The 70,000-nt window shown below is 36.6% G+C and overlaps 1 protein-coding gene and 2 long non-coding RNA genes across 6 annotated transcripts; 1 reads left to right on the top strand and 2 right to left on the bottom strand.

Annotated features, from left to right (window-relative positions):
• The first annotated feature begins 7,775 nt into the window (after positions 1-7,775).
• On the top strand, positions 7,776-15,962 carry LOC137642057 (uncharacterized). Its single transcript, XR_011044630.1, has 4 exons — positions 7,776-7,814; positions 12,145-12,301; positions 13,305-13,389; positions 15,552-15,962. It is a non-coding gene; the product is annotated as an uncharacterized lncRNA (long non-coding RNA).
• Positions 15,963-33,882: 17,920 nt separating this feature from the next.
• On the bottom strand, positions 33,883-56,740 carry LOC137642056 (uncharacterized). Of its 2 annotated transcripts, XR_011044628.1 has the most exons (7): positions 56,706-56,740; positions 39,942-40,102; positions 38,645-38,800; positions 38,212-38,303; positions 37,890-38,008; positions 34,756-34,882; positions 33,883-34,085 (listed from the first exon to the last, which is right to left on the bottom strand). It is a non-coding gene; the product is annotated as an uncharacterized lncRNA (long non-coding RNA). The 2 variants fall into 2 exon arrangements; XR_011044629.1 differs by lacking the exons at positions 39,942-40,102; positions 56,706-56,740 and adding an exon at positions 39,368-39,531.
• Positions 43,314-51,545, bottom strand: LOC137642526 (uncharacterized). 3 transcript variants are annotated; one of them, XR_011044800.1, is made up of 4 exons: positions 51,008-51,545; positions 43,870-50,841; positions 43,601-43,702; positions 43,314-43,491 (listed from the first exon to the last, which is right to left on the bottom strand). XR_011044800.1 is itself a non-coding variant. In XM_068375154.1 (2 exons), the coding sequence occupies exon 2, from the start codon at positions 49,966-49,968 to the stop codon at positions 44,437-44,439; it is 5,532 nt and encodes a 1,843-aa protein (XP_068231255.1). In that variant the 5' UTR covers positions 49,969-50,841; positions 51,008-51,545; the 3' UTR covers positions 43,726-44,436. The 3 variants fall into 3 exon arrangements, 1 of the variants encoding a protein (XP_068231255.1); XR_011044799.1 differs by having other exon boundaries at positions 43,314-43,702; XM_068375154.1 differs by lacking the exons at positions 43,314-43,491; positions 43,601-43,702 and having other exon boundaries at positions 43,726-50,841.
• Positions 56,741-70,000: the final 13,260 nt, after the last annotated feature.

Here is a 70,000-nt window from a genome sequence, read left to right as displayed (position 1 = left end):
GTCCATGCAACTATTCAAGAAAGAAAAAAATATCATCTCATAGGGTTTTGTTTCCTCAAAGCATAGACTTTATCTTCCTTATATCTTTGCACTGGGAAAATTTGCCAATAACATAATCAAAACTAATATATCATGTATAATTACTTACACACACAAACACATACACATACACACACACACACACACACACACACACACACACACACATATATATATATATATATATATATATATATATATATATATATATATATATATATATATATATATATAGTTGGTTAACCAAGTTACCAGCTACCCGTTGAGATACTATGAAGTTATTGGGTCCTTTGAGACTGGACAGATAGTATTACATTGGATGCCTCTCCGGTTACGGCTTATTTATCCATTGTCTACATATACACCGAATAGACTGGCCTATTCTTTACGCATTCTCCTCTTTCCTTATACATCTGACAACACCGAGCTAACCAAAAAAATTTTATTCAATCAAAGGGTTAACTACTGCAATGTAATTGTTCAGTGGCCACTTTCCATTCGGTAAGGGTAGAAGAGACCGCTTACCTATGATAACCATCTCTCTAAAACTAAACGATTTTTCACTAATTGTACTTAGAGCACATCTTCTATAACTTTACGTTTCTAGAATGCTCAAATCCGTGGCAGTTCTTTCCTCTGACAGCCTCTACAATATAACGCTTCCAGAAGGCTAAAACCACTGGCTACAACACTGCGTACACTCATTGAAGAAAATTATTCTGGTAAGACTAAGTAAAATCATGTGCTGATAATTTTCCCCCTTTTTATAATTACACAATGCACATTATATGTAGTATAGTATTTATGTTGTTTTTTACTGGCTCGGGTGTTTCATTATTTCTATTGGTGAAGTTAATTTTATATCTGCAATTCTAATATTATTGTTGATAATATTTCCCTTTTCACCGTAACCTTTGTACCATGGTCCTCCACTGTCCCTAGTTAATGTTTTCTTGCTTGAGAATACACTCTGGCACACTATTCAACCTGTTTCCTTATTTCCTTTCCTCACTGGGCTATTTTCCCTGTTGGACACTTTGGGCTTATAGCATCCTGCTTTTCCAACTCCGATTGTAGCTTAGCCAGTGATAGTAATAAATATCATCATCATCAGCCGTTACTAGTCCACTCTGGAACAAAGGAATCAGGCATGTCATTCCACTAACGTCAGTTTATGGTCTTTCTGTGATAGTTTATACCTGCAAATTTTCTTAGTTCGTCCATCCATAATTTTTCCCTCATACCCCTGCATATTTTACAATCTCTAGGAACCAAATCTCTTATCTTTAAAGTCCATCTATTATCTGCCGTTCACATTATATGTCCTGCTTATGCCCATTTCTTCTTCTACATGTTAGAATATCCTCTAATTTAGTTTGCTCCTGTATCTATGTTACTCTTTTTCTGTCTTTTAGTGTTAATCAATTATCATTCTTTCTATAGTTCTTTGACTTGTAACAAGCTCATGTTCAAAGGCTTTAGTGAAGCTCTAAATTCCTATTGCATAAGTTAATGCTGGTGAGACCATCTGATTAAAAATTTTCCTTTTTAGAGAAAGTGACATTTTCTTTTGATAATATCATTCTATTAACCAAAAGCTCTCCATCCTATGTTTATCCTTCTTTTAATTTCGTTATCATATCCTGAGAAAAAACTTACTGTGTCTCAAGTACTGTACGTATATTCATTAACCATCTCTAGAAATGCATCCATGACCCTAATTGGTTGTTTTTGCATTTTCATTGAATATTATCTTAGTTATGCTCACATTCATTTTCAGTCATACATTTCTGCTTTTTCTAATAGGATCTCCTATCATCTTTTACACTTCATCTCATAATTCACTAAACACAGCTCTGTCATCTGAAAATCTTAAGTTGTTGAGGTGTTCCCCATTAATATTAACTCCTACATTTTCCAAACTTATTTTTTAAAACCTCCTTGTAGGCATGCTGTGAATAATCTGGGAGAGATGGGGTCACCCTGTCTAACTTTTTTCTCAATCAGAGTTTTCTGACTATTTCTACGTAATTTTAGTATGGTTATACTTCTCATGATATGTTTAAGTGCTCTAATATAAGATTCATGTATTCCTTGTCTTTGAGGGGCTTTTATTGTTGCTGAAGTTTTGACAAGATAAAAAGCTTCTCCATAGTCTATAAATGTCATACGTAATGGTTTTTCATACTTTGTTAATTTTTTCAGTGATTAAATAGACACTTCTGATGCCTGCCTGCCCTCTTGGTTTATTAAAATCTTCCAGTCTTTATATTCGGTCTAATATAATCTTTGTAAATATTGTACACTATATATTACTGAGAGAAAACTTATTGTGTCCCCTTTTTTTTTGTGAATTACTATAATGTTAAATTTTTTTTTTCAAAGCTGTAGGTGTAGGGCATCCTTGCACACATTTTTTGTAAAGTTCAGTGAATTGTACTACAATGAAATTTCCTTCATTTATAATTAAATCAAGTGTTAGATCATCTTCTCTAGCTGCTTTGCCTCTTTATAAGTGTTTTTTTATGCTTTCTTCACTTTTCCTACTGTTACTTTTCTATTGCTAATGGGTACCATAGTGACGTTAAATTACCATGGTATCATGCTTCCTCATCCCATAGTGAAATCAAGGAGGTTGTGCAACTTCTTTAGTGTTGACTTCCTGCAATTTAGCCAGTTTTTTTGGAGCATCTCTCTAATCAGAGAAGAAGCGTAGGTTGCCCTTCTGTAGACTGTTCATATGAACTATGCACATAAGGGTTGAATCTGTATCATTGTTGCGTTTTGGTTTTGTTGCTGATCGTTCCTTAGTTATGTCAGCTGGAATGCGTCACCTGCAGATATACAAATATGATGGTGCGTTTCTGAATTGTACGTGCGAAATCTTTCGGGGCTTGGCATGTTGGTATTGAAAATAATGTATTAAGTATTTTGATTAATAAAATTCTATTTGATCTTACCGAAATTATTATTATTACTAGCTAAGCTACAACCCTAGTTGGAAAAGCTGGATGCTATAAGTCGAAAGGCCCCAACAGGGAAAATTTGCCCAGTGAGGAAATGAAATATAAACAACTAAAGTACTAGAAAGGTAATGAACAATCAAAATAAAATATTATAATAAGAGTAACAACCCTAAAATAGATATTTCCTGTAAAAACTATAAAAAATAAAAAAAAGAAATGAGGAAAAAAATAATATAAAATAGCGTACCCGAGTGTACCCTCAAGCAAGAGAACCCTAACCCAAGACAGAGGGAAGACCACGGCACAGAGGCTATGACACTATCCAAGACTAGAGAACATTGGTTTGATTTTTGAGTGTTTTTTTCTCCTAGAAAAGCTGCTTACCATAGCTAAAGAGTCTCTTCTACCTTTATCAAGAGGGAAGTAGCCACTGTACAATTACCGATTACAGTGCAGTAGTTAACACCTTAAGCGAAGGAGAATTGTTTGTTAATTTTAGTTTTGTCAGGTGTATAAGATCAGAGGAGAATGTGGAAAGAATAGTCCAGATTATTCGGTGTATGTGTAGGTAAAGGACAAATAATCAGTAACCAAAGGGACTAGCAAAGCTTGCTTACCAGAATGTATGATATATCACACGAGGTTAGACTCAAGATATATAGAAGAAAGACAAAGATGACGAGAACTGAATATGCAATGGAAGATGAAATACCATTGGAAGGAGAAAGAATTAATGAGGTGAAATTCTTTAAATATTCAGGAACTATATTTAATATAGGATCTTTAGAATTTAAGTTTAAAGAAGGATTGAAAAAAAAAAAATCAGACAATGGCTAGGTTGAGTAAATTTTGTTAACAAAACCGTTTTAAATTACGTATAAAAATCAGGCTATAAATCGAATTAGTGAAATCGGTGTTATTGTGTAGACATGAGTCGTGGTATGACACTGAAATGATATCCCACAGATTTTGTAGATTTGAGAACAAAGCCCTCAGAAGAATAATGGGAGTTAAATGGCAGGAGAGGATTAGAAATGAAACTATAAGAGATAATACTCAAGTGCCATAAGTGGATGAGAGCATGGTGAGGGGTAGGTGGAGAAGGTTTGGGCATGCTCTTTGCACTCCCCAAGAGAGATTAGCTAACAAAACTTTCAACATGGGCTCCACAATACAGTAGAAGAGTTAGAAGACCAGAGGCCACATGGCTAAAGACTATGAAGCACGAAGTAGGAAATGACGAATGGAGAAGTATTGAGTTAAAAGCTCAAGATAGAGAGGACTGACGAAATCCAACCGAGGCCCTTTGCATCAGTAGGTGTAGGAGGAGATGATGATGATGATAAACCAAAGGGAGGGATCCATTGTAATACTATCTGGACAGTCAAAGAAACGAATAACCCTCAAGCGGTACTATCTCAAACGTTGACTGATCCATGGCCAACTACTACCTAGTTGTCCTCTTGGTGGAAAATTATACTTACTTTATATTTGGAAAGTGTAGGTAGTAGGTTGGCCAGGGCACCAGCCACCCGTTGAGATACTACTGCTAGAAAGTTATTGGATTCTTTGACTGGTCAGACAGTACTACATTGGATCCTTCTCTCCGGTTACGGTTCATTTCCCCTTTGTCTACACACACACACACACACATACACCGAATAGTCTGGCCTATTCTTTACATATTCTCCTCTGTCCTAATACACCTGACAACACTGAGATTACCTAACAATTCTTCTTCTCTCAAGAGGTTAACCACTGCACTGTAACTGTTCAGTGGCTACTTTCCTATTGGTAAAGGTATAAGAGACTCTTTAGCTATGGTAAGCAGCTCTTCTAGGAGAAGGACACTCCAAAATCAAGCCATTGTTCTCTAGTCTTGGGTAGTGCCATAGCTTCTGTACCATGGTCTGCCACTGTCTTGGGTTAGAGTTCTCTTGCTTGAGGGTACACTCGGGAACACTATTCTATCTTATTTCTTTTCCTCTTGTTTTGTTAAAGTTTTTTTATAGTTTATATAGGAGATATCTATTTTAATGTTATTAGTTTTCTTAAGATATTTCAATTTTTCTTGTTTCCTTTCCTCACCGGGCTATTTTCCCTTTTGGAGCAACTAGGCTTATATCATTCTGTTTTTCCAAATAGGTTTGTAGCTTAGCAAGTAATAACAATAACAATAACCATAATAATAATAATAATAATAATAATAATAATAACAACAATAATAATAATAATAATAATATCATCATCATTTCCGTGAACACGATGGGAGAACGTGCTTCATGTTCAAAATGCTTTTATCTATATGAAGAGACCAGTATAAAGGATGACTGAACATAACAACTAAATGAGTCTAGTATTGGCAGTCCTTGCAGCCACTGGTACATCTTGCGCTTAAACCTTATTGCTGTACTGAGGATTGCAGTAATCAAGATCATTTTACGGGATTGTCTTGTCCATGATATCTGGTAGATTTGGCGCGGTACTAAGTCATATACGTTAGCAAATGAAAGTTATTTTCATGAAGATTACAATGAAGCATATTACTGACGTTTACTGAGTTCACTGTGGCTTACTGTTGTGTAGAATTAAAATTTGGATTGTTATTTAGTAAAGACACAATGCAAGGTGTGGTACAACTGTTTGGTACAAAATTTGAAATCCATAGCATTATCAGATCTGTGACTCTAATATACCATTGTAATAATCATGCAAATACCTTTCTTTTGATATATGATTTATGATATCCGGACCATTCTGAACCACAATAGGGGAAGTAAAATCAGTGATAAAAATTTGGTATATGAGGGTACCATAGAATATACGATCAAATTAGATAGTGATAAATAATATTTCTATCATTACCAGTTGATTCCTTATTTAGAGGACCAAATACTTATAAAAAATCCAATCTGGTAGAGTTCTAAGGGGCGGGGACCATACTAGGCCCAGGAGCTGATTGGTCAAAAGAGAGCATCACGTTATTGTAAAACAGTTCTAATAGGATATATTAAAGTAACTATAATACAGCAAATGTGAAACAAAAATAAAGGATATTGAGGTTATGTCAATTATACATTTTTGGTGATAGTGTATGAACTAGGTAACTAGACCCAAATTTTATAATAGACCCCCTTACTACATCTGGTACAAAAAGTATCGTTTTCTTTTAATGGAGTAAGGTATTATAAAGAAAACGAGCTTAACGGTAAGGCTTGGGTGACAATATTATTGTCCACGTTTCACCACTTGTTCCTACTAAGTGTAGCCGGTATCCTACTCAACTTTCTTGTTCCTACAAAGATGACAAGCGATTAAAGCTAGATTCTGAAATTTTAAGGATTGTTCAGTTGTTGAATTGTTCAGATGAGTGGTAAAAGATACGCTCAGAACATTGACGCTCACTCATATCATTAGATAATGCCCGCCCAATATATACGAATCCTACACATTCAAAGAAAACGTAACTAAGATTTTAAAGGGAGGACTACTATAAAATAACAATATTTATGAGTCGTTCATATACTGTTCAATATTTAGAAATTTAATACATTAGTCTTCAGAGATAATAGGTAACCCTTTCATCCTGCCCACATCACCATAAGAGCCCACATCACCATGAGAGAGAGAGAGAGAGAGAGAGAGAGAGAGAGAGAGAGAGAGAGAGAGAGAGAGAGAGAGAGAGAGAGAGAGAGAGAGAGAGAGAGAGAGAGAGAGAGAGAGAGAGAGAGAGAGTGTTCAGGTAGGGACATTTCATAATAACAAAAAAGTTTTTCCAGAAGGATTCTTAAAGAAATTATTGATTTATGACCGTGTTTTCATGAAGTACTTTTTAGGACGTTAAGAATATTGTTTAGGTTTTCGTGCAGTACCATTATGTCTATTTGATCGAGAGTTGTAAGAATTTTGTGTAAGAGAGATATGTGGGAATCTGTGTAGGCAACACAAATAGGGTTAGCTGTAAGGTTACCAAATCTAGACTAGTATTGCTTCAACTTTTAGAGTGGTTAGCTGTCTCTCACATCTAAGATTCACAAACAATTCTTATTAGAATATGTCAGTGTAAGAGTGCACACACTATGCGATAACGATGAGCAGAAAACTTGCTTATTTTGATGGAGAGTTTTAAGTAAACACAGTTTACCTAAAAGGTGATTAACGAATAAATTCAAATGTCCACACTCAGTTAATTCTAAACGTTCTACCACACCTTGATTCCTATATGCTCAAAACAGTGCTACCAAATTGATTGTAAAGCCCTTTTTCCTGAACGTTCTATACGAACATTGTAATTATACTTTCTTATTATACGTTTTGAAGTAAAATGGCAAAATGCACTAGATAAAAGAGTAGATCTAGCCCAGTATTTCACTTCAGTTGTGCAATGTTTTACTTTTAAATCCTCTTTTTTCTACCAATCTAATTAGTGTTATTCTGCTATTCACAAAAGAATGCTGAAAATATTTAAAATTTTATAATCTTTTATCCTAATTAGGGAACGGGAGATTGTTTAATAATTTAACTGGGGTGAATTTTTGCTATACATTTAATAAAACTGTGTTCTTCAGTATCTATAAAATAGCTTCTTATGAACAATTTCATAAAAAAAAGAAGTTAGGATTTGGATTTGCATAAGCAATAATAGTCATAAAGACCAAATACAGATGGAGCCACCTGTCTCTCAAGGAAGACAGAACAAGGAGTTTTGCCTCCTTGATTTTCAAAATTCTACATTATGAACCTTCAGACTATTCAGAGCCATTCATTTAGCTGGCGTGCGGGAATGAACGTCATTCGAGGGTATTATACGTAAGTAGTTATTAAGAACTTTTACTTTCTTTGAGTTTCGTCCTCATATTCCAAGCATTACACTCTTTGAGATTAAAGTACTGGTGTTGAAAATTTTATATTTATGCTGACATCGCCGTGTTAAACTGTCCAAATTCCATCCCTTTTACACGATTCATAATTTCGTTAGCGAGGCTTCCATATTTGAAATTGGATATGGTGTCCTTTTATCTGGTACAAATGTTCTCGTATGCAGTTTTCAAGGTTTCTTTGACTGCCTAACTTGGCTTTGCCTTGAGATTTCTGGTTGAGTACTTTTCCATGCGAAGCAATAAAACTTCAAACAAATTAAGGTTTTGAAATTGAGTATTCTATTTTGAAGCTTTTCGTATATCCCGTGAAACTGTAATCGGAAAAGTTCGTTGTAGGACAACATAGCGGAAAACTTCTCGTACAAGTGCTCCTAATTATTCATTGCTGTAGTGGGTTTTTGGAATTGAAATCTATTGGATAGCCAATAAAACTGAAGTCGGGTTTTTTTTTTTTTTTTTTTTTTTTTTTTTTTTTTTCCAATTCAGTTTGTAAATTTTGCGTAGCCGACTACTGGTTATTTTGGCCTTTTTATTTGCAGCAGTTATGTAATAGAAATTCAAAATATGGTTGAAGTCTGTTCTCAACTTTTCCCAGTGATTTTGAATCGTAATTTTGACTGGTTTTCCGTCGCAGTTTTGATGTTCTTATTTTGTTTAAAAAAAAGCGTATATATTTTGAATAAGTGTGTAGTGACGTCTAAACGTTTTGAAAGTTTTTTTTTTATGTTTAGAGGTTTTGATCTTTATATGGAAAAGTCAAACGTTCACATTTTATCTATTAATCTAAATCAATTATGCTTCTGTGCACTTTTTAATAATTACTTGGACTTATTTCATACTACTGCTGCTACACTTTTTAAGATATCAGAAAGTTATGAAGACAAAAGTAGTCAGATTCGAACTTCAACTAAATTAAATCTCCACATTCCAAATGCACACGCACACTTTGGCCTTTAAACTTATGTACATCGGTTTTCTTAGAGGAAAATAATTTTATATAAATACATTACTAAAATGACATTGGGTGATGAACTGAACACGCACTTAAGCGAATTGTTACTTTAGTTACACGTGCATGTATAGTGACTTTGAATACGTTGTTACACCTCTGTGAATGTTTAGTGACTTTTGTTACACACTTGTGAATGTTTAGTGACTTTGGTTACACACTTGTGAATGTTTGGTGACTTTGGTTACACACTTGTGAATGTTTGGTGACTTTGGTTACACACTTGTGAATGTTTGGTGACTTTGGTTACACACTTGTGAATGTTTGGTGACTTTGGTTACACACTTGTGAATGTTTGGTGACTTTGGTTACACACTTGTGAATGTTTGGTGACTTTGGTTACACACTTGTGAATGTTTGGTGACTCTGGTTACACACTTGTGAATGTTTGGTGACTCTGGTTACACACTTGTGAATGTTTGGTGACTCTGGTTACACACTTGTGAATGTTTGGTGACTCTGGTTACACACTTGTGAATGTTTGGTGACTCTGGTTACACACTTGTGAATGTTTGGTGACTCTGGTTACACACTTGTGAATGTTTGGTGACTCTGGTTACACACTTGTGAATGTTTGGTGACTCTGGTTACACACTTGTGAATGTTTGGTGACTCTGGTTACACACTTGTGAATGTTTGGTGACTCTGGTTACACACTTGTGAATGTTTGGTGACTGGTTACGCACTTGTGAATGTTTGGTGACTGGTTACGCACTTGTGAATGGTTGGTGACTCTGGTTACGCACTCGTGAATGGTTGGTGACTCTGCTTACGCACTCGTGAATGGTTGGTGACTCTGCTTACGCACTCGTGAATGGTTGGTGACTCTGCTTACGCACTCGTGAATGGTTGGTGACTTTGGTTACGCACTCGTGAATGGTTGGTGACTTTGGTTACGCACTCGTGAATGGTTGGTGACTTTGGTTACGCACTCGTGAATGGTTGGTGACTTTGGTTACGCACTCGTGAATGGTTGGTGACTTTGGTTAGTCACTCGTGAATGGTTGGTGACTTTGGTTAGTCACTCGTGAATGGTTGGTGATTTTGGTTACGCACTCGCGAATGTCTACGCACGCTGGTTACGCACTCGCGAATGTCTACGCACGCTGGTTACGCACTCGCGAATGTCTACGCACGCTGGTTACGCACTCGCGAATGTCTACGCACGCTGGTTACGCACTCGCGAATGTCTACGCACGCTGGTTACGCACTCGCGAATGTCTACGCACGCTGGTTACGCACTCGCGAATGTCTACGCACGCTGGTTACGCACTCGCGAATGTCTACGCACGCTGGTTACGCACTCGCGAATGTCTACGCACGCTGGTTACGCACTCGCGAATGTCTACGCACGCTGGTTACGCACTCGCGAATGTCTACGCACGCTGGTTACGCACTCGCGAATGTCTACGCACGCTGGTTACGCACTCGCAAAGGTCTACGCACGCTGGTTACGCACTTGTCAAAGGTTAGTGCATTAAACCTGCACAAGTGTATCAAAGAGGAAAGTACAAATTAATTATGAAAATTGTGTAATTCAATCTATTTCGGTAATTTATTTTCGAACATGCTCACCCTTCAGCATATAGCTTTTGCTGCTCACGTAAGTAAAACATCCTCGAAACAATGATTTCTGGTGCTTGTATGCGCAAAAAATCGTGTACCACTTACCTGAACAGATTAGCAGGAAAGTTAATTTTGCGAGCATTACGTGCCACGGTGGAGCACAACTATTAAAGTGAGAAGTGAATCTAGATAATTAATTTCAAGACACCTGCGCGAACTGTTTTCAAACTAGATATCTAATTTTGCATTTCGGATAATTATTCTTCTGCAAACCATACTTTTTAGTGTATTTCCTCCCACAAAGGTCCCGTATTCCCACGAGTCCCCCATAATCATATTTATGCAACAGTCCAAAACCTATTAAGAGTAGTTTGCCCCAACAATGATCATATATGCATTAAAAACACTATAGCGTGTAGGAAAAACTTATATGGTTAATCACGGTTGAGGTACCGCGATGGTTCATGTATTTGCCTAGAAATTAACATATCGTATATTTAGTTTTTTGAGTTTTAAAATTTTTTTCTACAAAAGGATCTTTTAGGTTTATATTTTCTACCTATTTAGCACTTTCATAAAAGGTTTGAGTTTATAACCTACTTTTCTTTACTTCGGGTAATATTTGACTAAGAATATTCTCTGCTTCCTAATGAGTGTTTAAAGTAATTAGATTTTTCAAATGTTTTTGTATTTCAAAATATATCATGTGCTTGTAGGGTAAATTTTTGTCTTAAAAGAAGACTTTACTTTTATCATGACTTCTGTCATTTTGGCTCCTGGCGAATCTTTATTGCATTTTACTTTGCTTTGATATTTTGTTTGACGTAAATACTAGTTATTGGAATTAAACTCCAGTTCAGTATTTCTTGATACTGACAAAGATTTATAGAAACTTTCACATTGAATTAGTGATGTAATTGTAGTGGATGAAACTTTGAGATTTAAGTGATTGATATGAAATTAGAATTAATGCAGATATTAGTGTTCGTAACTATGGTATATATAATCTAATTTCTAGCGAAACTGTCCCCCACACCCCCCGGCTAGGGGTTGTGAACTGGGAACTACTAGGTCAGGTTAGATGGATTTGTTAGGATCTGTACCCTTTTAATAATCTCAAAAGTTAGATTATCACGGTTTGGCCTGTTCTCAGCCATTTTACATGAACCATATATTTTTCAAACTGGTATCTTGCTTTGACCATTATTATTGCTGCAAATCACTTTTGACATAAACACTTCTCGTGAACGGGTAGTTTGCCCCAATAATCATGGTCAGACATGCATAAAAAACAAGGAAAAATATATGTATCATGTATTTGGCTAGAAATTAGTTTCATATATTTGCCATAATTATAATAAGTTGGGCATTGTTTAAAATTTGTTAGGAATTTTTTTCGGCAGATTAACAATAGTTTCGTGTTTTTACCAGGTGTTTTAGTCATGCATTTAGAGTGGGTAAGTAAATTAAAAAAATCTGTAAATATTTTTTGGAATATATTAGACATGAATTGGAATAGAAATTTTTATAACAATACGGTTTATTTTAAATATTTTTTGGAAAACATGAAAATTAGTGTTCCTGCTTGTGATGGTCTTCAAATTTAGTCTTTTACTGTGGCAGAAATTAAATTAGCCGAAATAAAATTGGCAAAGATATTTACTTAAAACATTTTCTCTTCCAGATTTTTTATGATCATAGTGACTTAAGTGTTAAGACCTGAAAGATGAACTTGGTGCATTATGAACCGGAGAAATTTTGAAAGATTTTATTCTGCTGAAGTGGAGTATGAGAGAATATTTACAAGGAAATTGACCACAAATTCAAAACCTTCAGTAGTGGTAGGTGGATAAAACTTCACATGACCTTTTTTTTTTCATGGCTATTATGCAAATAAATATTTTGGAAAGTCATTGAAATTAATTTTCCAAACTGTTGTAGTTTAAATTATGAGTTAGAATTTGGCCTTGATTTAAGGAGTAAGCAAGTAATTCTTGGGAAGAATTCTTGGTAAGAATTATTTCTGAAGTCATTTAATCTTTGAATTACTTGGCCTTAACTTTATTAGAGGTAGGTAATGGAGAAATCTAATAGATCAGATGGAAGCGTAGTGATTGAATATTAAATGTTCATTAAGTACTTTGCTCAAGTAAAAGGAAATTTTGTAACTTTTAAAATCTTTTAGATAATACAGCAAGTTTATAGCGTTAGTTCTCGGATTTCTAAGCTTTAAGTTTTGATGGGCAGATATTTTTGTGATAAATGTAAATGTCCCTGGATCTATAACCTGTCTATTAAAGCAAAGAAAAATGCTCAAATTGAAGGTAGAACGTATGATAAATGTAAATGCACCCGAATCTCAGAACTGTATATTACAGCAAAGAACAAATTGCTCGAATTGAAGGTAGAATGAAAAAGTGACTTGGTGAAACATTAACTATACGCTGGTTTGCTGTGAACGGTCAAGTGAAGTTCCCATAATCACCAATCAGTGACCAGCGTGGTGATGAAAACTGACCAAACACCAGACATAGAACATGAAGCCTTTGTCTTGTAGCTTAATAGAAACTACTTGTTGTTATACATAAAATACTAAGTTTTAGTATTTAAAAGAAAAAATTAATTTGGAGTCTTTAAAAAGGGAAAATTTATCATTCAATGAATAGCCGCCTTGCAAATGTTTTTTTGAAAGTCCTTGCATGATGTGCGTAAATTGTATGTCTACCTAAGATTGAGTATGTATAACTTCCTAGATTAAGAAAGTGTTACCTGCTAGATTGTAAACAGGTATAGCTTGTAAGATTGATTTGCTATAACTTGTAAGATAGTAATTTTCTTTTTCAGATTTTATAGTGTTCAGTGTCATGCTAAAGAAATTATTGAAACTACTGTTTTTCAATGAGTAGGATAATTAAAAATATTTTGAAAGGTAAGAGGAATTAATGACAATTCTTGTAAAACCCGTAATGATTATCATTTATCAAAAACTTTAAATCTGATCTAAATTGATGAACTTTTTTTTAACAAATATTGCCCAATATTTACAAGGTAGAAGGTATGCTTACTTCTGGTAAAATTAGGACCAAAGTCAAAATATTTAATATGTACACTATATGCTTTGATTTATTAAAAGTGTATTTGAAACTAGTTTTAACTAGAAAAGAGATTGCACAGAGCATGGGAGTTAAAACTCAACAGTAAAGCACCAGATTTAATAAAAGTAGAGTACGAAATAACTAGGCTAAAATGATATACTACAAAACTGTAAACTCAATTGATAAACTATTGTAGGAAAATAAAACTTAGGTTTGTTATTAGTTTTTTATTATTAGAATATATTCAATAGCCCTATTCCTAATACTATTTGATTGTGTAGATGTAATTTCCCCTAATTTTTCATATTAAATTAGTTTTTTAACTTTTTTGTTCAGTTTTCTTCAGGCAATGAATTTTATTAGTCTCTCATCTGCTGTAATTATAATTTTTTCTGTCTCTTGCACTGTCTTCTGATCTTTGTTGTTTTTCCTAGTTTTCTTTTGCCTTCTGAGTTTCCTTTTTTTTTCTTTTTTTTTTCTTTTTTTCAAATACTTTCTCGAGGCTGTGGATACGCCATTGGGAACATATAGATTTTTTTTTTATTCAGCTGCAGGTTAGGTTGCGAGACTTGCAATAACGTTCTTACGCAACTGTATAGTTACGTAATTCCTTGGTTAACGGTCCCACACAAGGTAATTCTCTTAAGTGTAATGTTCCAGCGGTTTTGGTTGTCTTTCGCGACAGAATTTGACTTGATAATAAGTTTTCCTCTAAACTTAGTTAAGAGTTTCGTACTGGTGTTTTTCCTCTATTCTAATTATGGCAAGTTTGATCTTAATGTACTGTTGATTTTTATAGTTTTCACAAGTATAAACCGGGAACTTTTATTCCCAGTATTTCTCATATTTCTTGAGTATTTTTAGAATTGTCTCTAGTAGTCTTGATAATCTAGTTTTCTCAAGCAAAATTTTTACATAGGTTAAATTTTTAAAGGTTTTCACTTGGGTGTCAACTCGTGAGTTTTTTTTTTTTTGGGGGGGGGGGAAAGATTTCTTGAAATATTTAGGTTTCTAGTGAATTTTGGTGGTTTGACTTAGTGATTAATTCATGGGAAATTGGATGCAAATGCTATTCAATAAAACCCGTTAGTTACCACGCGTTGGATGTTAATGGTTCTAGCTAATGTTTTGTGCAAAGGGTAGTAGGATGATGTCAATACTTTTTTTTTTTTTCCTAGAAACTATCCATTACGGAGATTTGTATCAATGCAGAAATTCTTTTTAAGCATTTTTATATACATAGAACCTTAAATCCTTTTCAATATGCATCATGGTTGTCAATGTAAGTGCAAATTTCAGAATAACACTCTACGAAGCTGTTTATTAGGTACCTTGTTGATAGTTTAGGTGTAAAAAAGTTGGTGAAATATTTACTATAAGGATCGATAGGTCCTTGTGTGTGTAGCTCATTTGGCTGTTTATCTAAACATTCTAGTATTTTGAAGCTTAATTTTCTTAATTTCAAGCAGTTAACATTAGGCAAGCAATGAAACTACCGAAAAATCTCATTTTAAACTAATACTGTATTGTTTCGTGCATGTTAGAATTTGCCACGATTGGATATATTCAGTTGAGGTACTGCAATAAGGTAAATTTTACCAATCAGTTTTTCCAACTTTTAATTTTGAGATTTTTTTTTCACGCAAAGTAATTTTTACAAACTGGTAAATAATTATGCAATCCATTTTTCAAAATTAAATTTTGAAACTAAATTTTGTAACCCAAAAGTTATCATGTAACATAAAATTATTCAAACTATGGCAAATGCATATTTTGTGATAAATTTCAAACTAGGGTAAAAGGTAATTTTGTAGAATTCCAGATTTTTCAAAATAAAATTTTGTAACCTAATTGATTTTTCATATAACAAATGAAATATTTAAACTTCAAACAGGTTAAATGCTAATTTTTGTTTAATCTTTTAAAATCTCTCGATGAAATTATTTTCAGTTAACTATTTTGCCAAGACGTTAATATAAAATTATATATCTTTCAGATACTGTTCAAAGTTGCAAATCCCTTCAAAGGACGGACTGATTACGTGGAGCAGATACTATCGTAGAAAAAAAGACGCGGCAAAGGAAATAAAGCAGTTGTAAACATATGTTAAAAAATATCAGTTGTGTAGTAAACATATTTTATTTAAGATCATAGAAAAAAACAATTGAAAGTTTAGTATAACATATTGCAAAATAAACACATTTTAAACTACGTAAGTTATAAAATATTTAAAAAAAAAAAAAAAAAAAACTTCTGTATCTAGTAACTTTTTTTTTTAGGATTTTATCCACATAGTGGTTTTTAGACATACAGTACTTGGCTGCTAATTTCAAATGTGTGATTGTAAGATCTTAAATTTGTACTATTTTTACTTTACAATTTGTTTTAATATAATTATTTATTAACAGTGAGTTTTTATATATTCCTAATTATCCCACACTAGAATACCATGAAGGCTTTAGTGTTTAATTTTGAAAGCTGATCTACTTTGACTTTGAAAACTACTATATTAGTGTTTGGGGACTTTCTATAATTTTATTGAAGAAAAAAAACATTAAATCCTATTTTTAAAAAAAATGGGGCTGTTTTTCACAAATGTGAACTAAAATATTAATAGCATAAATGCTGGTTCCTATGATGTTCAAAACCATCATAACTACTAATGATGGCATGTGAGACCTAGTTATCAACTGTGACTAACCAGTGAAATAGGCTACACCAATTTACAAACTAGTTAACTTATCCGAACATTATCAATAATTTAAGGTAATTCAGTATAAAATAACTTTTAATTGCCTATTTTATTCATGCATTTACCTGTTAACCTTTTTAAGACCGCTTCCACACGATGGGCAAATGCAGGGTGGGCACTCAGATTTGCCTCAAATTCTCTTTGAAAGTGTTACCAGATAAACTGTCAAGGCAAGGCAGTAGGCACAGGCAAACGAACGTATTACTTGGGCCAGGCGCCGGGCAGAGGCAAATTGCAGGCAGTTGTCAATGGTCAGGTGCCCATCTAGTGCCTCAACAACAGGCATGGGCACTTGGTTTGCTCTTTGATAACTAGTCTATGACGTAATCTACATTGTTATCCATATAACAAAATTGGTGACAGTGACTGCCCTCCGTGCATTTGCCCCTAGTGTCGAAGGGCTTTTGCAATGAATGTTTTTAAAACAAATTTTTATTTCAAAAGCACTTGGATGGTATACCGCCTTATGAACCCCAGACAGATACAGCATATGACTTCAAATAAGTTTATAGTATTCTGGGATAACAGCTATTTAATACATGCAGAGCTATACGGCTCAAACTTCTACAATGGATACAAACTAACAAAACGGGCATTGTTGAAATTTCTTGAATAGAAAAGGAGATTGGAAAGTTTTGGCACAGAAAATTGAAGTAACAATGATTAAAAAGTGCTGTATATGTAAAAAGGTGACAACTTCGTCTGATGAGGCCTTCTGGGCCGAGTGTATGTGGGTTGGAAAAAATGTAAGAAAAAAATCATGCCTAAACAATGCAAAACTAAACTTGTGGATGTGGTTTTTGAAGTAATTATTTTGTATTTCATTTATAAGAAGCTGAATGTATATAATTAATGGTGCTGAATGACTTAACCTGGATGCATTCAAATTAACATCAGAACTAAATAAAACTCCAAATTGAAAGGCACATCTCGCATCATTGCTTGAATGACCCACCGAGTATATACTAAAGGTACAGTACTTTAATTTGGCAAACTATAATCTGTATTTAACTTATAACTGACAATAACCAAAACAATAAAATCCTGCCCTTCTATACAGTGACTGAAATTATAAAAGACACTATTGTCTGGCTTCAACTGTAGTTTCAAAACTGTGCTGGTTAAAGCACCATTGAAGAGACTACAGAAATGCCCGGTCTGAGGAAGGACTATGATTGATCAAAACAGTCAAATTTTTTAATTTTTAGTTTTAGCTGGTCCTATCGCTCGTGGAACCCCTGTGCCCTACAGGACATACAGTACAAGATTTGTCGCACACCTTCTTATGTATTTAGAGTATCGCAAAGCATATTCCGGGTGAATTGTCAAATCCCTATTATCGAAGCAGTTACAAAACTGTAAAGTTTTGGGTTTTCATCTTGAGTGTGTCTTTCATTCTTGGGGTAATGACTTTGTATATGAGCCCCCGTCCAGAGACTAATACCTGGGATTTGTAATAGACAAACAACTCGCCTTCAAGGAGGAAATTTAGTACCTCGAAAAAAAGCAAATGCCAGACTGACTGCCATGAGAAACATAACTAAGCTAAATGATGGAGCAAATAAGCATGTTCAAAAGAAGTACTGTACTATCTAGCCTGTAACGAAACGCTAGACTATGCCGCTCCAACCCTAACTAACCTGACACTCAAAAAGCCTCGGTAGAAGTAATTCAAAACAATGCCATGAGGCTCATGCTAGGAGTCCCTATATGGACAAAGACTGCAACATAAGGATGGAAACTGGTCTGCCATCACTAGAAGACAGGATTGCACAGAGAAAGGCATCCACAATTGCAAAGATGTTTCTCTCACACACTAACAAAAAAGAGAGTGGGAGAGGAACTATCAATGCACCCTAAGGTTCAAACCCCAAGCTCCTATGCAAGGACCATAGTAACAACATAAAGAGCCTGGGCTTATGAGGATGATATACAACTAAGCCCAGACTCAGGACAGGGCGCACTATACATCCCAACCTGGAAGAGAGAAGTGGCAACCTTCAGGTACACGAAGCTTCCTATGGCAAGAGAAGACAGCACAATGGAGAAACTTAGGAATGCAGCCCAGGCAGCAATCTGGAGTGCGGAAACAGCAGGTGCACAGACCTATTACACCGACGGTACTGTAGACCCTGAAACCCAAACAACAGGAGCTGCAGTATTTCCCAATAATCTCACGGCTTGCTGGAGGACATCCAATAATGCCTCCACCATGTAGACAGCTTGTTGCAATAAAACAAGCACTACAACACTCCATTGAAAAAGAGGAAGGACCAGTAGTCATACATACTTAATTCCTCAATGCAAGCCTTGCAAGAGCAAAAGAATAAAGAAAACAAGGCCCTGCTGTCTAATATCAAAGCACTATCATATCAGCACAATGAAAGAGGCGGACCTGTAACTCTCAACTGAATTCCCAGTCACATTTGGGATACCAGGGAACGAGAAGGCTGATGAACTAGCCAAAAGCACCAGGCATATAGAAAGTGTACAGGTGCACATACAGCCTGCACTGCAACAAATCATTAATAAAATAAAGCCACAGCTCAATGAAAATGTAATCAAGAAGTCACACAAGTGGATAGGGAATGGCTCTCCCTCTGCCACATGGTACAAATGAGCCACGGAGTTAGAGCCTCCCCCCATTGACAGATACACCTTAAGAGAGCAGGCTGTATGTATACACAGGCTTAGATTGGGATACATGGCAAACTGGGAGATCTTGGATAATAACCAAAGACCCTGTGAACATTGTGATGTCATACCACGACAGGCCCTCCTGCACTACCTACTAAAATGTAGGGAGACAACACAGCCGAGGGGCGACCTTCAAATGGACACCAACTCGCCATAAGCCTGGAAGACTGCAGCCACACTGGGATAAGCAATTGTCAAAACATAGAGTTACACAGATAATTGCTTTCAAGACTATCTCCAGCAAGGTAACAACCTCTGAAACTCTCATCTAATCATCTCATCCCCTCACCGTAAGGCACTATTCACATCATCCTCTGTATATTTCCGTACCTACTCTACTACTTAAACATTCCCCAGGGACCCTAGGGAGTAAAGGGTTGGACAACCCCACCTACATACTTTCTCTACTAATCAAAGGCCTTACACCCCCTTTTCTAGCTACCACTATCCGTGACTTGATGGCCCTCTTCCACTACCACCATCATCCTTACCCTGTTCACATCTATCTCTACAACTAAAAACCTTTCAAATATCGTTTTAATTGACCAACCAACCATACAAAATTGCAGGTTACCTACGGGCCGACCAGGGGAAGGCCCGTGCCAACAAGAAGTGTTGGCTTCAATACAAACCAACCGACCAACAGAGACCAGTTCTGAGCAATCTAAAACGAATGAACTAAGTCTATCGTGAAGTCTAATGGGAGACTGCTACAGTCTACAACCTACAATAGAGGTAGGTCTACATCTTTAAACCATCTGTAAATATTCTCGTATGAACACGATTGACTGACTGCAAGATGTGTACCAATTTCCTTCGATGTTATGGACGCCTGTTTCTGATAACTTGTCACTGCTCATATCTCACTCTATTCTAGCTTTAATAAGCTGTCAGTATAATTCAATTAGTATAAGAGTAATCCTTTCTGGCTGTGGGACACGTGTTATCATTTATTCATTATTTAATTGCTCTAGTTACACTTTGGGTAGATTTTTATAGATTGAGTTACGTTAGCCAATCGGAGTAATAGTACAGTTACTCACTAGTTTCTTCCCAGAATATCCTTCTAGATACTTCTTTTCAAGAGCAATGTTTCTAACGATTCTTACTGCATTATTAATTTGACAACAGAAATAATAGATAGTCAAGTGCTACACCCAGGTCACGGAATTTGTTAGATGTCGGGACTAGATTGTCACCCAAGCTTTTTAAGTTGTTTTAATTTCTTGCCACTATAAAAGTTGTATTTTCATTGAGATATAATTGTTTAAATGTCATCCATTCCCCAACACTAGTAAGAGCATGGTTTAAAATTTTAACGGTATCGTCAACGTCGTTTGAGGAGAAGTTAAACTGTGTATCACCTGCAAATAGTTTAAACTTCACTTCATATCTCTGTAACACTTTTGATAGACCTATAGTATATATACAAAATAAGACTGAATTAGTACAGTAACCTGTGGTGCAAGGAGTACCACAGGGAAGTGCACCAGGTTCAATCGGGGAACCACAAATTACTGGAATCCCCCGGATTTACTGGAATCCACAGGCAAATACTAGAATCCCCTTGAAAATTATCGAAATCCCCTACAATATCACTGCAAACCTGTAGAAATCGATAAATATGTGTTTTTTATTAATTTACATTATTTTTTTAGTAAATTAATTAAATAAAATGTATATTTGAAAGCATTTTTCTATATACCCTTTACACAATATATAAAAGGGTACAGAACCTAACAAACCCACCTAACCTAACCTAATAGTTCCCAGGTCACAACCCTTAGCCGGGGGGCAAGCCCCCGGACCCCCTTCCCAGGTCACAAACCTTCCCAGGTCACAATCCCTAGCCGGGGGCAAGCCTTCAGACCCCCTTCCCAAGTCACAACCCCTAGCCAAAGTTCTACCTGCAAATATATAAAAAATATAATTGCTAAAAACATAATATATTTTAATAAAAACACATATTATTTATCGATTTCCAAGGGTTTGCAGTGATGATGTAGGGGATTTCGGTAATTTTCAAGGGGATTCCAGTATTTGCCTGAGGATTCCAGTAATTCGAGGTACCGGTTCAATCGTATTTTGTATCTATACTATATATGTCAATAAAAAGTACTACAGGGACATAAAGTAATGTTTAAACTATTTGCTGGAGTTGAGAGTTTCTAATTCGTACAAAGTAGATTTCGTAAAGTAATCTTTTAGAGACTCAAAAACTTTAGCAGAAGTTTATACACAATTGTGGCAAAAGCAGCACTAAGATCTAGTCATATCAAGATACCACATAATCCTCATCCATCATTTCCAGACAATCATTTGCAACTGAGCATAGAGCTGTCTCTATAGAATATAATTGTCTGAGTGCTGATTGGTTGTCCGTCAATTCTTCGATTCTTTCTAAATGACTAACTGGTGGTTCAAGAATTATATTCTAGCACTTTTGATATAAAAAGATAATTCCGCAATAGGCCTGTACAGTATGAACTTGAAGAATTCTAGAAACTTCTAGCCAAATTTTTATTCTTATACCCATCCGGGACCCTTTTTTCATTTATATATCACATTACATCTTTTAGGAGACGATGTAAGTTATTCATGTCTGTTTGTATTTCCTGGATTTTTTTCTTTATAGTGTTCACTTTCATTCCTCCTCAGATGTATTTCTATTGCCACCTTACGGATTTGTATTCGCTCCATGCATTTTCAGTTTTTAACCGCCTCCTCTTTCTTTCTTTACGTCTCTCTCCCTTTAATTCTCCAAAGATGTGTCCTTAACAGTTGTAGCCTTTTCCATAAATGGCTACATGTTACCATATTTATTTTTGTTCACTCTATTATATACAGATCATATGTTACTATCTAAGTGAAGTTACGAATCTGTTAATACTTTGCTATTAAAATAGTTATTCTAAACTTTTGTGTCGTTCATTATACCCCCGGGATTCTCATCGATGACAAACATCAAGACTTATATTCTTGTTTCTTCTAAAAGATATATCTTATTAATTTGACGTTTGAATTTCTTGTGATAGGAATATTTTTGCAATTAAAGACTTTATCCAGGTACTAGATGTACTTGAATATGGATATTTGATTCTGTTTGTATCTATCAATACTTTCGTCAGAAGGAAATGACAGAAGTGAACAAAGGTTTGTGAAAATTAAAAGCAAATATTCCTTTAATATTTATTTTGACTTCAATGAACATCCTCCTCTTCATAATAACAGCCAACTTATTTTTTCTTTTTATTTTCTCAATAAATAAGGGCGGTTGGTTAATAGCATTACACAAGACCTTGGGGTTTGAGAGAGAGAGAGAGAGAGAGAGAGAGAGAGAGAGAGAGAGAGAGAGAGAGAGAGATTTTCCACCTGAACATTTTCTTGGTCATATATTATTATTATTATTATTATTATTATTATTATTATTATTATTATTATTATTATTATTATTATTATTATTATTATTATCATTATTATTATTATTATTATTATTATTAATTAGTATAGGGAAAGTAGCCTTGCACGGAAGAAGAAACAGAAGAATGAATCAGAAATTAGAAATATTACCATATATATATATGATTAAAGGCGCGAAGGAATCAGATATCATTGTTATTTCCCGATCGGAAATTGTAGCATATCCTCTGGAACATCAGAATTATTATTGGAATAATTGATTCACTTAAAAATCGAAATGCTAAAATTTAATTTAATTGTGAATTTTTAGTTGGATAAAGATATATTGAAAGTTTATTTTTACTTTAACGTATCAACATTTCCATCAAAATAACGGTATTTTTTTCTGTTGAATAAATGAATTTTTTCCCAGAATTTTTTTGTGGTTAATTATATAACCAACAGATGTCACTGGTTTTGTAAGTGACAACTTATCGTCTTTTGAAAGAAACTTTTCATAAAGAATCCTTGGTAGTCTCTCGACCAATCAGGAGTTGTTTCCTCATTCTTTGTCTGGAAATAACAACACAGAACCTTCTGATTGGTTGAAGCTTGGAAAAAGTCGGTAAAATGGAACTGTAAACGGTACGAGATCAGGAAGCAATGTCAGTGCGTGTTGGAGTTCGGACACTATCACACGTTGAAGTACCTGATCAAGTTAATCGCATATAAAATTGGAATCTTCCCTTTTGGATTTGTGGTTCCAGTGATCGTAGCCATTTTATGGACTCGCGGTATGGAGGTAAGCTTGGTTTTACGAATCTGGTGTTCAGGGGTTGAGTTAGAAATTTTTATTCATGTTAAAATAACTTTAAGTTTTGTATAGGAATGTTTTGATATCTTGTTTTGGAAGACCAGGTTTTTTTTTTTAATTGCTGGAAGATACCGGTTAACTTCATAAGCAGTGTTTAGTAACTATCGTATAAGCTCCAAATACTATAAGTCATTAGAGATATTTAAAATTGTCTAACGTAATGTTGTTGTTGTTTTTTTTTTTTTCAAGCTTTTAGGAATTCCTGCTATGACCTTTTAAGTCTTAAAACTGCCAAATTCTTAATGGCTAGTAATAACTTTCGTTATGAACGTGTCTTTTATCCATTATACTAGATATATTGCTTAGGGCAATCATTAGAAACTTCAAATATTGATGGTTTTACCCAAATCCTTCGATTTCTTTTAGTATTTACACGTGCAAAGCAATAAAACTTGGATATAATTTTTGTATCAAAGTTTAGTAATATATTTTGAAGCTTTAACATATCCAGCGAACTTTAACTTGGTGCACTGCGCAACTTACAGTAATTTCTTGTTGCTATTGAGAGGATTATTAAAATTGTAATTTATTGGATAGTTTTTAAAACTTTCATGTAACCCATACGTATTTTCTTTTGTAGTAAGTAACTTAGCGTTGTGAAATCTTTGCGTAAATTTCAACAATGTGTTGGTGGTTTTCGTGGGCTTTTGTAAATTCATAGTAAATTTTGCTTCGATTTGTTTTTATAGATTGAGGTCTTAAGCAACGGTGTAATTTCTATTGATTTTTGATTAAATTATTTTCTATCGTACCTGATGTGTAGTGATCAGCTATGTCTTATTTTGGTTAGCTATTTCCTATTGGATAACCGGTAAATCTAGCGAGTGCAAAGAGGTCTGTATAGCTTCCTTAAGAGTCCAAGTTACATAATGTAGGTAGGTAAAATTTTGACTGGTTGAGAAGTTTTAAAGATTTGATTTTCAAAGTTATGGTTAAAATACTATTATCCCTGATTGCAAGCGTATTTAAGGTCCAAAAATACCTTGTCATGATTTAGAATATCCGTGTTTGTACAAATATATCCTTTGCGAGTTGGCATGATTGAAATATTCAATCACACCCACGCGCAAAAAGCTTGCACAAATACGGGTATGTGTAATCATTGGCAGTGTATTGGGCCTTTAGTTTTAGTTAACTATCTGATCTTATAAATAGGGTCTTGGGGTTTAAACTAGATATACATAGAGCTAGCAATTCTGCATTTTTTTTAAGTGGTGAGGTGTTGAAGCTAATGACTTGTGCAGTAAAAGAGTTGAACAGCTAATCTGTTATTTTCGGATATCATTTAGGTGGGTCCAATGTAATTTTTGTAGCTCTTAGCTTAATTTTTAGCTATAGAATTTCTCTTTAATGGTTTCAGATTTAAGTCAAGGAAAATGTAATATTGTTTTAGTAATTTCAATAGTAGGATTTTATAGTCTTAAGGTTTTATTAGAAAAAGGAAAAATTTAGTTTGGATAAACTGCATATAATCGTGATTTGAGTAATATTTACTTAGAATAATTTGGGTTAGAAGTTAGCAAACAGTGGTACAGATCTAATTGTAATTTAAGTTTTGTGAGATACCGATGTATTATTTATAGCTGAAAATTTACGAGGAAATAAGATTGACCGGCTATTTCCATATTTATCCTTTATGTGCCTACTATAATGAAAAACTTATTGAATGCTGCCGTTTGATTTAAACCTAGCTAACTTTATGCTAGAATCTTTTGGCTATTCTTTATTAGTAAATTAGCTTTCTTAGCCTTGGATATCTGTTAGGTTTGCTGAAAATGTTTTCAATTTGAGTTCTGTCATTTTTAAGTGAAACTGAATTAACATTTGTTCCGTAACCCAATACAAACCATTGCTATTTCCATGGGGTAACATTTGGCGGAGCTGAATGACGAGCCATTAAAATTAAACGAGGGTTAACTACCCCCTTGCTAATTAGCAGGGGGTAGGGAAGGGGTAGCTAGCTACCCCTTCCCCCCTCACACACTGTGAATAGCTCAATTCACTTTTGGCTCGGGTGATGATCAGACGTCTCTGCTCTCACCCTCGCTTGACAGCCTTTAAATTCTGCTTTCTCTTTATCTAGTGTGTGTGAAGTTGGCCTCGACTCTACGATGCGTACTTGCCCTGGAGTTCCTAAGCGTTCATGTGGGACGTTTATGTCCTCTTTGGAGACGGACCCTCACGCCCTTTGCCCCCTTTGCCGAGGTCAACGGTGTGACAGGGAGAATGTGTGCAGTGAGTGCAGGGAGTGGCCTGCCTCCCAGTGGGAGAAGTTCGGCCGTAGACGCAAGAAGAAGCCCAAGAGAGACCGATCTCCTTCGAAGGTGACTTTGAAGAAGGAGGTCTCTAGGGTTTCTCCTTGCGCCGCCCGAACCTCCTCCGAAGGTCTCCCTCGTCCGGCTTCACCTGTGAAACCGCCGAGTGAGATTGCAGGTCCTAGTGGTTTTTGCCAACCTCGTGGTGGTGGAGAGGGCGTGGCCTCCCTTAGCGAGGTTGTTCCCTCTCCTCCCCCGGGGGAGGATTTATTATATTTTGATGAATTCGACTGCACTGTTTCTAATCATGGTTTGTTTCAGCTTTGGACTTCCTTGGGGCTTAAGGGCACTCCCTCCAAGGAAGGCCTGTTTGACTTGTTGCAGCTGGGGGCTGCAGTCAAACAGTCACCGGTAATGCCGGAGGTTTTTCCTTCGGACATTGTCGATACTGTGTTGTCTGCCCCTTCTGACGTGGCAAGTCTAACCCTTGATCCTGCTGCCTCGGATGTTGCTGAAGTCCCATCTCTCCCTTCCGCACAGCCTTCGGAGGGAAGGGTGGGGCCTCCGGTCTCTCCTGCGAGCTCGTCTCCCCCTCGGGGTAGCGCGCTTTCAGAGACCCCTCTTCGAAGGACCGATGACCCTGACTCCTTACCCAGGGGTCGCATTCGTCGTAAGGCCCGTAGGCCTCTGCGAGAGAGGGGGCTCCCTTCTCCCTATCAAGGGGTGAAGAGGCGCCTCTTTGGGTCTCCTTCTCCTCCACCTGCGGAGGAACTTCCTCGTCAGGAGAAGGTCATACCTGCAACATCTCTTGACCTCTCTGCGGATCGTTCACGATCCCCTTCTCCTGCCAAGTCTTCAGTGCTGCCGTCACCTGTAATCCTACAGGCACCGTCTCCTTCGGGGGAAAAGGACTCTGGGGTTAAGTCCCTGGCCATTGTGCGCGCACCTGCGCGCTTGCGTGCAGTTGAGCGCAGATCTTCGTCTCTTCAACCATCACCTGTTCGCCAGCGATCTCCTGTTCGCCAGCGCTCTCCAACGCGCCAGCGATCTCCTGTTCGCCAGCGCTCTCCAACGCGCCAGCGATCTCCTGTGCGCCAGCGCTCTCCAACGCGCCAGCGATCTCCTGTGCGCCAGCGCTCTCCAACGCGCCAGCGATCTCCTGTGAGCCAGCGCTCTCCAACGTGCCAGCGATCTCCTGTGCGCCGGCGCTCTCCCGCTCGCCAGCACGCCCCTGGGCGAGCTCTTCATCTTGAGGATGGTCAATGCTCACCAACGCGCCAGCGATCTCCTTCTCGCCAGCGTCTTTCTGGGCGCGCTCTTCAGCCTGTGAAGAACCAGCGCTCCCCAACGCTCCAGCGATCTCCTGCGCACCAGCGCTCTCTCGCGCGCCAGCTCTCTCCTGGACATCCAGAGAAGGGGCAACGACTTCCAACGCGCCAGCGATCTCCTTCTCGCCAGAGCTCCACTGCTCGCCAGCTCTCCTTAGGGCACCCTCACCCTGAGAAGCAACAACTTCCTGATGGGCGCGCTGCTCACCATCACTCGCCTGTGCGCGCGCGCAAGCACTCACTAGTGCCTGTGCCTGTTGCACGCCCTGTGCGCCCACGCTCGCCAGCGCCCTCTAGATCTTCGGACTCAGACGTTCGCAAGGGTTCGCCCTTGTCTCGCACGTCGATTCTTGCGCTTCCAGTTGCCCCTGTGCGCCCTTCGATTTCTGAGCGCCTCTTAAGTTTGGCGCACTCACGCCCACGATCTCCTTCAGCTCGCCCTTCACGCCAACACGCTGTGGGTCCTGCGGGCGGTAAAGAAGGGGCCTCTCCTACATGCGCCCCGATCGCCGACAGATCTGCGCGCCACCAGTTGAGGGAGACTAAGTCTTCTAGGAGACATCTTTCTCCCTCCCACCATCACCAGCGCTCCCCCAAGAGGTCACGCGGTCGCTCGCCAGCTCCTTCTGTGGAGTTTTCTCCTGCGCATTCATATGCACGCTCTCCTGATCGATCTCGTGCATACCCTCCTGCGCGCCATTCTCCTGCGCGCCATTCACCTGCGCGCTCCTACATGCATGCACCTGCGCATGCGCGCTATCACTCGCGGCCCTATGACCACCTTTCCCCTTCGCGTGAACGCTCGCCTACAGGTCGCTCGCCTACAGGTCGCTCGCCTACAGGTCGCTCACCTACGGTGGGTCATTCGGACCGCAAGGATCCTCGGCAGGATGCTCCTCCTGGGAGGCGTTCCCAGGATTCACCTCCGCACAAGAGGAGGATAACGGCAGAACAAGGAAAATCAGCAGAGAGGTCTAGGCAGTCTTTTTCTTTTCAGGAAGGCCTCGTGGTGACCACTCCTAAGGGTCGCGAGATCCCCTTTTCTCCAGCGGGGATTGCTGACACAGCGTCAGTTACCCGTCTACCTTGGTTCCGCCACATGATCAAGGCTGTGGTCCAGGCTATCAAGCCTTCCAGCACTGATCAGAGGCGGGACCCTGGGATGGGTTCTCCACCGTTGAAGAAAAGGAAAGGAGTGGGCTTCGTGGTAACTCCTCCCAAGGAAAAGCTGGTCTCCAGGAACCCCGTCAGGCGGACCCCTTCACCTTCTCCAACCTCTGCAGCTCCACCCCCTCCTGTAGATGAGTTTATCTCGTCCTCGGGGGACTCCTCTGACTCGGAGAATTCTTCCTTGGCACCAAGGGGGGAATTTTCTCCGGATAGGGGAGAGGTCGCACGGGAAGAGGTTCCTCCTCGGGTGTCGGTGTTGGAGTCCTATTTTCCTTCCAGGAGGGAATCGAAGGACACCAAGACTGTTCCGAAATCTTCGTCGAAGATTCGTCAAGAACCAGCAATTCCTAGGGAGGACGTCCACGTTTCTCCCCAAGAAGACCTCTTGGGGATGAGAGACTTAGCTGCCAGTCCACCAAAAGGAGAACACAGCGAGTCAGAACACGCGTTCTGGCAGGTCCTTGGTTTGATGAGGGAGCTCAACAAAATCAAGGACCCGGAGATAGCCCCTCGTGAGGGGAAAGACACCGTGCTTGACGAGGTCTTTGGTGTCCAGAAGCCCCCCAAGACTAGTGCAGCTTTGCCCTGGTCTAAAGGGGTGAAAGGCGCCAGGGACAAAGTCAAAGCTCAGCTCTCCGGTCTGGCCTCCTCAGGACGTTCTTCTGCCGGGTTTAGACTCCTCCCTCCTCCTCTAGTCCAACAGAGGAGGTATTTCGAGATCGACGGGGAGTCTTGCATGTCTCTTCCACTCCATCATTCTGTGGAGGAACTAGCTAAGGGAACTTCTTTCGAGAAGCTCTCGACCCGACAGGTGACGTTTGCGGCGTCAGAGACCCAAAACCTGGAGAAAGTCGCTAAGAGTGCCATGCAGGCAACTTCGTGGCTTGATCTCTGGCTTGGGTCTTTGGGCATCCTATTGCGATCTGAGGATCTGTCCAAGGAGAGCAATAGGAAGGCCTTGGAGACCTTCCTCCTCTCGGGCACTCGCTCTATTGAGTTTCTAGCTCACCAGGTCACTAACCTATGGGCTAACTTGATCCTCAAAAGACGCGATTCAGTGTCCGAGAGGTTCCATCCGAAGGTCCCCACCGCAGACGTCAACAGGCTCAGACACTCCTCTATTTTTGGAGGGGAGTTACTGGAGCCTCGTGACATGGAGCAGTCGGCTGAGAGGTGGAGGAGGTCGAACCAGGACTCTCTCCTCCAAAGGGCCCTGACATCTCGGCCCTATAAACCTCCAGCCCCTCCACAACAACGTCAACAGCAGCCTCGCAGAACACCTAAGCAGGCTCCGGCAGCTAAGGCAAGCGTGTCTAAGCCGCGGTCCTTTCAGCCGAAAGACAAGAGACGCGGCAAGTCCTCTAAGGGAGGTAGAACTCCTAGAGGAAGCGGCAAAGGTCGCAAACACTAGGAGTGGCAATCCCCCCGCGTGTCCACCTGTGGGGGGATGCCTAAGAAGTTGCGTGCAGAGGTGGCAGCAACTCGGGGCCGACCCTTGGACGGTCTCTGTGATCGGCCAAGGGTATCGCGTCCCGTTCACAACATCTCTACCTCCACTGACAGCGAATCCAGTGTCGTTGAACTCCTATGCCTTGGGATCGGCAAAGGGGATGGCCCTCCGGGCAGAAGTCGAGACCATGCTCAAGAAGGATGCTCTCCAAGAGGTCGACGACAGCTCCCCAGGCTTCTTCAGTCGACTCTTTCTTGTAAAGAAGGCGTCTGGAGGCTGGAGACCGGTCATCGACCTCTCAGCACTGAACAAGTTTGTCATACAGACTCGGTTCAGTATGGAGACAGCGGACACGGTCAGACTTGCAGTGAGACCACAAGACTTTATGTGCACTCTGGATTTGAAGGACGCGTACTTCCAGATCCCCATCCATCCGTCTTCCAGGAAGTACTTAAGATTCGGCCTAGACGGCAAGACCTACCAGTTCAAGGTGCTGTGTTTCGGTCTCTCCACAGCACCCCAGGTGTTCACCAAGGTGTTCACTCTGATCTCGTCGTGGGCTCACAGGAACGGCATCCGTCTCCTTCGTTATCTGGACGACTGGCTGATCCTGGCAGACTCGGAGTCGACCCTTCTGCGTCACCGGGACAGGCTTCTGGAAGTTTGCCAAGATCTAGGGATCTTGGTAAATCTCGAGAAGTCCTCTCTGCGCCCTACGAAGAAACTGGTATATCTAGGCATGAAACTAGACACGATTCTCCACAAAGCCTTTCCATCAGACGAAAGGATAGCAAGGCTGAGGAAGGTAGCAGAACCTTTCCTCAGACGAGAAGAGCTTCCGGCCCAACTGTGGTTACGTCTCTTAGGCCATCTATCATCTTTGGTCCGTCTTGTTCCAAACGGCCGCCTCAGGATGAGATCCCTTCAGTGGCGGCTGAAGTCGCGATGGAATCAGGGAAACGATTCCCCGGACTTCCTAGTTCCCATAGGACCTTCGGAACGGACAGACCTTCGATGGTGGCTGGACGACGAGAACCTACGGAAGGGAGCAGATCTCCTCGTCCTCCCCCCAGATTTGACTCTGTTTACGGACGCGTCAAATCTAGGGTGGGGGGCCCACATTCTGAGCCAAAGGGCCTCAGGCCTTTGGTCAGAATCGGAAAGGTGCCTCCACATCAACTTGCTAGAATTGAAGGCCGTTTTTCTGGCTCTTCAACAGTTCCAACAAACCCTGGCGGGCCACTCCGTGGTGGTGATGAGCGACAACACCACGGTAGTGGCTTATATCAACAAGCAGGGAGGTACTTTCTCGCAACAGCTATCCCATCTTGCAGTAGAGATTCTGAGATGGTCCGAGACCCGCTCGATCTCACTAACAGCTCGCTTCATTCCTGGCAAGAGGAATGTCCTCGCCGACAGCCTCAGCAGGGCGACGCAGATAGTGAGTACCGAGTGGTCCTTGGACCCTCAGATAGCCAACAAAGTCCTGACTTTGTGGGGCTCTCCGACTGTAGATCTGTTTGCGACAGCCTTGAATTTCAGGCTGCCCCTTTACTGCTCTCCAGTCCCGGACCCCAAGGCTTTCTGGCAGGATGCCTTTCAACACAGGTGGGACAACATGGACGTTTACGCCTTCCCTCCTTTTTGTCTGATGAGAAGGGTGCTCAACAAGACCAATCTATCGGTCAACCTTTCCATGACTCTCATAGCTCCGCTATGGCATCATGCGGAATGGTTCCCAGATCTTCTGCGGCTCCTAACGGAACCCCCAAGAGAACTCCCTCCACGTCACGAGCTACTCAGACAACCACATTGCAACATCTTCCACAAGGCCGTAGCTTCGCTTCGGCTTCACGCCTGGAGACTATCCAGCGACTCCTCACGGAGAGAGGATTTTCTCAGCAGGTTGCGGACAGGATGTCTCGGCACCTGCGAGAGTCCTCGGCCAACGTCTACCAGGCGAAGTGGAAAGTCTTTTGTGGTTGGTGTCGTGGAAGGGGTCTCTCTCCGCTCGATGCCTCTATTCCAACAATAGCGGAGTTCCTTGTTTATCTTCGGGAGGAAATGCGCCTTTCGGTCTCGGCCGTGAAAGGTTATCGCTCAGCCTTAAGCTTAGCCTTCAGGCTGAAAGGAGTGGATATTTCCTCTTCGTTGGAACTTTCTCTACTCATACGCAACTACGAACTTACTTGCCCCCAGTCGGAAGTCAGACCCCCTCCTTGGAACGTGGTTCAAGTGCTTAGGGCTCTGAAAAGAGCTCCCTTTTGAACCATTACGCCAGGCGTCTGATCGCCACCTAACGTGGAAGACTGCGTTCCTACTCGCGTTGGCCTCGGCCAAACGAGTAAGCGAACTTCATGGTCTCTCCTACGACGTTGCCCATTCAAGGGGATGGGGGGAGGTAACGTTCAGGTTCGTCCCTGAGTTCATTGCTAAGACTCAAAACCCTGGGGTGTCAGATCCAAGGTTCGACTCCTTCAAGGTAACGAGTCGACGTTCTGTAACAAATGACCCAGATCATCTGTTACTGTGCCCAGTCAAGAGTCTGAGGCGCTACCTCAAGAGAACGGCTGCAGCCCGTCCTCATGTGCAAGCTTTGTTTGTGAGCACAGGGAGGACAAAGAGGAGGGTCACCAAGAACTCCATCTCTTCATGGATTCGCAAGGTGATAAGCAGCACCTTGAATCCCGACTCTCCTCCGTCACGTCGTCCCAGAGCTCATGATGTCAGGGGTGTTGCTACTTCCCTGGCCTTCAAGAGGAACTTCTCTGTGACGCAGGTTTTACAAGCTGGGGTCTGGAAACGTCAGACGACGTTCACAGCCCACTACCTGCAGGACGTGACCCACAGGAACCTCGATACGTTTTCTATCGGTCCTGTGGTGGCTGCACAACAGCTGGTCTAACCTCAGGCTCCTTATTGGACAAGTAGCAGAAGGTTGAGGGCATTGTTACCCGGTTTTAGTCTGCGTGAATGAAAGAGTATGTCTGGCCCTTACTTCTTTCTTCATTCTCCCCTCCCTTGGGAATAGCAGCATCCAGGCCTTTGCACAGCTGACCTCAACCTCTGCAGGTAAACCATGCTTCCTTGTGCTCCTAGTATTAGCTTTAATACTGTCGCGTCCCCCATACCCTGACGAGGTGGTATTGGGTACGTCCTAGCCTAGGGTTCCACATAAGGAACCCCAGGTCAACTTCCTAGGACGAGTCACGTTATTCTCCTTCACACACATCCTTGTAGGCCGCACGATGGTCAAACATGACAGCGTGCGAGGGTTAGGGACTCCCGTTCCTTGAGTTCTACAACTCGGAATTGGAGTCCCCGGGTAAAGCCGAAGCCAGAAGGCTGGGGACTTTCCGCCCTTCCTAAGGGTAAGTCACCCCATGGAAATAGCAATGGTTTGTATTGGGTTACGGAACAAATGACAAATTTCGTAGATAATTTGTATTTTTCCTACCATACAAACCTTTGCTATTTACGCAAATGTTACCCGCCAGCCCTGACCCCCAAGTCAAGTCCTACATTTAAGTGAATTGAGCTATTCACAGTGTGTGAGGGGGGAAGGGGTAGCTAGCTACCCCTTCCCTACCCCCTGCTAATTAGCAAGGGGGTAGTTAACCCTCGTTTAATTTTAATGGCTCGTCATTCAGCTCCGCCAAATGTTACCCCATGGAAATAGCAAAGGTTTGTATGGTAGGAAAAATACAAATTATCTACGAAATTTGTCATTTTACGATGAAGGTTTGCTGTTTGTTTTATTATTTTCAATTCTGTATTTTCTATAATGGGAATTTAACTAGTTGTAATTGTACAAAAATCTAATTTGTTTTACATGTGTGTGGATGAAACTTATAATGTCGATATGCATCTAGCATCTAAAAATAAAGCTTTTTTAATTACGAAGCACATAACAGAATTAGGTATTTTGCATCTAAGTTATGTTTTCGAAACATTAAGAACGTAGATGCAAAGTCCACCTTTTTTTCTGTGCTTCGAAACGTTAAGAACGTAGGATGCAAAGCCACCTTTTTTTCTGTGCTTCGTAATTAAAAAAAGCTTTACTTATTTAGATGCACACACATCAAGACGAATTTAACATTTCAGCGCACACAGAAATTTCTGCAAAACAGACAAGACGAGAAGTATAAAAGATGAAGAAGAGAATGGGTTTGAAATCGTAGTAATAGGGATTAAAAAGATGGATTAAGTATGGACATGAAAGCTTAATATAAAAAGCTCTTACTATTAGACAAAGAACTATTTTAGCTCTAAGAATGTAACACCAATGTCTTTGTTATTTTATTAAAAGCTCTTACTTATTAGACAAAGAACTATTTTAGCTCTAAGAATGTAACACCAATGTCTTTGTTATTTTTCCAATTGATGCAATAAAAAACCTTTCATTATTCTTTTTATTAGCTTTTTATACCATAGAAGTTATTTAAAAACATATGTTTCTTGACGGCATTGCTGACAGGTTTTTAGATCTGCTCCAGTACGTATTTAATTCATCTCATCCGTCTTGTTGTTTTCTTTCATTTTTACTGCTCCGTCATTTCATCTCGTCTGTCTTATTTCCTTCTATCATTTTCTTGCGTGAGATATCTGAAATAGAAAAAAGAACAAACAATTGATAATTTACCCTATATCATATTAACCATCTTTATAAAACTAGTTTTGAAGATCTTTATGCATAATTGTTCTTAAAATTTTAAATCCTGAACAATATGACTTCCAACTTTTTTTGCATGATTAAATTAGAAGCCTTCCAACTTTTTTTGCATGATTAAATTAGAAGCCACTTAAATTATACACTAGTATTCTCATTGCCTTATCTTTAAGGGCTAAAAATAAAGCTTAAATAAATGCCTAATGAGCTATAAACACATGTAAGGGGGTGAGAGAACAATTCAATTACTTTTCATCAGTTTAATTATTTTGTATATTTACACAGGGAACTCTTATACTTTTGCTTTAAATATCAGTAACTACCTAAGGCATTCCAAGAAATGTGACAAGTTTCTAGACGAACTTCCAATTGTAAATTTATTTTTTGCTCAAGCTTTGCTTAACTAAAATTTCAACACATTAAAGTTAAGTCCCTAATGTACATGCAAGTGCTACGTTTAGTATTCAATTAAGTATAGAATAAAAGCTTGATATTCTATAATTATTTTTTTGCAAATTGCTCTGTCAACAAGAATAAATTTAAGTTTTTATGCACTTTTGTAATACCATGTTTATCAATAGCACCGGTAAATTGGCAGTAACTTACCTTTCACTTAATGTCATTCCACAAAGCCAAAATAATGGTCGTATTGGTGAAATATCCTTTTAAGATTTCCCTGGTACAAAATACTGACCCACTTTCCTCTGAGATCTTATTGAAGTTTTCTTGAAACCTGCAAAAGAAATTGGGCATTGGTGTGTGCACGTATTGAGCAAAATACCCTGTAACCCTTTAAAAGAAGACATTTGAAAAGATTAATTTGCAATGAGGAGAAATTTACATAATTTTTAAAATTTTATGTATGCCAGATATCTTATAGACATGTAACACCTTCATTAAAATATCAAATTGCTATTACCAACCAATTTTAATATCTAAATACAACCTTTTCAAGTATCTATTCCGCTTCCTTTCACACCTAGACTCCATTACTAAAAGACCCAATAAACACCATCTACTTTGAGTATTTAGCCGAAATTTTTCAGCTCCAGAAACAAGGAGGCAAATTGATAAGGATTTCAAATAGTTCTATATATAAACTATAACACAATGTGGAGAATTTCATTGATGTTAAGCTCCCTAATGTTAAGTTCCAAAGAGAAACCCTCTAAAATAAAAAATATAAATTTCAATTAACAATCCTCACCAATTTGAACTTTATACAAGTCATTAGCTATAATTACATTTAACGCGCTTTATTAACCAATTTTATCAAATAAAATTTTCATCTATATTACACGTAAAGCAATTACCAAATCAATAGCAACCAAAACTCTGCAGGAATCCAAGAATTTAAATAGGTCTTGAAAAATTTAACCACACGAGTTTAGACCAAAATCAACCATTAGAGTTTAGGATATATTTTGTAAAGATGCTTTTAGAAATAGAAATAAATACCTTGAATACTTAACAATCCAGAAAACTCTGTAATTACCTCCCAAAACCTATGGAAATTCAAACTAAATATGTGCAGAGATAAACACATTTAATACAAATTCCAATTTCACTGACAAAATTTCAGCAGTGTTCTCTGGAGCAATAGGATATGCAAGAAGAATTAAAAGATTAATTTTCGATGCCTATGGACAAGTCAAAACTCTAAAAATTTAACAATTTGATTATCAAAGTTACTATGAAGATTAACTGTATACCAATCTAAGGTATATTAACTAACACTGTATACCAATCTAAGGTATATCAACTAACAAACTGTTTACCAATCTAAGGTATATCAACTAACAAACTGTTTACCAATCTAAGGTATATTAACTAATATAAACTGTATACCAATCTAAGGTATATTAACTAATATAGACTGTATACCAATCTAAGGTATATTAACTAATATAAACTGTATACCAATCTAAGGTATATTAATATATCAATATCAAAATTTTACTTTTAAAAAATAATAACCAAGGCTACGAAAAAAAAAAATTATAACATTCTAGGAATACAAACTATATGATTGTGAAAAACCATCTAAATGTGGTACACGAAGATTAAACCTGCCACGAAAAATGTTTAACAAAATTAATCCATACAAATCTCCAGAAACTTTAATGTAAAATGCAAAACTTTATTCTAAAGAATTTTCAATCACGAAAAGTCATCAAAACTGGTGTTAGACAACACTAAGAATTACAAATCAGCCAAGTTCTGTTGGAAAGTTAACCAAAATCAAAACTGGTGGAAGACAACACTAACAGAATTACAAATCAGCCAAGTTCTGTTGGAAAGTTAACCAAAATCAAAACTGGTGTTAGACAACACTAACAGAATTACAATTCGGCACAGTTTTGTTGGAAAGTTAACCAAAATCAAAACTGGTGGAAGACAACACTAACAGAATTACAAATCAGCCAAGTTCTGTTGGAAAGTTAACCAAAATCAAAACTGGTGGAAGACAACACTAACAGAATTACAAATCGGCACAGTTTTGTTGGAAAGTTAACCAAAATCAAAACTGGTGGAAGACAACACTAACAGAATTACAAATCAGCACAGTTTTGTTGGAAAGTTAACCAAAATCAAAACTGGTGGAAGACAACACTAACAGAATTACAAATCAGCCAAGTTTTGTTGGAAAGTTAACCAAAATCAAAACTGGTGGAAGACGACACTAACAGAATTACAAATCAGCCAAGTTCTGTTGGAAAGTTAACCAAAATCAAAACTGGTGGAAGACAACACTAACAGAATTACAAATCAGGCAAGTTCTGTTGGAAAATTAACCAAAATCAAAACTGGTGGAAGACAACACTAACAGAATTACAAATCAGGCAAGTTCTGTTGGAAAATTAACCAAAATCAAAACTGGTGGAAGACAACACTAACAGAATTACAAATCGGCACAGTTTTGTTGGAAAGTTAACCAAAATCAAAACTGGTGTTAGACAACACTAACAGAATTACAAATCAGCACAGTTTTGTTGGAATGTTAACCAAAATCAAAACTGGTGGAAGACAACACTAAGATAATTACATATCAGCACATCAGCCAAGTTCTGTTGGAGAGTTAACCAAAATCAAAACTGGTGGAAGACAACACTAACAGAATTATAAATCAGCACAGTTTTGTTGGAAAGTTAACCAAAATCAAAACTGGTGGAAGACAACACCAACAGAATTACAAATCAGCACAGTTTTGTTGGAATGTTAACCAAAATCAACACTGGTGGAAGACAACACTAAGATAATTACAAATCAGCACAGTTGTGTTGGAATGTTAACCAAAATCTCTCAACCTAACCTGCAGCTAAAAGAAAAACAAATATTCCCAAAGCCTAACCATAGTCGCGAGAAGCCAAGAGTATGCGAAGACAAGATAAGATCAGAAGACGATTCAACGCAAAAGAAAACTCGAGGGAAATAAGACCAGATGACAACGCAATAGGAAGAACTTATAATACTGCATATATGAGACCAGGATAACTCATTGCATAAAGAAAACTGCGAAAAAAAGTCTTTAAAATAATGCTAAAAGATGAGATCACAAGAGAACTTCGTATGAAATGTAGGATGGGAAAATTACATTAAAAAAAATTAAATAGCACCAACAGGAAAAGGGCTATTTAATATATTTAGTATTAAACACCTAAAATAACTTAATGTGAACTAAAATTTTCTGCAACAATAGTTTATTACAGCATTTTACAGCATTTTGCATTTTTACTAACATTTTTCTTAGTCCTTTCGTTCTTGATTTCTCTAAATTTATTTTACTGTTGGCGTTTCAACTTTCATCCTGTTTGCAATTCCTTTCTTTTCTAGATCCAAACTAGAGTTTCAAATAAACCTGGAAGAAATCAAAGCATATAGTGTACATAAATCTTGACTAGTCTTACTTTAGCCAGAAGTAGGCTTACTCTCTACCTTGGAAGTATCCGGCAATATGTTAAATTGTATAAAATTCAGATATTTTATATTTCACTTCGGCTCAGGCTCAAGTTTTAGAAAAATATTGGAATTTCAAAAAAGTAAACAAATAATTCCTCTTACCTTTCAAAGTAGATATATTCCAATTGTCCTTCTACCCATTGAAAAACCCGTAGTTTCAACAATTTCCTTTGCATGGAGCTGAACACTTGAATCTGAAAAAATAAGTTTTAATCAAAATCTTATAAGCTATACATATTCACATTCTTACAAGCTATACATATTTACAACATCTGATATTAAAATTGCGGCTAAGTAATAACTTTTTCACTAGGAATGGCTTCTCCCACTTCAAAATCATGCCAAATACTAATTCCTAATGTAAACGATAACCAAGTTTTCATGTTTTAAATTTTAATGCGATAACTAAGTATCCATGTTTTAAAGATTAATGTGATAACGAAGTTTTCATGTTTTCAATATGAACTGACATTTTTCAAAATTTTTATTTGCATATTAGCCATGAAGCTAAAAAGTCAAAGTTTTATCAACCTACCACTACTGAAGGTTTTGAATTTGTAGGTCAATTTCCAATTAAACTTTCTTAATTTACTCCATTTCAGCTGAATACAAACTTTTCAAAAGTTTTTTTTAGTACTTACGCATTAAGTTCATCTTTCAGTCAACAACTGTCACTATAGTCATTAAAAATCTGGAAAAGAAAATTCATTGTGTAAATATTTCTGCTTTTTTTCTGTCACCATAAAACTACTTCATTTAAAGACATGACCAGCGTGAACATGCTAAGAATTATTTTCTCAGAAATAAAAGAATTATTAAAACAATCTTCAAATTGGTGCCAAGTATATCCTAATAAATGTTTAAGAATTTCTTCAATGTTACTAAAACTGCATTACTAAAACTGGTAAAAAATTGAAATAATTCAGACAAAACTGAAGCATTTAAAATGTCCAAAGGTTATATATATGAACTTGACAAACACTAATGACTGCATGAAATTCCAGTTCCATATCAAAACTTTTTACATCAAATTTAAAAAAAGTCATTCACTAAAATTATAATCAATAATTATCTGTGAAAACTAATACATCTTTGTCAGTATCAGAAACATTAGTTTATTGTAACTTCAAATAACTAGTATTTGCGTCCAACAAGATAACATTTAAAGCAATCAAAGTCAGAATCAGCCAAAATTCACCAGGAAAGTAAATATCCCTTTAAGGTAAGTCCTGATAAATTCAAGTAAAGTGTCTCATACCTTTTACGCCCAGGCGTTTTCTTTTTCAGGCACATTTTGCAATATATTTTTTTAAATTGCTCTAACAGCCTTAATTTTCTTCATACAGAGGTCAGGTTGGTCTCAATGTAAATAGTAGATTTTTGCAAGGACGTACCGGTACGTCCATGGGGGTAAAAGAGAAAAACGTGTTTTGTAAAGAACCAAAACATTTGAAAAATTATTCTAATACGTACCTAAAACATTTCAGCAATGTCTTTTGCATGGAGCTGAACACGAATTTGAAAAATAAGTTTATCAAAATCTTACGAGCTATACATATTTATCTTAAAAGCTATACATTCACAATCTTAGAAGCTATACATAACCTCTGATATCAAAGTTGCGGGCCACTGATTTAAAAATTACACAACTTAAGGAATTTTTCACCAGGAATGGCTTCTTCCACTCAAAAATCAGGCCAAATACTAATTCCCAATTTAAACGATAACTTCAAATTTAGGTTTTAAACATTATTGTAAACGGACATTTTTCAAAATTTTTACTTGAATAAAAGCCATGAAGCTAAAAGGTCAAGTAAAGTTTTTATACCTACCAGTACTGAAGGGTTTGAATTTGTGGTTCAATTTCCAAATATTCTTTTAATCAATTTACTCCACTTCAGCTGAATAAAAACTTTCAAAAATGTATCTGGTTCATATGCATTCAGTTCACCTTTTAGAATTCAACATTTCAGTCACTATGATCATTGAAAATCTGGAAAAGAAAATGTATTTATGTGCAAATATTCCGGCTTTTTCTGGCACAGAAAGACTTCATTTAAAAACATTATCAGCGAGAACCTGCTAATAATTTTAAAAACTAAAATTTTTTTTTAAAGAAATAAATGCATTATTAAAGCTAATTTCCAATACATTTTGTGACTAATATATCCTAATAAATGTTTTTAAAGAATTTCTTCAATTTTTTACTCAAACTTGAAGACAAACTGGTAAAAATCACCAAGCTTCGTGTATGAAGCTGCCCAAATAATTTTCAGACAAAATTGAAGCATTTAAAATGTCCAAACGTTATATTTATAAACTTCAACACAAACAATGACTGTGCATTAATTCCAATTCCATACCAATTACTTTCTAAGTTAAAATTACCATCGTCAGATTAAAAGAAAAGATGGTAATTCACTACATTAACATTCTAACTAATTCTATGTGAAAACTAACACCTTAATCAGTATCAGAAACATTGAACTTGGTTTAACTAATTCAGATAACTAGTATTTGCATTTAACAAGTTATCACGTAGAGCAATAAAGTCAATCAACCAAAATTCGCCAGGAATATAAATATCCCTGAAAGATGAGTCCTGAGAAATTCAAGTAAAGAGTCACGTATTAAGACCAAAATCGACCCTAAACGCAAATCATGTTTTTTGTAAAGAACAATGAAAATTTTAAATTACTCAAACGTACCTAAAACACAGTTCCTGAAACATTAGATATTTAGTTAAATAATATGACCTAAAATCGAAGGAATGTTGGCAATCAACTATTACCTTTTATGTTAGTCCTAAATAAATGTAACTAGAAAATTATAGTCTTCATAGAATTATAATTTTAAAACTAAAGGGTAAATATATTCTTTAATTGATAGCCAAATAGATAAAACATATTTTTTCAAACTCGCTTTCTTGTGTTTTATGCAGTTAATACCATGATTATTGGGACAATCTACTAATTCCCGAGTTTTTGAACCCCTTTAAAAAAAAAGAATTATAGAAAACTCCAGGGTAAACCCGGAACTTCGGACGTGAAAATGCCCAAAACGAGGGATTTGGAACAATAATAATGGCCGGAAAAGCAAAATAAACACAAGATAACCAGTTGAAAAAATATAAGGTGGAAAAATATAAGGTGGAAAAATATAAGGTTCATACAAGTGGCTGGAAATTAAAGTAATTACCTAAGATTCACTTCGTCATTCTAGTGGTTTTTGTTCCGCCGTGGCTCGCTACGGTCACAAACTTTATATTACGCCATTGCTCTGTTCTGGCAAGTGGTACACCATGTGCTGGAATATTTTTCACTTACACATGAGCAACACATACTGAACATAGAAAATTTTAAACTCGATTACCATGATATAAAATTCTACTAAATTTTGTATATATATGGTACTTTGATGGTACCAGCATGATGGTTGACATGCTGAAAAAATGGCTGCAGTAGAACATCCAGGAACTGTGCATAAATATTTGGAAGCTCGTATTTGGTTAAAAAGGAAGATTTCGTCATACAAAGAACAGAACAGCTGGCAAAAGCGAATACACAACTCATGCCCATTACCTCCTAATTAGTCTTCCAAAAGCAAACAAGAAGAGAAATAGACTTCATTTTAATCGACCGATACACAAGCTATTATACTCCATGCCTAATTAAACAAATATGCCAAACTAGCAGCACTCCCTCCATTTCTTATAGGGAATTCCAGTTAAGCTAGTAACCAAGCGTCACTGAACCTTCACAAGCGAGTAACTAAAGGCACAACCTTCACAAGTGTGTAACCAAAGGCACAACCTTCACAAGTGTGTAACCAAAGGCACAACCTTCACAAGTGTGTAACCAAAGGCACAACATTCACAAGTGTGTAACCAAAAGGCACAACCTTCACAAGTGTGTAACCAAAAGGCACAACCTTCACAAGTGTGTAACCAAAAGGCACAACCTTCACAAGTGTGTAACCAAAAGGCACAACATTCACACGTGTGCAACCAAAGGCACAACATTCACACGTGTGCAACCAAAGGCACAACATTCACACGTGTGCAACCAAAGGCACAACATTCACACGTGTGCAACCAAAGGCACAACATTCACACGTGTGCAACCAAAGGCACAACATTCGAAAGTGTGCAACCAAAGGCACAACATTCGAAAGTGTGCAACCAAAGGCACAACATTCACAAGTGTGCAACTAAAGGCACAACATTCACAAGTGCGCAACCAAAGGCACAACATTCACAAGTGCGCAACCAAAGGCACAACATTCACAAGTGCGCAACCAAAGGCACAACATTCACAAGTGTGCAACTAAAAGCACAACATTCACAAGTGCGCAACCAAAGGCACAAAATTCACAAGTGTGCAACCAAAGGCACAACATTCACAAATGTGCAATCAAAGGTACAACATTCAAAAGTGTGCAACCAAAGGCACAACATTCACAAGTGCGCAACCAAAGGCACAACATTCACAAATGTGCAACTAAAGGCACAACATTCACAAGTGTGCAACCAAAGGCACAACATTCACAAGTGTGCAACCAAAGGCACAACATTCACACGTGTGCAACCAAAAGCACAACATTCACAAATGTGCAACCAAAGGCACAACATTCACACGTGTGTAACCAAAATGCACAACATTCACACGTGTGTAACCAAAAGGCACAATATTCACAAGTGTGTAACCAAAAGGCACAACATTCACACGTGTGCAACCAAAGGCACAACATTCACACGTGTGCAACCAAAGGCACAACATTCACACGTGTGCAACCAAAGGCACAACATTCACAAGTGCGCAACCAAAGGCACAACATTCACAAGTGCGCAACCAAAGGCACAACATTCACAAGTGCGCAACCAAAGGCACAACATTCACAAGTGCGCAACCAAAGGCACAACATTCACAAGTGCGCAACCAAAGGCACAACATTCAAAAGTGCGCAACCAAAGGCACAACATTCAAAAGTGTGCAACCAAAGGCACAACATTCAAAAGTGTGCAACCAAAGGCACAACATTCACAAGTGTGCAACCAAAGGCACAACATTCACAAGTGTGCAACTAAAGGCACAACATTCACAAGTGCGCAACCAAAGGCACAACATTCACAAGTGCGCAACCAAATGCACAACATTCACAAGTGTGCAACTAAAGGCACAACATTCACACGTGTTACGCTGAATTTTAATTTACAAACACCAGGAATTAAATAAGGATAATTAAAATGTGAAAAAAAATCAATTAATTTATTGTATTTGATAAATATCCTAATTCATCCAGTTGCTGATGCGGCAGCTAATACACAAAGTTGAACATCGTGAGGCAAGGGGGAACCGCAATAATTCAGCTTCTTCCAAATACCTTAAATATTAGCAAATGTCAAATTACATACTACACAACGATCATAAAAATACATATAAAAATCAAATTATTATGTGACGCACGTTATAACACTTGGCAAGTTGCATACCTTGGAAATCTTATGTAAATAAATATAAACCCATAGTCCAAACTGGAGTCCACGAAGTACAATTTATGATATCCCTTTAAAGGGTACGAAGTCGTTACAAAACTGAAAAGGGTATGAACTCGTTACTAAATTGAAAGGTATGAAAAAATATAACATTGAAAAAAGTAAGCGATGATAATTGGAAGTCAAATTTAAATGGGATGGCATTATCCCTCTAAATGATTTCGGACTAACATAAAAAAAACTCCCCCTGAGTTTTACAGACCCACCGATATCATCCTGGGACGAAGGCGAAGTACGTGTAGAGATGGGTTGCGATGAAAGAAAGCTTCTTCCTGGTCGGGATTACACAGAAGTTTACATGGCGATAATACTCTTCGTCACTTCAAAGGACATGTAGAAAATGTTCTTGTCACGTTAACTGGGTAGCTGTACAAAGTGTATTCTTATATCAAGAATAGGAGCTCGAGTTACAAGACCCTTAGCGATGGAATGCTCCTTCGTAACTGACTTCAAGTTTCCGTCAACCTCAGGAAGAAAGCAAAGCATTAGTGGCTGGTTAGGTTAAAACCAGAAACGGCCGCAGGAAGGCAGTGAGCTGTTAACAACCAAGGGGGTAGTTAAATACTTGAAACTAAGCTAACTGTCTTCCAGTGACCATGCTACTTTAAACAAAATATGATATAAAACAATATAATATAATATAATATATAATGAAAAAGAAAATACAAATTCCATTTGGGATTTCAGTACACTGCAGGGGAACGAGTCCAAAAAGATTTTTTGGATTTACCAAATAAATTATTTACACTACATACAAATTTAAATTTATCAGTTTATAAATTCAACATTTCAGATGTTTTCCTTCGGCTTTCCACAGCAGCCTTTCTTTTAGGCCTCTCAGAAGCTGGTGATAATTTGTCCATGTTGTGCAAATCATTTGACTTAAAGTCCACATCATCGTCTAAGGAAAGATAAGGTATCAGATTATTAACATGGAGTTTACAAACTTGTCTGGTACGGCCTTTGAAAACTTTTGCATGTGTAGTTTCCCCAATATCATTTGTGAAAGTTTCCTTTAATCGACCTAGAGGATAGTTGTTAATCTTCGTATTATCTTCCTTAATTAAAACAATGTCACCTGGTTTTAGAGGATGATGAGTTACAGGGAGATATCTACCCTTTCTATCAACCGCCTGGCTTAAAAGGGTTTGCAAAAACTCATGATGGTAAATATCTAAAAGTTTACTCCTAATTTTAGACAACTGTTCAAATTCATTAGTAGTTCTACAAGGAACAAATTCTTTATCCTCAGGTAAAGGTGATAAATCTGGAATGATATTGAGGGAAGAAAGCTCATACCCTCTTATTAACATTTCGGGAGTTATTGGTTCAGGAAGGTCTTCCGCTGCACTATCCCTAAGAGCCTCTTTAAAAGATATTGGCCGTTTGTTTACCAAGTGGACAACTTGACATACAGTAAACTCAAAATCAAAGAAAGAAAGAATATTGTTCTTGATGGACCCATATAAAAGCCTCTTTGTTAACTTGACACAAACCTCGACCATGGAGCCTAACTGACTACACCCTTTAAAATACTGTTGAAAAGTCAAAGGTTTAATACCTCTCTCCTCAAAATACAATTGAGTGTGGGGATCATTCAAAAATGAAGTTATAACATTAGCTCCTGCAACTATTTGTGACCCTAGGTCACTAATGCACAACTGTGGAATGCCAAATTCGAAGCAATGAATAGAAAATGCCCTAAGAAAATCAGGCACACTAAGTGTTCTGCAAATTTTCAAATTAACTGCACGAGACCAAGTGCAAGTAAAACATAATAGCCATACCTTAACATTTTCTTTCTCCAGCTTAACTGTAAAAGGACCAATATAATCAATGAAAATATTGCCAAAAGGTACAGCTGGTGGGTCTTCCCTGAATTCCCTGTAACAATTTTGATTTAAATTAACAGGTCTTGCGTTGAATCTTTTGCAGTGAACACATTGCCTCAAAATCTTTTTTACCAAAGAAAAATTTCTAGGAATAAAATAGTGTCTTCTGAGTTCAGCAAGAACAGCATAGCACCCAGAATGAGCTAATTTATGATGAATATCAAGTATAATTAACTCAGTTAAATGGCTGTCCCTAGATAATAGAATAGGAAATTTTTTCTCATTCTTAAATTTGCTCTTCACTCTCAAAATGCCATCGTTATCAACAAACACATTCAACTGAGAAACTATACCTGGTATATCCTTTACTGCAGAAAAACCTTTGGAAAAATGTTCTAAAACATCAGCAAAGTGATTTTGTTGATCATTCAAAATCAAATGGACAAGAGCTAAAGAGAAAAAATTCTTTTCTTGCACCTTAACTTCCCTTCTCACTTTAGCTTTCCATTTGTATATGCATATTATACACCGACGGTACAGCAAAACCAGTCTTCTGAAATCTGAAAAATCTGAAATATTAACCAAGCATTCTCTCTTAACTAAAGGAACATTAGAAATATTCAAGTAATTTCCTGAAAGATAACCCTCTTTAGGAATAGTGAACTGCATGTCAGGTGCCCGAATATTAGTCAGGTCCGGGCCTGAAAGAAAACAAGATTTCATCAACAATTTATATGATGTGCACCTGGTTACCATATCTGCAGGATTTTCCTTGCCATTAATAAACCCAAATTGAACCGGATATGTTTCACAAAGTTTTTGTATGCTATAGATTCTGTTCATTACAAAAGTAGAACATTGGTTCATTTTCTTAAGTTGAAGAGAAGAACTTATTAACCATTGCAGGGCACAAGAAGAATCTGAAAAAAGACAAATCTTTGTCACCTTTATAGGTTTTATGCAACTGGGACCAGCAAGATCCAAATAAAGATCAATAGATTGCTCAACTCCTAAATTAATGGCGTGGATCTCTAAAGATGGTATGGATTTACCTTTCAATTGGGTATTAACCAACCGATTTTTAGCATTAACAAAGGTAAGTTTGCCAGACTCAACATTCAGTAGATAAATGACACACCCATATATGTCACAACTGGCATCGGTAAAAACAATTATATTATACTCACCATCCCTTCGACCCACAAACCGAGTTACTTTGAGAGGGGGCGATGAATTACATTGCCTACAGATATTCCTCCAGTCTTTGAGCTGTTGACTGTTAAGAGTCTGATCCCAATTCAAACCCTTTTGACACTGCAAATTATGCAAATAAATCCTACATCGGTTAAATAAAGGCAAGTTGAAACCAAAAATGTCAAACTGGGAGGCAATGGACCTAAGAATTAATCTTTTAGTGTTAGCTCCTGGGTCAAGGTTAATTGGCCTAGTGAAAATATCATCCGAAAGTCTATCCCATTCAAGCCCAAACAATTTATTGACTTCAGGAGTAAGAACTGACTGATCTATGTCAGACTGCAGATCAATATCATTGGTTATCAGCTGCTGAGTTTCAAATTTAAAGGGTCTGAATATGTCATCTAACTGCTTATAGGCCCACCTTAGGTCATCAGAGCTGTTCATAGTAATAGCACCATTATCCATATATATTAAGGCGTAAATAAGTTTCTTTAGTTCATCAATTCTTGAATCATTACTGGAAGTTAAAATTAACATATAATACAATGAAGCCATCAAAAGAAATGGGCTACACCGAAGTCCAAATGAAAGCCTGACATTTTTATAAGCAACGGGAGTGTAATCACCTGCGCTAACATTCCGAAACCAAAAGAACAATAGTCTAGACTGATCAATTTCACTTAAAGCCAACATATTGAAAGCTTTTTTCAAATCAAATATTAAAATTTTTTCATCAAACCTAATATTAAGAAATGCAGATGAAAGTTTTTGATTTAGGTTAGGCCCAGCATACATACATTGATTATGTGACAATGACAGTTTCTTATAGGATTCCTGCAAATTAGAAAGAAACACTATGCGACATTTCGTAGTATCCCTTTCTGGCTTAAAAACTGGCATATGAGGTAAGAATGAATAGTTAGGGTATTCAGCCTTAAATACTTCCAAGTCAAAAATTGGTTCAATAATTCCCATATTTAATTGCTCCTTTATGCAGTTATCCACCAACTGTAAGGAACCTTTCTTACGAAGTAACTTTTTAAAATTAGATTGAAGAATAGCCTTGGAAAGAGACTCATTTCTCGAAAGAAGGTGTGATACCTTTCCATTCCATAACAAGGGAACAACTATACGCCCATCACTTCTCGTGTGCAAATTTCTCAAAGTGTAATCCACGAGAGAGTTATTGAGCTGATTAGATTCGTCACTATAAACTTTCTGATCATAGTTCAAATAAAATTGGCTCTCCATATTCAGGATTTGATCAGTTGCTTCTTGCAGTTTCCTATCAATAATAGTTCCTTTATCGGAAAGTACAGTGAATGAACAATTTGTCGTCATGTCATTGAGCTCGTTAAATTCATCATTAATAGATACAGTAGTAGCTAGAAAATAAGAATGGCAAGGGATATTAAAATATGTACCTTTTTCAGCATTAGAATTTTCGCCCCTTAGTGGTTTCGAGGCTAAACTGTCTTTACCATTAAGTGAAGTAAGATTAATTAGGAACCTATCAACATTCCCCATCAGCATTATTCCTGAAGTAGTCTCAATATACACAGATGAATTAGGACTCCCTATCACTACATCTTTTCCCAAAAGACAATGTGAAAAATCTACTCCTAACAAAAGCTGAATGTCATCAATGCCCTGAGAACTGGCTGATAAAAATTTGTCAGCAAATACAAAATTTTTACTCTGCATTACACTAACTACCTGACCAAGACAAGGTAAATTTAATTGCAGGTTTATAGAGGGTACAACTAAAGCAGAAATAGCAAAGATTTCATTCCCCAGCTTTATAGGAACTTCAACAAGACTAGTAGAATATTCCTTCTGACCATTAAACCCTTTCACAGTAAGTTTAACATTGGTAGTCAAAGACTTTAAATTATAAGAGGAAGCTAGTTTGCTAGATATAAAAGTATTTTGTGACCCTGAATCTTTAAGACCCCTGTGAAGCTTATTTTGACCATTTACACAAAATGTGAAAGTAGGGAGAACTGAACCTGTGGTAACATTTGGCAATACTGCTATCCCACTGCTTGCTTCCTTGGAAGACTCTTCTTTACTATTACACCTGTCAGGACTAAGTTTCCCACAAAGATACTCCGTGTGATACTGCGAACAATGTGAACAGGGTCTTCGAAATCTGAACTTGCATGCTTTAGTAAAATGATTAAAATTACCACATTTTACACAACCTTTATGCAAATTTAATAAATAAATTTTATCAGAAGGGGTAGCATACTTAGTACACTTATAACTTAAATGATCATTGTCAGAAATACCGACCTTGGAACAAAAATTACAAGCTTTGGCGGGAACAGTCTTAGTTTTAAGAGCCATGGCACTAGTCTTTTCCTGTAATGGCTTTGAATGAGTTACAACTTTATCCCTGACAGACAATTTACCTTTCGTCTGACCCTGTTCATACCTTTCACATGCTGTAAAGAAATTATCTACAATTTGCTGAAATGATGGATGAGTCACATTAGTGATATGAACCAGATGAGACTTAAATCTATCATTCATTGCAGACCAAACAAAATATCTAACAACCTCCTCAACATCAATATGCAAATATTTGAAATTTTCGACTATATTTCTAAGTTCTGAAAAGAAGACAAAAGGGTCCTCTCCTTCTTTGAGATTTAGACAAGTTAATTTCTTAATTACAGCCGATTTTCGTAATTCAGTCGAGGCAAATGCCTTAGTCAATAAGTCTTTGGCATCGTTGTAACTCTGTTTGTCGGCCTCCAATGAGCCAAGTAAACATTTAGCCCTACCTTCTACTTGTTGTTTCAAAAGTAAGAGCAAGTCCCTGTCTGGATAATTAAAACTTTGGGTCGTGGTTTCAAATTCTCTAATGAATTTCAAAAAATCCTCACCTTCCTTACTTTGGAATTTGGGTAGAGGGGCAGTGGGTTGCCTCAAAAGACTCCTAGCAATATCAGTAGTTAATGAAAATTGAGGGCTTCCAGCACTTACACTTACATCCAACAAAGGCAAAATACCTGAAATCTTATCATGGTAAGATTGACATGCTGAAAGCTCAGCTTCCAAATCCTCCTCTCTAAATTCCCCTGAAAATTTTAGAATCTGTATTTTAGAATCCAAGTCACTTAGTCGCTTCCTATAATCCAGGAGAACACCTCGTTCAGATACTTTAGCAGTATTTTCTAAAGAAGGGTACTGCGAGGAACGGTTGGCACAATCTGTAACCTTCTTCCTAATAATCTTACGCTGACCAATTAGCACTACCAATTCAGCCATTATGACTACAAAAACAGGCACCAAAATATATAAAAAGTATGATTAATACAATACACAACTACAAATAAACAAACAAGCACCAATATATATATAATAAGTATATTAATGCAATACTCAACGAAAATTTTCTAAACAGAATAGTTAACACCACTTATTACAAATAACGTTATTACGAAGCAAAAAGCTCAAAATAACGCGAGAAATAGGAGCACTCAAATACGCAAAAAATTATTCGCAAAGGGATAAACAAAATATGAACCGCATAAATAGTTAACAAAGAACTTTAAATCAGTTGCCAAGTAAACGATAAACTCACGAAAATGGTATACTGAACTCTTCTTGAACAGCAAAAAATCGATTAAAGAAATAAGCAAATTATAACAACCCCTTCTAGGAAGAAACCTCGAACACACCGCAATTCACGTTCTGTATCACGTACCTAACCTATAATGCTAAATCCTGTCACGGTCGCCATACGCTGAATTTTAATTTACAAACACCAGGAATTAAATAAGGATAATTAAAATGTGAAAAAAAATCAATTAATTTATTGTATTTGATAAATATCCTAATTCATCCAGTTGCTGATGCGGCAGCTAATACACAAAGTTGAACATCGTGAGGCAAGGGGGAACCGCAATAATTCAGCTTCTTCCAAATACCTTAAATATTAGCAAATGTCAAATTACATACTACACAACGATCATAAAAATACATATAAAAATCAAATTATTATGTGACGCACGTTATAACACTTGGCAAGTTGCATACCTTGGAAATCTTATGTAAATAAATATAAACCCATAGTCCAAACTGGAATCCACGAAGTACAATTTATGATATCCCTTTAAAGGGTACGAAGTCGTTACAAAACTGAAAAGGGTATGAACTCGTTACTAAATTGAAAGGTATGAAAAAATATAACATTGAAAAAAGTAAGCGATGATAATTGGAAGTCAAATTTAAATGGGATGGCATTATCCCTCTAAATGATTTCGGACTAACATAAAAAAACTCCCCCTGAGTTTTACAGACCCACCGATATCATCCTGGGACGAAGGCGAAGTACGTGTAGAGATGGGTTGCGATGAAAGAAAGCTTCTTCCTGGTCGGGATTACACAGAAGTTTACATGGCGATAATACTCTTCGTCACTTCAAAGGACATGTAGAAAATGTTCTTGTCACGTTAACTGGGTAGCTGTACAAAGTGTATTCTTATATCAAGAATAGGAGCTCGAGTTACAAGACCCTTAGCGATGGAATGCTCCTTCGTAACTGACTTCAAGTTTCCGTCAACCTCAGGAAGAAAGCAAAGCATTAGTGGCTGGTTAGGTTAAAACCAGAAACGGCCGCAGGAAGGCAGTGAGCTGTTAACAACCAAGGGGGTAGTTAAATACTTGAAACTAAGCTAACTGTCTTCCAGTGACCATGCTACTTTAAACAAAATATGATATAAAACAATATAATATAATATAATATATAATTAAAAAGAAAATACAAATTCCATTTGGGATTTCAGTACACGTGTGCAACCAAAGGCACAACATTCACACGTGTGCAACCAAAGGCACAACATTCACACGTGTGCAACCAAAGGCACAACATTCACAAATGTGCAACCAAAGGCACAACATTTAAAAGTGTGCAACCAAAGGCACAACATTCACACGTGTGCAACCAAAGGCACAACATTCAAAAGTGTGCAACCAAAGGCACAACATTTACAAGTGTGCAACCAAAGGCACAACATTCACAAGTGTGCAACCAAAGGCATTAAACCTTCAATGTGTGTAACCAGTCACTAAACCTTCGATGTGTGTAACCAGTCACTAAAAATTCAATGTGTGTAACCTGAGTCACTAAACCTTCAATGTGTGTAACCAGAGTCACTAAACCTTCAATGTGTGTAACCAGAGTCACTAAACCTTCAATATGTGTAACCAGAGTCACTAAACCTTCAATGTGTAACAAATTCACTAAACCTTTTTAGTGTAACGAATTCACTAAACCAAGTTTCTAACAAATTCACCAAAGCTTCACTAATTCATAAACCTTCACAGGTGTTTAACCAAAATCATTAAATCTTAAATGTTTAGCCAGAGTCACTAGACCTTCACAAGTGCATAACCAAAGCCACTAACCCTTCACTACTATCTAACCAGTCACTAACCCTTCACTACTATCTAACCAGTCACTAACCCTTCACTACTATCTAACCAGTCACTAACCCTTCACTACTATCTAACCAGTCAATCTTCACAAGTGTGAAACCAAATTCACCAAATATTCAAAAGTATGTAAGCATAATCACTAAACCTTCCCAAGTGTTTAACCAAAATCACCAAACCTTAACTGTGTAACCAAATTCACCAAACCTTTACAAGTGTGTAACCAGAGTAGCTAAACCTTCTCTAAGTAACATTCACTAAACCTTCACAAATTCACCAAACCTTCACAAGTGTATAACGAAGGTCACTTAGCTTTCACAATTTTGTAATCAGTCACTAAACCTTCACAAGTGTGTAACCCGAGTCACCAAACCTTCACAAGTGTATAACCAGAGTCGCCAAACCTTCACAAGTGTATAACCAGAGTCACCAAACCTTCATAAGTGTATAACCAGAGTCACCAAACCCTCAACTGTAACCAGAGTCGCCAAACCTTCACAATTGTAACCAGAGTCGCCAAAACTTCACAACGGTAACCACAGTCGCCAAACCTTCACAATTGTAACCAGAGTCGCCAAACCTTCACAATTGTAACCAGAGCCGCCAAACCTTCACAATTGTAACCAGAGCCGCCAAACCTTCACAATTGTAACCAGAGCCGCCAAACCTTCACAACTGTAACCAGAGTCGCCAAACCTTCACAATTGTAACCAGTCGCGCCAAACCTTCACAATTGCAACCAGTCGCGCCAAACCTTCACAACTGTAACCAGAGTCGCCAAACCTTCACAACTGCAACCAGAGTCACTAAACCTTCTCTAAATGTAACCAATTCACTAAACCAAATTTGTAACAAATTCACCAAAGCTTCACAAATTCACCAACCCTTAACAGGTGTGTAACCAAAGTCGTTAAATCTTCACATTTGTTTAGCCAGAGTCAAACCTTCACAAGTGTGTAACAAGTCATTCCCCCTTCATTACCATGTATTCAGTCAATCTTCACAAGTGTGTATCAAAGTTCAACAAACCTTCAAAAGTGCGTAACCAGTCGCTAAACCTCTGTTTACCAAATAGACTAACCTTCACAAATTCACCAAACCTTCACAGGTGTGTAACCAAATTCCTTAAATCTTCACAAGTGTTTAGCCAGTCTCTCACTATGTAACCAGTTACAATCTTCACAAGTATGTAACAATGCACCAAAGCGTGTAACCAAATTCACCAAACCTTCACAAGTGTATAACCAGAGTCGCTAAAACTTCTCCATGTTTAACAAATTCACAAAGGCTTCACAAATTCACCAAACCTTCACAGGTGTGTAACCAAATTCATTAAATCTAAACAAGCATTTTATATCAACCTTCACAATTGTGTAACCAGTCACTAACCCTTCACTACTATGTAACCATTCAAAAACTTCATAAGTGTGTAATCAAATTCACCAAACCTTCAAAAGTGTATAACCAAATTCACCAAACCTTCAAAAGTGTGTAACCAAATTCACCAAACCTTCAAAAGTGTGTAACCAAATTCACCAAACCTTCAAAAGTGTGTAACCAAATTCACCAAACCTTAAAAAGTGTGTAACCAAATTCACCAAACCTTCAAAAGGGTGTAACCTGATTCGCTAAACCTTCTCTTAAGTTTAAAAATTTCATTAAACCTTCACAGGTGCATAACGAAGGTCGCTAAACCTTCACAAGTGTGTAACCAGAGTCACTAAATCTTCACAAGTGTGTAACCAGAGTCACTAAATCTTCACAAGTCTGTAACCAGTCACTAAACCTTCACAAGTCTAACTTACAGAGTCGCTAAACCTTCACAAGTCTAACTTACAGAGTCGCTAAACCTTCACAAGTCTAACTTACAGAGTCGCTAAACCTTCACAAGTCTAACTTACAGTGTCGCTAAACCTTCACAAGTCTAACTTACAGTGTCGCTAAACCTTCACAAGTGTGTAACCAGTCACTAAACCTTCACAAGTGTGTAACCAGTCACTAAACCTTCACAAGTGTGTAACCAGTCACTAAATCTTCACAAGTGTGTAACCAGTCACTAAATCTTCACAAGTGTGTAACCAGAGTCACTAGACCACCTCAAGTAGTAACAAATTCACTAAACCTTTTCAAGTAACATTTACTAAACCTTCAAAGTGTAACAAATTCAATAAACCTCCTCAAGGTCTTACAAATTCAATAAACCTCCTCAAGGTCTTACAAATTCACTAAACCTCCTCAAGCTGTAACAAATTCACTAAACCTTCTCAAGCTGTAACAAATTCACTAAACCTTCTCAAGCTGTAACAAATTCACTAAACCTTCTCAAGTTGTAACAAATTCACTAAACCTTCAAGTTGTAACATTCAATAAACCTTCAATTCACTTAACCTTCTCGAGTAACAAATTCGCTAAACCTTCTCGAGGAACAAATTCTCTAAACCTTCTCAAGTAACAAATTCTCTAAACCTTCTCAAGTAACAACTTCTCTAAACCTTCTCAAGTAACATTCACTAAACCTTCTCAAGTAACATTCACTAAACCTTCTCAAGTAACAAATTCCCAAAAGCTTCACAAATTCACCAAACCTCCACAAGTGTGTAACCAAAGTCATTAGATCTTCACAAGTGTGTAACCAAATTCACCAAACCTTCACAAGTGTGTAACCTGTGTCGCTAAATCTTCTCTTAAGTGTAACAAATTCACTAAACCACCTTAAGTGTAACGAATTCACTAAACCACCTTAAGTGTAACGAATTCACTAAACCACCTTAAGTGTAACGAATTCACTAAACCACCTTAAGTGTAACGAATTCACTAAACCACCTTAAGTGTAACGAATTCACTAAACCACCTTAAGTGTAACGAATTCACTAAACCACCTTAAGTGTAACGAATTCACTAAACCCTCAAGTACAAAACCGAATTCCCCAAACCTTCACCAAACATTCACAGGTGTGTAACCAGAGTCACTAAACCTTTAAACCTTTACAATTGTATAACCAAAGTAACAACCTTCACAATTGTGTAACCAGTCACTAAACCTTAAGTGTATAACCAGTCACTAAACTTTCACAAGTGTGTAACCAAATTAACCAAAGTTTCACAAGTGCAACCAAATCCGTTAAACCTTCACAATTGTGTAACCAGTCACTAAACCTTAGTATATAACCAGTCACTAAACCTTCGCAAGTGTATAACCAGTCACTAAACCTTGCCAAGTGTGTAACCAAATTAACCGAAGTTTCACAAGTGCAACCAAATCCGCTAAACCTTCACAAGTGTAACCTCAATCACTAACCCTTCACAAACCTTGACAAGTGAAACCAAAGTCATTGAACATTCACATTTGTGTAACCAAAGTCACCAAACCTTAGCATGCGAGTAGTTTATTCCCCCATTATCATTATTTATATTTTAATGTATTTATGTTTAGTTATTTTTCTGTGCAGGATCTTACATTGTAACTAAAGTAGCCAAGATTGAAGGCTAAGTTCTATAAACGTGTTCATCTGCTTTAATAAAGTTTGAAATCACGGGATATTTAATTTAGTTCAAGTTCATCGAGACAGGGCTTAATTGGCTTCGTAGATTTAAGAAGCTCCCAATTTTGTAATATTTTTTTTTCTCGCAATCTTAACACTGGAGCACCAGCTATTGTATGAAATTAGCACCGGAAGTTAATAGTACTTTCATATAAAAGTGCACAAAAGTAAAAGTATGCAAGTTTTAGATTAGATTGATAAAGTATGAAACAGGCCCTATATAGACCCGAGCCTCGGAACCACGCAACGAGACATTGTTTGATCAACATCACTGGATTCAATTATGCGGCCAGAATCTACACTCAACCAAAAGAGATAGAAAATTACCCAAAATTAAGATTCAAAATCACTGGAAAAAACAATTAGCATAAGAAAACGCTAACCTTTATGTTGTCTTTAATAGAAATATGCTTGTAATTCACCATAGTCCAAAATAACCAATAAAACTTTGAAAATACTTGCACAAAAATTTCAAGCACCAAGTGACTTGCAACAGGAAACAATGAAAAGATATCCAAGTTTTAAAAATATCGCTAATAAATTTCATATCCAAAAATCTTCTCAATAGCAATGAACATTTAAGTGTTGCACAAGTTTTTCCTCAGTTTTGCACTACAGCGATTGTTACAGATTACAGGTTCACGGGATATACTAAACGCCTCAAAATAGTACTTTATATGTGCAAAAATTATATTTTATTGCTTGACACATGTTAAGTTTTTTAGAAATATCAAGGCAAAGCCCAATTTAGCAATCAAAGACTACTTTGAAAAAACATTGGAGAACATTTAATAGTACAATAAAAAGGGAATGGGACCCCTTTTCAAGTATGAAGGACTCTCAAACTAAATTTTGAGGAACCGTGTGAAAAGTATGGAATTTTGACAGTTTGAACGCGGTGATGTCAGCATAAAGATCAAATTCGCCACACAAACAGCTTAATTTCATACTTGGAATATGAGATTCGAAAAAATAGTAAATTTCACAATTAAGTTTTACAATTAAATCTGTAAAAAGAATACTTACATATAATATCCACGATTGATGTTCACGACCTCAGACCAATAACATAAATGGCTGTGAAATGTCTGAAGGTTCAGAATGTAGAACTTTGAAAATCAAGGAGGAAGAAATCCTTGTTCTGTCGTCCTTGGGAGACAGGTGGCTCCATCTGCATTTGTCTTTATGACTATTAATGCTTATGTAAATCCAAATCCTAACTTCTTTTTTTATGAAATTTTTCATAAGAAGCTATTTTTATAGATACTGAAGAACAGAGTTTATTAAACGTACAGAAAATATTTACCTCCAATTTAATTATTAAAGAAGTTTCTGCTCCTTACCTAGGACAAAATATTTTCAGATTTTAAATATTGTCAGCATTCTTCTGTGAATAGGCAGGATAACCATTAACTGTATAGGTAAAAAAGAGGGTTGAAAATAAAATCAGGGCACAACTGAATTGAATCACTGGGGCTACTCTCTTACCTTGTACGATTTACCATTTTGCTTCAAAAACGTATGGGGTACAAGTAGGCTATCATTTGAATAATTTCAATACTCGTATGGTCCGATATGGAACGTTCAGGAAGAGTATTTTACAATCAATTTGGTAGCATTGTTTCGAACATTTTAGGAATCAAGGTGTGGTAGAAATTTTTGAATTAACTGAGTGTGGAAATTTGATTTTATTCGTTACATGGATGCAACTGTGTTTACTTAAAACTCACCTTCAAAATAAGCATTTTCTTTGTTTCTGCAAATCGTTATTGTATAGTTTTCATACTCTTCCATTGACATATTCTGATAGAATTAGTTTGTGAATCTTAGATGTGAGAGACAGCTAGCCACTCTAAAAACTGAAGCAATCATAACCTGGATTTCGGTGACTTTATAACTAAATCATATTTCTTTTTTCCTACACAGATTAACACATTTCACTTTTACACTAAATTCATGCAGCTCTCAATCAAATACACCAAAATACTACACGAAAAACTAAACAATATTCTTATCGTCCTGCAAAAGAGGTATTTCGAAGAAACTCGGTTATATATAATTTATTTTTATATGGAATTAATCAGGAAAAAACTATTATTCTCTATCATAAAATGTTGTCCTGACTGGAACTATAATTCTTACCCCCCCCCCCTCCTCTCTCTCTCTCTCCCTCCCTCTCTCTCTCTCTCTCTCTCTCTCCTCTCTCTCTCTCTCTCTCGCAGGACGAAAGTGTTTCCTCTTATTTCTAAACGACTAATGTATTAAACTTCTAAAAATTGAACAGAATATAAAAGACTTATAAATATGGTTATTTTATCGTAGCATTCCTTTTAAAATCTCAATTTCGTTTTCTTTGAATACTGAAGAATTGTTTTTTATTGAACATAAACTGTTTATATAAATGAACGTCTTGTTCTGAGCGCAGTTATGCCCTTAACCCTGGTTATGCATGCCCATTCACCTGAACAGTTCAACAACTGAACAATCATTAAAACTTCAGAATCTAGCTACACTGCTTTATCATCTTAGTAGGAACAAGAAATCTGTGTAGAATGCAAGCTACACTTGGTAAGAAAAGGAGCCAGAAGTGCTAAAACTAGTTCCGGAAAGAGAAATAATATAGTCGTCCAAGTTACGCCCGTGAACTTCGTTTTCTTCTGAATAACCATTTAAAATATAAAGAAAATGCGAATGATTTGTTTCAGAGAATTGAAGGGACTCTATTATAAAATACAGATAAAGTTAACTGATTGATATTCTATCACAGAAAATATATCATCGACATAGCATCTATAAAAAGGATGGTGTGCTGAAGATACCTTTGTTCTTTTGGTTTTTACTTTACTGTAGCAAAATAAGCTATTTACTCTACCTGGTTTTAACCGATATAATGGATTCAATAAACCTGTACTAAAACATTATTTTGGACTCCATATCCTAATTCGGTGGTTAAGAAATAACTTAGAAACATACTTTCGAAAAAAAAAAGAATCCTTTTTTACTCGATGCTGTTTATCCCCATAATGCAAGAAGACCCAAAGAACAGTTTATAAATTTTCCTTCAGTTGGTTTTCCTGTCCAAACTTTAATCTTCCTAACACTTATTTCCCATTTTTTTTGTATTATTAGTACCTTTAGACATTGGTTATCTTTAAATAGAGATGATTTTATTATCTTGTGATTTTCTCTTGACCAATCACACATTTGAAACAATTCTTCGATTGTACATTTTTAAGAAACATTTCCTCATTAACAGCATTCAAAACAAGTGGGAATTCTCAAATTGGAGGAAATAGGAAATATTTACTGGTGTTTGTAGAGATATTTTGAACGGTTTTTGGTGTTACCAATCGTCGGAAATTAATATTTTCAAGTTTCTGGACGGGTTAAACAGATGAGCTTGAAAAGCTCATTTCAGGAGTTAAAAAAATTATTAAACAAACACAGGGTTGAGGATACGGGGCTCTAGAGAGAAGGAGGGCTGTTTTATAACCCAGCTGACAAGCAATAGGTAAGTAGGTAAGGATGCAGCTCCTGGTTAGTTTAGGACTTAGAACATAAGCTAGTTATAAATCAAAGAGCTATAGAAAAATAATGATGGGGCAGAAAAAAAAGAGCAAAATGGATACGAGAGTGAACTAAAGTAGTGGACATTCTTCCAACATATAAGACAACAACGAGGAAAAGACAGATAATAGATGGACGAGAAGAACAGAAAGGGTCCCTAGAGGTTGCAAAAGAGGCAGGGGAAGAAAGAGATGACATTGGATTGACAAGCTAAAAAAATTGGTGGATGTAGACGGTCATAGAAAGAACATAAACACGTAAAGAAGTACATGTCTGAGGCCTTTGATCTGCAGTGGACTAGTGACAGTTGATATTACACACACACAATATATATACTTAATATATATATATATATATATATTTAATATATATATATATACATATATATATATATATATATATATTAATATATATATATACATATATATATATATATAGATATGTATATATATATTTATATATATTATTTATATATATATATATATATGTATATATATATAATTTATATATATTTATATATATATTATATATATATGTATATATATATAATATAATATAAATATATATATATATATATATATATTTATATATATATATATATATTTATATATATATATATATATATGTATGTATATATATATATATATAGTATATTTATATATATACATATATATATATACATATATATATATATATATATACACACACACACATATATATATATATATATATATACACAGATATATATATACAGATATATATATATATATATATATCTGTATATATATATATATATATCTTTGTGTGTGATTCAGGAATCAAGTAGTTTATACATCATAACAGCTTCGTTCCATAAAAATTATTTCTATAAGTGTTTCAAACTGGGCTTAATATATATATATATATATATATATATATATATATATATTACTTACACGATTCTTTAACTAAATTGTGTGCGGGCGTATGTATAAATCTTACAAAAGGATATTATCCATTCGAAGTGTTTAAAAGCTTTTGCTATCTCATTACATTAACCTAAAATGACATAAATCAATTACACCGAAATCATGGTTATTGCGTAAAAGCTAATTACTTGCAAAACAAATAAGATCTTCAGCTTTATAACTTTGCATTATGAGACAACTTGATATGGATTTTTACAGTTCTTGTCTGAACTTTTGCAAACATGCATACATCTGACAACAGCTTAACGACACCGACAAATGTGACAAATGTTTGTCGGACAAACCGTAGGAGCTCTGATGGAAACAGTTTTAAAAACTTCATCAAAAATTTCCCAGGGAAATGTAACCAGTTATTGAGTGTGTGGTGTTGATGGAAGCTCACCTATTTTTACAGACCTTCTATATTCACTGAAACGAAGGGCATCAAAAATTTGAAAGGATGATTAAGGTTTCCGGACTCGTGCAAGGTATTTCTCAAGTAATTCGTAATCACCATCAAGAGAAGACTCGCCAAAATCAGAGAAATTTTGTGGAATCTGCACTTATTGCTCCGCCTTTGTTCCAAATTTACTCATCATTTCCTGTTAGATTGTAAGCTTCAATGAGAACTCTACACATCTATCCCCCTAGCTTCTAAAATAATGCATAAACAGGAGTAAAACGAAGATATTTATTTATCCCGAACCCTTACCCATAACTGAGACCATCCATGACTTATCCAGTGGTACACATATCTATGAAGAAAAGTCACTTCATCTGTATCATTTGAGAGCACAACAACTCTCTTTGCACCATTCCGAACAGTACAGTTTAAATGTGACACAATGCAAAGGTCAGGCTCTTCTAGGTCACTCCCAAGCTCCCTGATAACATTGCTTTCTTCTTTTGAAAAATAATGTAGGATCAAGCACATCATTTGCAACTGTTCCGCTTGCAGTCACAGGAAATAAAAATTTTCCTGATTACTTTTCCAGCACGTTGCATGCAAGTTTCTCTAAATTAGTCTTATTTGAGGTGGATGCCAAAAAAATTGCCAGCTGAACTGGTATTGGGGTATCTGTTTCAATCATAGCCAGGTACGTAGTACCCCAGGTTTACTGTCTTCTTGGTCTCTCACTTTCTTTCACAGAGCGTCAAATAACTGTCAAAGATCACACGGAGCTCTTGAAGCGAGCATATTAAAATTCTTATAACATTATGAAATTCTTATAACAGTGTATTGACCTCTCCAAAAAACTTCATCGATGATATTCTCTGCATTCTAACTTGGGTCATGAAATCAACAACTGTTGTTTTACGGTGAGAATTTGTTTGGAATTCAGCATGTTCTAGCTACAGGCTTTTATCAATTTGTGTTTTATGAATATGTGTTTCTGGCTTTATAGGAAAATCTTTATCAAAAGGTGTATTTGTCCTTAGCAAGTTATGTCCCAAAATCTATTCAATTGAATCTCCCTTTCTATGAACATTACTAAATCTCTGTGCGCTTGAGAAAGTAGTTTTATAAGCCAATTTTCTAGAACAGTTGTAGGTTTTGGCTCAAAATTTGTGCTGAACCTTGGAAGCATATCTTTAGATATTGTGTGAGATATGTTTTTACTTTTTTACGCAACTCTTTCCTGTCTTAGCTGTTGATATTGGTCAGTACCACACTTAAGTACGCCAAGAAGGCGATCCTTCACATTACCTTCAACATGCTGTTAGGTTACAAAATTGTAAAGACACACTAGTTCAGTTACTTCATATGGATTGTCATGATACTCCATGGAATTTAGAATTCTAGAAAAAATTTCATTAAATATATCACCTTTTTTGCACAAGAGATCATGATGGCGCACAGTTTAACGTTGATCTACATCTGCGGAGAGAATACTGTGAAATTTGTTGCAAATCGTCAGAACTTCGTGATAAATTAGATGCTATTTTGCATTATAATTACATTTCCTTGTCTATTCAACAATGCCTTTTGAGCTTTTTTTTGGACTTTTTTTGGATAGTTTGCTTCAATTTCACATCAGGTGAAACAGAATTAAATTTCCCTTTTTTATCTTTAACTTCAAAATGTCCCTGCATAAACTTATTCAGGTAGGGATTTGCAATCTCTGAGTACCAGAAGCCATATTGCAGATAATTAATGCAATCAAATGTTCTAAAAATGGGAAGGAGAGAACACTTTCAATGCGCAGTCTCCAGTCAGCAATGCGATCAACAACGACAAATGTTTTTTACAGGGAAAAATATATCAAGGATCAAGTTTCACTATGAACAAAGCTCTGATTTCCGACAGCATCCTTTACAAATTCATCAAACTCTTTTCGAGAATTTTAGCTATCCCGCTGAGAATGCCAAAGACATTTTGGTATTTATGTTCATCCCTGACAATTAGAGCATCTTTCATATTTTTCCAGTTACGAAAAACCTCTTAATACTCTGATTTATTTTTCTTAGCATAAAAAACAATCAAATATAACAATCATACTGGGGAAAGAACGTGTATAATTGGTCCCATTCAGTACTAATTGGACTGTTTTACTGCCCGGTTTTACTTGTAGTTTTATGCATTGATATTTTTTTACGTATGTTTGTGTATTTTCAAATGATTGCAGGTTTCCATTTTCTAAACAATATGAATTAGAATGTTTTACATAGTATTGAAAATGTGTGAAAATAATAAAAAAAAAAATCTCATATTTAGTTATATAGAAACATGAATTTATTTTATTTCTGCTCTACAATTGTTGATTTTTTTTGTGGTTATGTATACCAGTTTTATTTCTTCCGTATATAAAAATAAATTCCCCTTCATAGTGTCTTTTTTAATAATTTTCCTTTTTATCCTCATATTTTACCTAGTTACCCTATTAAGCGTCAAGTTATGTACGTTGACACAGCAACAATGGTCACCATAAAACTTAACATATTCTAATCAGTCATAGTTTATTTCCAATAACATTTATATCAAAATCATTGATACGGCGCTTCAGGTTAGCCTTTTTTTACACACCTTCCATAAAAAATTAAATTTTTAACAATTATTTTATTCATATGAATAATCTAATATATTATCTTAATTTTCTTTTATAATTTTCACATTTTCTTCGGTTATGTAAAAACTTTTGAGTACTGAAAAGGTATTCTGCTTACATCATAAAACAATTCAATCATTCTTAGACTTGATGTAATAAAACATATGCTCATATCTTTTATACTTTGGCCATAGGGGTGCACAGAAAAGGTGCTCTTTATAGTTGTATAAATCCCCCTTCCTCAGCCAAAAGTCGGAGCTTAACAGAGATTTTGTAGCGACCAGGATCTCTAGAGAGTTAATAGGGCAATATTTATCAAGCAAAACAATATTCCCGCAGTTTTTTTCTGTGCATTATGTTTGAAATTAATATGGATAAAAGAATTACTTTTTCTATATAATTTTGTCATGGTTTCATGTTTCGAGAATTTCGGTACACATCACGGGCAGCTTAAAAACTTCTAGCAACCCTACAATGCAGACATGGCACTATACAAGTAAAAAAAATATCTTAGTTTGATAACTATAACATATTTTTTTATAGTATATATATTATTCATTGAGTAATATTATTACTTGGAAAATGTAACTACAGTAAACTATTTGATAAAAATTCTGTCTTACAGGGATTGTAGCTGCAGTGAACTGTTTATACTGTAAGAATCAAAGGAAAAACAAAATTATAGTTCACACTGCTTTATTTCACAACTCAATATCTACCCTGAAGAATTCGTATCAACTTCCTTAAATGCACAATCCAGACTACTAAATTCATTATTCATGATTCCGGTATTATCTCTAGCAATGCTAGCACAATCGTTCGGCTAGTTCTTTATGCATATTGAATATTTTTCATGATTAAGACCATCCATTTCATCCAATCTTATCAGCCATTTCCATCCTGTATGTAGTGCTAGGAATACAGTTAATTTTAACAACGATGCCTTTTCCATCATATGACACAATACTTAATAGTAATCTAAAAGCTCTTAATCTAATGATCTTCCTAATCTGGTGGTTGAATCACTAGAACTTCAGAAGTTCCAAAATTCGTAAACGTTTTTCTGTGAGCATTTTGACATAAGTCTTACCTCATAGTATATATATATATATATATATATATATATATATATATATATATATATATATATACAGTATATATATATATATATATATATATATATACTGTATATATATATATATATATATATATATATACAGTATATATATATATATATATATATATATATATATATATATATATATATATATATATATATATATGACACATCTATTCTAGTGTTGTTATTACTGACTTTAGAATATTTTGTACGTTTTAGTTTATTTGCTATTTCCATATTTCTTCTGCCTTGTAGCATTTTGCTTTTAAAACTAGGATTGTAGCTTGGTTCATCATGATAATAATGGATGGTATATTTACACTTCTAGCAATATCCAAATATGAATTTGTAGTGTGAGATGTTATCTTATTAAACTCTTGAGCAACTCAACAAAAATATGATTATGCAGTACAAAATCTTTTGTTATTTTTACCATACCAAAAGATTATCCAATGGATATATCCAAGAAAAATATATTAGACTTTGAAATCTCGAAATAGTCAATATTCACATGTAAGACACTGTAAAACCAATGCTAACTAAACACATGAATGGAATAATGCTCGTACCAAGGATGACACGTGTGTTGTTGGCCTTACAGGTAATCACAGCGATCTGAGACCCTCTATGATAACCGGACCCGAGGTAGCCTGAGTTATCATGGAGTCTGAAGAGGAGAATTATCTTCAGTTGCCAGTGAGAAGACACGTCACCATGAAGATACACAAAGTGCACAGAAAGCATTTGCCAAATATGTACAATTACTTGTTGATGTAATTGAAGAGCTGGGAAATCCTTTTGAGGAGATAATCCAGTTTTGTTGTTCCTAGATACCAGAGACTTTGTTGACCCTATAGTCCTTGAAACAGTTTGTACTATCCAGCAAATTGGACAGGATAATTTTGAGACTTACTTAACTCTTTTCCTTATAGACGGAACAAAAGCTATTGATTTGCCCCCCAAAAAGTAACATTCCATCTCTTTGGGATGCACATAGGATCAAAAGTGCTCAAAGGGAAGGAAGCATATATTAAGACTGATATGATCTTATTTGCAAGGCATTACTCTGGTTGTCAAAACTGTAATAGAAATGTGGTCAAATTCTTCCATCATGAAATTCTTGCGTGCTGTCTCACGTTATCTAATGCAGACAAGCTACACTAGCTGCAGGAGTGTCTTGAAGGCATTGCTAAAGCTTAGTCCGATGTATCTGCTGTCACTTCTGCTGTCCTTGGTATTGCCATCATTGTTCAGACGTTGAAGCCTGGCACTGCCAAGACATTTGAAGTATATGCCCATAAGTCTTTATCTCATACGCTACAGGGTAACAGGGTAACAGTGTTCTGCTTTACTCCTAAAACTTGTCTGGATTAGTTGTAAAGGTGGATCCTTGGAGACAGCAACAATGGGAAAATGATGAAAGGGTGCAATTGTATCTGGTAAACACCACAGTCCTACCAAGAAGTTTCCTACGTGTCAATACTCATAAAGGGGAGCTCTTCATCCTCTGCTTGATGTGCTGGTTAATTTATTCCATGACAAGGGATAGGAGTTGGTAGTCACCAATGGAGAAGCAGTTTCAGGAAGAGAGAGCTCAATAGCCCCAAGCAGTTATGAAGAGGCAGGCACTCGCATCATGCTACTTGTGGCCCATGCTGTATAATAAGACCACTGTCGCTTTAAAGTTAGAGCTGTAGATACCGATGTTTTTTGTCTTGGCGATGAAGTAGCACAGGATATTGCAGGTGTGAATAAACTCTGGACTGCCTTTGAAACAGGCAAGTAGTATCGTTACATCACTGCCCAAAAAATATAAGTCCATTAAATTTCAATTTCAGTTTTAGAATAAGAGTGAAGTATGTAATCTATAATAAAAACTTTATTGAACATAAGTACATTAAATTTCAATTTCAGTTCACTCAATTTAAGAAAAGCAGCCATTTTCAGTTAGACAAATATTTTCAAATTAAAATTACGTTATCATAATACTTCGGTAGGTTGTTTTATGGTCAATTTACTGGCACGTTACTTATATCTAACTGACAGACAATAACAAAGGAAGAGCATATAGCACATTTTGCTAAATGGCCACTATAGCAGTCAAAGACTCTCTTCGGTAACTTCATATCTAGAATATTTCAAAGTACACTTTTTACTAATGTACCAATTTTGGCTCTTTTAAGAAAAAAATGAACAATTGACAGGAAATATCGTACTATGCTGCTGGACTAGACTGATAAATGTATAAACAGAATATATTACTAAATAAGAGGTATTTGTAAAACAATTTCTAGGAAAGACTAAAGAATAATACAAAACGCAACCGGCATGAAAAAGGACTTTTATTTGCAGTGTGATAAATAACGGATGCCAATGAAAAATTACCTTAATTGGGGACACAAACGAGTTTAATCCGATCCCGTGATTAGCCTATTATTGATAGGCTTTGGGAGCTGCTCACTGTTCACGAAGCGTGTAATTGGGAAGCAGCGATCGAACACTGCCCCTTCTATAGCCAGCTTCCCCTTTCAGTTCGATTTTCCCTGATATTTCGAAATGATAAGTTAATCGTATATGAATTTTAAACTTCCTACAAAGAGATACGTTTTTGTTTGAACGTATTTAGATTTCCTTGAATATCCTTGAAAGTCTGAGGCTGATAATTGAGAAATGCTTTTTAATGAAAAAGGGAAACTAATTGTAAACATTCAAGAGTGTCGTTAAAATAAATGCTGCGCATATCACGTTTAACAAATGACCAGGAATGATGCGATATTTTCATTTTCATCCAAACTTTAATGCATAAGAATTATTCATTCCTAAACAATACAAACAGGTAGAAGACATTTTAAAGTTAAGTAATCGCATCTGTATATATTTCAACATATGTCACACATGTTATAAAGTTAACACAGAGGGAATATTACATATTGAGTTTTGTTTAAAATTCATTAGCTCCTTATTTCTCAATATATTAGAATTCTTTTATCTTTATATATAACAATATTTGAATAACAGTATCATATAAATAAATTTCATCGATATATTTATAAAAAGATTCAAAATTTATTCCTTGGGTTATACCGAGACAACCCATTTTATTTTCATAAACGAGAGAGAGAGAGAGAGAGAGAGAGAGAGAGAGAGAGAGAGAGAGAGAGAGAGAGAGAGAGAGAGAGAGAGAGAAGGGTAACAAACTGGGGTTCCCGTTTGTATTGCATGTTAATTTATTGTGACGTTATGAATATGTTCTTTGTATTGCTGGGAAGTGGAAAAATGATGTTGCCCTTTTTTTCATTAAGCTCCAGTGATTTTAGCGCAGCATCATTGCTGAAAAGTTAAATTTGGCCTAAAATACTACATTACGCAAGTTTAATTTTAGTGTGAAGTGCCAGAATGTTAAATTTTGTTTATCTAAGGTTTTTATGTGCAATTATTCGTTCAAAACTATCAATGTATTCATTGCAGATGCTAGTTTACCTCTATGACAAAATCAACAGCTTTTGTTTTGAAATTTTCAGCCATTATGCCACCATCGACTCAAACCAACACGTACTGATATGGCACTTCTTGCTTTCCCGGAAGGTGACCAATGTCGAATCACATTTGACTTTATTTTACATGATAGTTAAAGCCTTAGAACAATAAATTTACATCAATATTCACCCAAGGGGGACCCTAAATTTGGGGTGTTGCATTAAGCAGCCACACGGTAAAGACAAGCACCAATAAGAAACCAAAACCAAAAACTTATTTCAAACCGTGCATTCAGTGTCATGAGCCAGACATTCTTGATCTAGTGACTAAATCATCAGATGAAGCATATTACAAGTTCCTCCAGTTTCTTATATGAAAGGGTTCAGTATAGAGATGCTGAATATTCACAGATCTGAAAAAAAAGAAAGCAAAGTGGCAAGGAGAATGCTATGGATCAACATGTTACAGTGGTCGCCTAGAACGATAGCAGAAGTCCTGCTAACCAGGAGAGCGTCAGCATCATCAAAAGACCTAGGCAACCTTCCTCTGCAGCGTCTACTAAAGTACCAGACTGCTAGAAGTAATGCAAGGCTGTGTTTCTTCTGCCAACAAGACACAAAATAATCAGTTCATAAGTTGTGCATATTCAATGCGATGAAACAGCAGCAAAAGGCTGTTGATGCGAACAAGAATCAGTATTGGAAGGTACAGGCGAGTGCTTCTGTCACTGAGGATGATGCTCGTGTCATTAAAGTTGAATATCACCTCTCATGCTAGGTTCATAATGCTCAGCGAGGGGCAGCCAGCTGTAATGAGGACAAAGAGCTTTCACAGCAATGGCTGTTTGGACATTAGGCAAGAAGAGAACATTGCTCGACTGAAGGGTGTGCTTAGATCGTCCATGAATCTTGTGAAATATGAGGGGGAAGACCTGACTAATATCATCACAAAGGTTGTGATTCCAGCCAACGTGATAAAAGATATTTGCATCTAAGAAGACGTTGGTCAGGAGAAGTATGCCAGGTTTGTTTAAAGTGCACCGACAAAAAATTCAATCAAACTAATGTAAGCGAAGTCAAGCTTAAACAGGTTCTGTTATCAGTGTGGGGAAGAACAAGAGATAACTAAGTCAATAACGTTACAGTGCACAAACGTGTATGAAACCTTTGTGGTACAGGTAAAACCATAAGTTAATGTTTTCATTTCCATAAAGATTGAGCTAAAACGAATCCTTTGTACTAAGTAATTTGCTAGTGCGTCATCTTTCTACAAAAACAATTTAATATACTTTCAGAGATGAGAATTAATAATCTCTTCACAAAGGAAAGCAAAATGGGTTCTACCGGGATACGAGGATGGCATCACACCGTAAGTGTTTCTTTAGATTAAATGAACCATGAAAGAAGAATAGAGAGGACGTTTCCATGGTTGAACCAAGGGGACATTTCTAAGTTTATTATGTAAGCTATTGAACAGAGAAGATAAATCCCTCAGATATTCACTGCGTTTAGTAAAAAATCAAACTTTATTGCTTAAAAATAATAAAGCTGTTATTCACGTAATGGAATCTTTGACCTTTAGTTACATTCGCAAAACATAGTTTTCTTTGATATCTCCAAAAAGCCTTGAAATCATGAATATCATCATTGGATACTTAAAATGATTTCTCATGAAAAATTATCCTGTCACCAATATATATTTGTTTGACATTATATGAATATTTTTCTATATTTGATATTTTTCTTATTTTGTATCTCACTTTTATGGTTATTTTCATCTTATTTTTATTTTGATGTAGATGTTTCACAATTGACTGTCTGGGAAGTTATTGCCTCCTGCAACCAAAGTTTGGGGATATTTCTTTTTTCAATAGCGAAGAATTTTTTTATTAAATAAAAATGTGTAATGACATGCCCTTTCTTATTTGTAAATTCTATTGTTGGTCATAGTGAGCTTTACTTTTATGGATTACGAATGAGAGACTGGTCTGCTGCGAAAGTAGGGCTTAACAGGTTTGAAGATCTCAAGAGGTTCTTGAGGACTCGAATTCTTATCTGATTGGCCATGTGAGCCACAACAATGCAGACAAGCAGCGTTAGTACTGGCACCACGTTAGAGGACTATTCATACTTCATGCGTCATCTACTGAGGAAATCTAAATGT

This window comes from Palaemon carinicauda, chromosome 6 (assembly GCF_036898095.1).
Source record: "Palaemon carinicauda isolate YSFRI2023 chromosome 6, ASM3689809v2, whole genome shotgun sequence".
Classification (NCBI taxonomy): domain Eukaryota; kingdom Metazoa; phylum Arthropoda; class Malacostraca; order Decapoda; family Palaemonidae; genus Palaemon; species Palaemon carinicauda.
This window is presented reverse-complemented; position numbering and strand designations above follow the sequence as displayed.

What these genes read in the sequence shown, in the direction of transcription:
- LOC137642526 (XM_068375154.1), bottom strand. Translation starts at nt 49,968, where the DNA reads ATGGCTGAATTGGTAGTGCTAATTGGTCAGCGTAAGATTATTAGGAAG.